Here is a 72,089-nt window from a genome sequence, read left to right on the forward strand (position 1 = left end):
CTCTGTTAGCTTCTCTACTGCTAGCCTTCCGCTATACACTCTGCTAGCTTCTCTACTGCTAGCCTCTCACTATACACTCTGCTAGCTTCTCTACTGCCTCTCACTATACACTCTGCTAGCTTCTCTACTGCTAGCCTCTCACTATACACTCTGCCACCTTCTCCACTGCTAGCCTCTCACTATACACTCTGCTAGCTTCTCTACTGCTAGCCTCTCACTATACACTCTGCTAGCTTCTCCACTGCTAGCCTCTCACTATACACTCTGCCAGCTTCTCCACTGCTAGCCTCTCACTATACACTCTGACAGCTTCTCTACTGCTAGCCTCTCACTATACACTCTGCTAGCTTCTCCACTGCTAGCCTCTCACTATACACTCTGCTAGCTTCTCCACTGCAAGCCTCTCACTATACACTCTGCTAGCTTCTCTACTGCTAGCCTCTCACTATACACTCTGCCAGCTTCTCTACTGCTAGCCTCTCACTATACACTCTGCCAGCTTCTCTACTGCTAGCCTCTCACTATCCACTCTGCTGGCTTCTCCACTGCTAGCCTCTCGCTATACACTCTGCTAGCTTCTCTACTGCCTCTCACTATACACTCTGCTAGCTTCTCTACTGCTAGCCTCTCATTATACACTCTGCCAGCTTCTCCACTGCTAGCCTCTCACTATACACTCTGCTAGCTTCTCTACAGCTAGCCTCTCACTATACACTCTGCTAGCTTCTCTACTGCTAGCCTCTCACTATCCACTCTGTTAGCTTCTCTACTGCTAGCCTTCCGCTATACACTCTGCTAGCTTATCTACTGCTAGCCTCTCACTATACACTCTGCTAGCTTCTCTACTGCCTCTCACTATACACTCTGCTAGCTTCTCTACTGCTAGCCTCTCATTATACACTGCCAGCTTCTCCACTGCTAGCCTCTCACTATACACTCTGCTAGCTTCTCTACAGCTAGCCTCTCGCTATACACTCTGCTAGCTTCTCTACTGCTAGCCTCTCATTATACACTCTGCCAGCTTCTCCACTGCCTCTCACTATACACTCTGCTAACTTCTCCACTGCTAGCCTCTCACTATACACTCTGCTAGCTTCTCTACTGCCTCTCCCTATACACTCTGCTAGCTTCTCCACTGACTCTCACTATACACTCTGCTAGCTTCTCCACTGCTAGCCTCTCACTATACACTCTGCCAGCTTCTCTACTGCTAGCCTCTCACTATCCACTCTGCTAGCTTCTCCACTGCTAGCCTCTCACTATACACTCTGCTAGCTTCTCCACTGCAAGCCTCTCACTATACACTCTGCTAACTTCTCCACTGCTAGCCTCTCACTATACACTCTGCTAGCTTCTCTACTGCCTCTCCCTATACACTCTGCTAGCTTCTCCACTGACTCTCACTATACACTCTGCTAGCTTCTCCACTGCTAGCCTCTCACTATACACTCTGCCAGCTTCTCCACTGCTAGCCTCTCACTATACACTCTGCTAGCTTCTCTACTGCTAGCCTCTCACTTTACACTCTGCTAGCTTCTCTACTGCCTCTAACTATACACTCTGCTAGCTTCTCTACTGCTAGCCTCTCACTATACACTCTGCCAGCTTCTCCACTGCTAGCCTCTCACTATACACTCTGCTAGCTTCTCTACTGCTAGCCTCTCACTATATGCTCTGCTATCTTCTCCACTTCTAGCCTCTCACTATACACTCTGCTAGCTTCTCTACTGCTAGCCTCTCACTATACACTCTGCTAGCTTCTCCACTGCTAGCCTCTCACTATACACTCTGCTAGCTTCTCCACTGCTAGCCTCTCACTATACACTCTGCTAGCTTCTCTACTGCTAGCCTCTCACTATACACTCTGCTAGCTTCTCTACTGCTAGCCTCTCACTATACACTCTGCCAGCTTCTCCACTGCTAGCCTCTCACTATACACTCTGCTAGCTTCTCTACTGCTAGCCTCTCACTATACACTCTGCTAGCTTCTCCACTGCTAGCCTCTCACTATACACTCTGCTAGCTTCTCCACTGCTAGCCTCTCACTATACACTCTGCCAGCTTCTCCACTGCTAGCCTCTCACTATACACTCTGACAGCTTCTCTACTGCTAGCCTCTCACTATACACTCTGCTAGCTTCTCCACTGCTAGCCTCTCACTATACACTCTGCTAGCTTCTCCACTGCAAGCCTCTCACTATACACTCTGCTAGCTTCTCTACTGCTAGCCTCTCACTATACACTCTGCCAGCTTCTCTACTGCTAGCCTCTCACTATACACTCTGCCAGCTTCTCTACTGCTAGCCTCTCACTATCCACTCTGCTGGCTTCTCCACTGCTAGCCTCTCGCTATACACTCTGCTAGCTTCTCTACTGCCTCTCACTATACACTCTGCTAGCTTCTCTACTGCTAGCCTCTCATTATACACTCTGCCAGCTTCTCCACTGCTAGCCTCTCACTATACACTCTGCTAGCTTCTCTACAGCTAGCCTCTCACTATACACTCTGCTAGCTTCTCTACTGCTAGCCTCTCACTATCCACTCTGTTAGCTTCTCTACTGCTAGCCTTCCGCTATACACTCTGCTAGCTTATCTACTGCTAGCCTCTCACTATACACTCTGCTAGCTTCTCTACTGCCTCTCACTATACACTCTGCTAGCTTCTCTACTGCTAGCCTCTCATTATACACTGCCAGCTTCTCCACTGCTAGCCTCTCGCTATACACTCTGCTAGCTTCTCTACTGCTAGCCTTTCATTATACACTCTGCCAGCTTCTCCACTGCCTCTCACTATACACTCTGCTAACTTCTCCACTGCTAGCCTCTCACTATACACTCTGCTAGCTTCTCTACTGCCTCTCCCTATACACTCTGCTAGCTTCTCCACTGACTCTCACTATACACTCTGCTAGCTTCTCCACTGCTAGCCTCTCACTATACACTCTGCCAGCTTCTCCACTGCTAGCCTCTCACTATACACTCTGCCAGCTTCTCCACTGCTAGCCTCTCACTATACACTCTGCTAGCTTCTCTACTGCTAGCCTCTCACTATACACTCTGCCAGCTTCTCCACTGCTAGCCTCTCACTATACACTCTGCTAGCTTCTCTACTGCTAGCCTCTCACTATACACTCTGCTAGCTTCTCTACTGCTAGCCTCTCACTATATGCTCTGCTAGCTTCTCCACTTCTAGCCTCTCACTATACACTCTGCTAGCTTCTCCACTGCTAGCCTCTCACTATACACTCTGCTAGCTTCTCCACTGCAAGCCTCTCACTATACACTCTGCTAGCTTCTCTACTGCTAGCCTCTCACTATACACTCTGCCAGCTTCTCTACTGCTAGCCTCTCACTATACACTCTGCCAGCTTCTCTACTGCTAGCCTCTCACTATCCACGCTGCTGGCTTCTCCACTGCTAGCCTCTCGCTATCCACTCTGCTAGCTTCTCTACTGCCTCTCACTATACACTCTGCTAGCTTCTCTACTGCTAGCCTCTCATTATACACTCTGCCAGCTTCTCCACTGCTAGCCTCTCACTATACACTCTGCTAGCTTCTCTACAGCTAGCCTCTCACTATACACTCTGCTAGCTTCTCTACTGCTAGCCTCTCACTCTCCACTCTGTTAGCTTCTATACTGCTAGCCTTCCGCTATACACTCTGCTAGCTTCTCTACTGCTAGCCTCTCACTATACACTCTGCTAGCTTCTCTACTGCCTCTCACTATACACTCTGCTAGCTTCTCTACTGCTAGCCTCTCACTATACACTCTGCCAGCTTCTCCACTGCTAGCCTCTCACTATACACTCTGCTAGCTTCTCTACTGCTAGCCTCTCACTATACACTCTGCTAGCTTCTCCACTGCTAGCCTCTCACTATACACTCTGCCAGCTTCTCCACTGCTAGCCTCTCACTATACACTCTGACAGCTTCTCTACTGCTAGCCTCTCACTATACACTCTGCTAGCTTCTCCACTGCTAGCCTCTCACTATACACTCTGCTAGCTTCTCCACTGCAAGCCTCTCACTATACACTCTGCCAGCTTCTCTACTGCTAGCCTCTCACTATACACTCTGCTAGCTTCTCCACTGCTAGCCTCTCACTATACACTCTGCTAGCTTCTCCACTGCTAGCCTCTCACTATACACTCTGCTAGCTTCTCTACTGCTAGCCTCTCACTATACACTCTGCCAGCTTCTCTACTGCTAGCCTCTCACTATACACTCTGCCAGCTTCTCTACTGCTAGCCTCTCACTATCCACTCTGCTGGCTTCTCCACTGCTAGCCTCTCGCTATACACTCTGCTAGCTTCTCTACTGCCTCTCACTATACACTCTGCTAGCTTCTCTACTGCTAGCCTCTCATTATACACTCTGCCAGCTTCTCCACTGCTAGCCTCTCACTATACACTCTGCTAGCTTCTCTACAGCTAGCCTCTCACTATACACTCTGCTAGCTTCTCCACTGCTAGCCTCTCACTATCCACTCTGTTAGCTTCTCTACTGCTAGCCTTCCGCTATACACTCTGCTAGCTTATCTACTGCTAGCCTCTCACTATACACTCTGCTAGCTTCTCTACTGCCTCTCACTATACACTCTGCTAGCTTCTCTACTGCTAGCCTCTCATTATACACTGCCAGCTTCTCCACTGCTAGCCTCTCACTATACACTCTGCTAGCTTCTCTACAGCTAGCCTCTCGCTATACACTCTGCTAGCTTCTCTACTGCTAGCCTCTCATTATACACTCTGCCAGCTTCTCCACTGCCTCTCACAATACACTCTGCTAACTTCTCCACTGCTAGCCTCTCACTATACACTCTGCTAGCTTCTCTACTGCCTCTCCCTATACACTCTGCTAGCTTCTCCACTGACTCTCACTATACACTCTGCTAGCTTCTCCACTGCTAGCCTCTCACTATACACTCTGCCAGCTTCTCTACTGCTAGCCTCTCACTATCCACTCTGCTAGCTTCTCCACTGCTAGCCTCTCACTAGACACTCTGCTAGCTTCTCCACTGCAAGCCTCTCACTATACACTCTGCTAGCTTCTCTACTGCTAGCCTCTCACTATACACTCTGCTAGCTTCTCTACTGCCTCTAACTATACACTCTGCTAGCTTCTCTACTGCTAGCCTCTCACTATACACTCTGCCAGCTTCTCCACTGCTAGCCTCTCACTATACACTCTGCTATCTTCTCTACTGCTAGCCTCTCACTATACACTCTGCTAGCTTCTCTACTGCTAGCCTCTCACTATACACTCTGCTAGCTTCTCCACTGCTAGCCTCTCACTTTACACTCTGCTAGCTTCTCCACTGCTAGCCTCTCACTATACACTCTGCTAGCTTCTCTACTGCTAGCCTCTCACTATACACTCTGCTAGCTTCTCCACTGCAAGCCTCTCACTATACACTCTGCTAGCTTCTCTACTGCTAGCCTCTCACTATACACTCTGCTAGCTTCTCCACTGCTAGCCTCTCACTATACACTCTGCTAGCTTCTCCACTGCAAGCCTCTCACTATACACTCTGCTAGCTTCTCTACTGCTAGCTTCTCACTATACACTCTGCCAGCTTCTCTACTGCTAGCCTCTCACTATACACTCTGCCAGCTTCTCTACTGCTAGCCTCTCACTATCCACGCTGCTGGCTTCTCCACTGCTAGCCTCTCGCTATCCACTCTGCTAGCTTCTCTACTGCCTCTCACTATACACTCTGCTAGCTTCTCTACTGCTAGCCTCTCATTATACACTCTGCCAGCTTCTCCACTGCTAGCCTCTCACTATACACTCTGCTAGCTTCTCTACAGCTAGCCTCTCACTATACACTCTGCTAGCTTCTCTACTGCTAGCCTCTCACTCTCCACTCTGTTAGCTTCTCTACTGCTAGCCTTCCGCTATACACTCTGCTAGCTTCTCTACTGCTAGCCTCTCACTATCCACTCTGCTAGCTTCTCCACTGCTAGCCTCTCACTATACACTCTGCTAGCTTCTCCACTGCAAGCCTCTCACTATACACTCTGCTAGCTTCTCTACTGCTAGCCTCTCACTATACACTCTGCTAGCTTCTCTACTGCCTCTAACTATACACTCTGCTAGCTTCTCTACTGCTAGCCTCTCACTATACACTCTGCCAGCTTCTCCACTGCTAGCCTCTCACTATACACTCTGCTAGCTTCTCCACTGCAAGCCTCTCACTATACACTCTGCTAGCTTCTCTACTGCTAGCCTCTCACTATACACTCTGCCAGCTTCTCTACTGCTAGCCTCTCACTATACACTCTGCCAGCTTCTCTACTGCTAGCCTCTCACTATCCACTCTGCTGGCTTCTCCACTGCTAGCCTCTCGCTATCCACTCTGCTAGCTTCTCTACTGCCTCTCACTATACACTCTGCTAGCTTCTCTACTGCTAGCCTCTCATTATACACTCTGCCAGCTTCTCCACTGCTAGCCTCTCACTATACACTCTGCTAGCTTCTCTACAGCTAGCCTCTCACTATACACTCTGCTAGCTTCTCTACTGCTAGCCTCTCACTATCCACTCTGTTAGCTTCTCTACTGCTAGCCTTCCGCTATACACTCTGCTAGCTTCTCTACTGCTAGCCTCTCACTATACACTCTGCTAGCTTCTCTACTGCCTCTCACTATACACTCTGACAGCTTCTCTACTGCTAGCCTCTCACTATGCACTCTGCTAGCTTCTCCACTGCTAGCCTCTCACTATACACTCTGCTAGCTTCTCCACTGCAAGCCTCTCACTATACACTCTGCTAGCTTCTCTACTGCTAGCCTCTCACTATACACTCTGCCAGCTTCTCTACTGCTAGCCTCTCACTATACACTCTGCCAGCTTCTCTACTGCTAGCCTCTCACTATCCACTCTGCTGGCTTCTCCACTGCTAGCCTCTCGCTATACACTCTGCTAGCTTCTCTACTGCCTCTCACTATACACTCTGCTAGCTTCTCTACTGCTAGCCTCTCATTATACACTCTGCCAGCTTCTCCACTGCTAGCCTCTCACTATACACTCTGCTAGCTTCTCTACAGCTAGCCTCTCACTATACACTCTGCTAGCTTCTCTACTGCTAGCCTCTCACTATCCACTCTGTTAGCTTCTCTACTGCTAGCCTTCCGCTATACACTCTGCTAGCTTCTCTACTGCCTCTCACTATACACTCTGCTAGCTTCTCTACTGCTAGCCTCTCATTATACACTGCCAGCTTCTCCACTGCTAGCCTCTCACTATACATTCTGCTAGCTTCTCTACAGCTAGCCTCTCGCTATACACTCTGCTAGCTTCTCTACTGCTAGCCTCTCATTATACACTCTGCCAGCTTCTCCACTGCCTCTCACTATACACTCTGCTAGCTTCTCCACTGCTAGCCTCTCACTATACACTCTGCTAGCTTCTCTACTGCCTCTCCCTATACACTCTGCCAGCTTCTCCACTGCCTCTCACTATACACTCTGCTAACTTCTCCACTGCTAGCCTCTCACTATACACTCTGCTAGCTTCTCTACTGCCTCTCCCTATACACTCTGCTAGCTTCTCCACTGACTCTCACTATACACTCTGCTAGCTTCTCCACTGCTAGCCTCTCACTATACACTCTGCTAGCTTCTCCACTGCAAGCCTCTCACTATACACTCTGCCAGCTTCTCCACTGCTAGCCTCTCACTATACACTCTGCTAGCTTCTCTACTGCTAGCCTCTCACTATACACTCTGCTAGCTTCTCTACTGCTAGCCTCTCACTATACACTCTGCTAGCTTCTCCACTGCTAGCCTCTCACTATACACTCTGCTAGCTTCTCCACTGCAAGCCTCTCACTATACACTCTGCTAGCTTCTCTACTGCTAGCCTCTCACTATACACTCTGCCAGCTTCTCTACTGCTAGCCTCTCACTATACACTCTGCCAGCTTCTCTACTGCTAGCCTCTCACTATCCACGCTGCTGGCTTCTCCACTGCTAGCCTCTCGCTATCCACTCTGCTAGCTTCTCTACTGCCTCTCACTATACACTCTGCTAGCTTCTCTACTGCTAGCCTCTCATTATACACTCTGCCAGCTTCTCCACTGCTAGCCTCTCACTATACACTCTGCTAGCTTCTCTACAGCTAGCCTCTCACTATACACTCTGCTAGCTTCTCTACTGCTAGCCTCTCACTCTCCACTCTGTTACCTTCTCTACTGCTAGCCTCTCATTATACACTGCCAGCTTCTCCACTGCTAGCCTCTCACTATACACTCTGCTAGCTTCTCTACAGCTAGCCTCTCGCTATACACTCTGCTAGCTTCTCTACTGCTAGCCTCTCATTATACACTCTGCCAGCTTCTCCACTGCCTCTCACTATACACTCTGCTAACTTCTCCACTGCTAGCCTCTCACTATACACTCTGCTAGCTTCTCTACTGCCTCTCCCTATACACTCTGCTAGCTTCTCCACTGACTCTCACTATACACTCTGCTAGCTTCTCCACTGCTAGCCTCTCACTATACACTCTGCCAGCTTCTCTACTGCTAGCCTCTCACTATCCACTCTGCTAGCTTCTCCACTGCTAGCCTCTCACTATACACTCTGCTAGCTTCTCCACTGCAAGCCTCTCACTATACACTCTGCTAGCTTCTCTACTGCTAGCCTCTCACTATACACTCTGCTAGCTTCTCTACTGCCTCTAACTATACACTCTGCTAGCTTCTCTACTGCTAGCCTCTCACTATACACTCTGCCAGCTTCTCCACTGCTAGCCTCTCACTATACACTCTGCTAGCTTCTCTACTGCTAGCCTCTCACTATACACTCTGCTAGCTTCTCCACTGCTAGCCTCTCACTATACACTCTGCTAGCTTCTCCACTGCAAGCCTCTCACTATACACTCTGCTAGCTTCTCTACTGCTAGCCTCTCACTATACACTCTGCCAGCTTCTCTACTGCTAGCCTCTCACTATACACTCTGCCAGCTTCTCTACTGCTAGCCTCTCACTATCCACGCTGCTGGCTTCTCCACTGCTAGCCTCTCGCTATCCACTCTGCTAGCTTCTCTACTGCCTCTCACTATACACTCTGCTAGCTTCTCTACTGCTAGCCTCTCATTATACACTCTGCCAGCTTCTCCACTGCTAGCCTCTCACTATACACTCTGCTAGCTTCTCTACAGCTAGCCTCTCACTATACACTCTGCTAGCTTCTCTACTGCTAGCCTCTCACTCTCCACTCTGTTAGCTTCTCTACTGCTAGCCTCTCATTATACACTGCCAGCTTCTCCACTGCTAGCCTCTCACTATACACTCTGCTAGCTTCTCTACAGCTAGCCTCTCGCTATACACTCTGCTAGCTTCTCTACTGCTAGCCTCTCATTATACACTCTGCCAGCTTCTCCACTGCCTCTCACTATACACTCTGCTAACTTCTCCACTGCTAGCCTCTCACTATACACTCTGCTAGCTTCTCTACTGCCTCTCCCTATACACTCTGCTAGCTTCTCCACTGACTCTCACTATACACTCTGCTAGCTTCTCCACTGCTAGCCTCTCACTATACACTCTGCCAGCTTCTCTACTGCTAGCCTCTCACTATCCACTCTGCTAGCTTCTCCACTGCTAGCCTCTCACTATACACTCTGCTAGCTTCTCCACTGCAAGCCTCTCACTATACACTCTGCTAGCTTCTCTACTGCTAGCCTCTCACTATACACTCTGCTAGCTTCTCTACTGCCTCTAACTATACACTCTGCTAGCTTCTCTACTGCTAGCCTCTCACTATACACTCTGCCAGCTTCTCCACTGCTAGCCTCTCACTATACACTCTGCTAGCTTCTCCACTGCAAGCCTCTCACTATACACTCTGCTAGCTTCTCTACTGCTAGCCTCTCACTATACACTCTGCCAGCTTCTCTACTGCTAGCCTCTCACTATACACTCTGCCAGCTTCTCTACTGCTAGCCTCTCACTATCCACGCTGCTGGCTTCTCCACTGCTAGCCTCTCGCTATCCACTCTGCTAGCTTCTCTACTGCCTCTCACTATACACTCTGCTAGCTTCTCTACTGCTAGCCTCTCATTATACACTCTGCCAGCTTCTCCACTGCTAGCCTCTCACTATACACTCTGCTAGCTTCTCTACAGCTAGCCTCTCACTATACACTCTGCTAGCTTCTCTACTGCTAGCCTCTCACTCTCCACTCTGTTAGCTTCTCTACTGCTAGCCTTCCGCTATACACTCTGCTAGCTTCTCTACTGCTAGCCTCTCACTATCCACTCTGCTAGCTTCTCCACTGCTAGCCTCTCACTATACACTCTGCTAGCTTCTCCACTGCAAGCCTCTCACTATACACTCTGCTAGCTTCTCTACTGCTAGCCTCTCACTATACACTCTGCTAGCTTCTCTACTGCCTCTAACTATACACTCTGCTAGCTTCTCTACTGCTAGCCTCTCACTATACACTCTGCCAGCTTCTCCACTGCTAGCCTCTCACTATACACTCTGCTAGCTTCTCCACTGCAAGCCTCTCACTATACACTCTGCTAGCTTCTCTACTGCTAGCCTCTCACTATACACTCTGCCAGCTTCTCTACTGCTAGCCTCTCACTATCCACTCTGCTGGCTTCTCCACTGCTAGCCTCTCGCTATCCACTCTGCTAGCTTCTCTACTGCCTCTCACTATACACTCTGCTAGCTTCTCTACTGCTAGCCTCTCATTATACACTCTGCCAGCTTCTCCACTGCTAGCCTCTCACTATACACTCTGCTAGCTTCTCTACAGCTAGCCTCTCACTATACACTCTGCTAGCTTCTCTACTGCTAGCCTCTCACTATCCACTCTGTTAGCTTCTCTACTGCTAGCCTTCCGCTATACACTCTGCTAGCTTCTCTACTGCTAGCCTCTCACTATACACTCTGCTAGCTTCTCTACTGCCTCTCACTATACACTCTGCTAGCTTCTCTACTGCTAGCCTCTCACTATACACTCTGCCAGCTTCTCCACTGCTTGCCTCTCACTATACACTCTGCTAGCTTCTCTACTGCTAGCCTCTCACTATACACTCTGCTATCTTCTCCACTGCTAGCCTCTCACTATACACTGCTAGCTTCTCCACTGCTAGCCTCTCACTATACACTCTGCTAGCTTCTCTACTGCCTCTCCCTATACACTCTGCTAGCTTCTCCACTGACTCTCACTATACACTCTGCTAGCTTCTCCACTGCTAGCCTCTCACTATACACTTTGCTAGCTTCTCCACTGCTAGCCTCTCACTATACACTCTGCTAGCTTCTCTACTGCTTCTCAGTATACACTCTTCTAGCTTCTCTACTGCTAGCCTCTCACTATACACTCTGCTAGCTTCTCCACTGCTAGCCTCTCACTATACACTCTGCCAGCTTCTCTACTGCTAGCCTCTCACTATCCACTCTGCTAGCTTCTCCACTGCTAGCCTCTCACTATACACTCTGCTAGCTTCTCCACTGCAAGCCTCTCACTATACACTCTGCTAACTTCTCCACTGCTAGCCTCTCACTATACACTCTGCTAGCTTCTCTACTGCCTCTCCCTATACACTCTGCTAGCTTCTCCACTGACTCTCACTATACACTCTGCTAGCTTCTCCACTGCTAGCCTCTCACTATACACTCTGCCAGCTTCTCCACTGCTAGCCTCTCACTATACACTCTGCTAGCTTCTCTACTGCTAGCCTCTCACTTTACACTCTGCTAGCTTCTCTACTGCCTCTAACTATACACTCTGCTAGCTTCTCTACTGCTAGCCTCTCACTATACACTCTGCCAGCTTCTCCACTGCTAGCCTCTCACTATACACTCTGCTAGCTTCTCTACTGCTAGCCTCTCACTATATGCTCTGCTATCTTCTCCACTTCTAGCCTCTCACTATACACTCTGCTAGCTTCTCCACTGCTAGCCTCTCACTATATGCTCTGCTATCTTCTCCACTTCTAGCCTCTCACTATACACTCTGCTAGCTTCTCTACTGCTAGCCTCTCACTATATGCTCTGCTAGCTTCTCCACTGCTAGCCTCTCACTATACACTCTGCTAGCTTCTCCACTGCTAGCCTCTCACTATACACTCTGCTAGCTTCTCTACTGCTAGCCTCTCACTATATGCTCTGCTAGCTTCTCTACTGCTAGCCTCTCACTATACACTCTGCTAGCTTCTCCACTGCTAGCCTCTCACTATACACTCTGCTAGCTTCTCCACTGCTAGCCTCTCACTATACACTCTGCTAGCTTCTCTACTGCTAGCCTCTCACTATACACTCTGCTAGCTTCTCTACTGCTAGCCTCTCACTATACACTCTGCCAGCTTCTCCACTGCTAGCCTCTCACTATACACTCTGCTAGCTTCTCTACTGCTAGCCTCTCACTATACACTCTGCTAGCTTCTCCACTGCTAGCCTCTCACTATACACTCTGCCAGCTTCTCCACTGCTAGCCTCTCACTATACACTCTGACAGCTTCTCTACTGCTAGCCTCTCACTATACACTCTGCTAGCTTCTCCACTGCTAGCCTCTCACTATACACTCTGCTAGCTTCTCCACTGCAAGCCTCTCACTATACACTCTGCTAGCTTCTCTACTGCTAGCCTCTCACTATACACTCTGCCAGCTTCTCTACTGCTAGCCTCTCACTATACACTCTGCCAGCTTCTCTACTGCTAGCCTCTCACTATCCACTCTGCTGGCTTCTCCACTGCTAGCCTCTCGCTATACACTCTGCTAGCTTCTCTACTGCCTCTCACTATACACTCTGCTAGCTTCTCTACTGCTAGCCTCTCATTATACACTCTGCCAGCTTCTCCACTGCTAGCCTCTCACTATACACTCTGCTAGCTTCTCTACAGCTAGCCTCTCACTATACACTCTGCTAGCTTCTCTACTGCTAGCCTCTCACTATCCACTCTGTTAGCTTCTCTACTGCTAGCCTTCCGCTATACACTCTGCTAGCTTATCTACTGCTAGCCTCTCACTATACACTCTGCTAGCTTCTCTACTGCCTCTCACTATACACTCTGCTAGCTTCTCTACTGCTAGCCTCTCATTATACACTGCCAGCTTCTCCACTGCTAGCCTCTCACTATACACTCTGCTAGCTTCTCTACAGCTAGCCTCTCGCTATACACTCTGCTAGCTTCTCTACTGCTAGCCTCTCATTATACACTCTGCCAGCTTCTCCACTGCCTCTCACTATACACTCTGCTAACTTCTCCACTGCTAGCCTCTCACTAAACACTCTGCTAGCTTCTCTACTGCCTCTCCCTATACACTCTGCTAGCTTCTCCACTGACTCTCACTATACACTCTGCTAGCTTCTCCACTGCTAGCCTCTCACTATACACTCTGCCAGCTTCTCCACTGCTAGCCTCTCACTATACACTCTGCCAGCTTCTCCACTGCTAGCCTCTCACTATACACTCTGCTAGCTTCTCTACTGCTAGCCTCTCACTATACACTCTGCCAGCTTCTCCACTGCTAGCCTCTCACTATACACTCTGCCAGCTTCTCCACTGCTAGCCTCTCACTATACACTCTGCTAGCTTATCTACTGCTAGCCTCTCACTATATGCTCTGCTAGCTTCTCCACTTCTAGCCTCTCACTATACACTCTGCTAGCTTCTCTACTGCTAGCCTCTCACTATACACTCTGCTAGCTTCTCCACTGCTAGCCTCTCACTATACACTCTGCTAGCTTCTCCACTGCAAGCCTCTCACTATACACTCTGCTAGCTTCTCTACTGCTAGCCTCTCACTATACACTCTGCCAGCTTCTCTACTGCTAGCCTCTCACTATACACTCTGCCAGCTTCTCTACTGCTAGCCTCTCACTATCCACGCTGCTGGCTTCTCCACTGCTAGCCTCTCGCTATCCACTCTGCTAGCTTCTCTACTGCCTCTCACTATACACTCTGCTAGCTTCTCTACTGCTAGCCTCTCATTATACACTCTGCCAGCTTCTCCACTGCTAGCCTCTCACTATACACTCTGCTAGCTTCTCTACAGCTAGCCTCTCACTATACACTCTGCTAGCTTCTCTACTGCTAGCCTCTCACTCTCCACTCTGTTAGCTTCTATACTGCTAGCCTTCCGCTATACACTCTGCTAGCTTCTCTACTGCTAGCCTCTCACTATACACTCTGCTAGCTTCTCTACTGCCTCTCACTATACACTCTGCTAGCTTCTCTACTGCTAGCCTCTCACTATACACTCTGCCAGCTTCTCCACTGCTAGCCTCTCACTATACACTCTGCTAGCTTCTCTACTGCTAGCCTCTCACTATACACTCTGCTAGCTTCTCCACTGCTAGCCTCTCACTATACACTCTGCCAGCTTCTCCACTGCTAGCCTCTCACTATACACTCTGACAGCTTCTCTACTGCTAGCCTCTCACTATACACTCTGCTAGCTTCTCCACTGCTAGCCTCTCACTATACACTCTGCTAGCTTCTCCACTGCAAGCCTCTCACTATACACTCTGCCAGCTTCTCTACTGCTAGCCTCTCACTATACACTCTGCTAGCTTCTCCACTGCTAGCCTCTCACTATACACTCTGCTAGCTTCTCCACTGCTAGCCTCTCACTATACACTCTGCTAGCTTCTCTACTGCTAGCCTCTCACTATACACTCTGCCAGCTTCTCTACTGCTAGCCTCTCACTATACACTCTGCCAGCTTCTCTACTGCTAGCCTCTCACTATCCACTCTGCTGGCTTCTCCACTGCTAGCCTCTCGCTATACACTCTGCTAGCTTCTCTACTGCCTCTCACTATACACTCTGCTAGCTTCTCTACTGCTAGCCTCTCATTATACACTCTGCCAGCTTCTCCACTGCTAGCCTCTCACTATACACTCTGCTAGCTTCTCTACAGCTAGCCTCTCACTATACACTCTGCTAGCTTCTCCACTGCTAGCCTCTCACTATCCACTCTGTTAGCTTCTCTACTGCTAGCCTTCCGCTATACACTCTGCTAGCTTATCTACTGCTAGCCTCTCACTATACACTCTGCTAGCTTCTCTACTGCCTCTCACTATACACTCTGCTAGCTTCTCTACTGCTAGCCTCTCATTATACACTGCCAGCTTCTCCACTGCTAGCCTCTAACTATACACTCTGCTAGCTTCTCTACTGCTAGCCTCTCACTATACACTCTGCCAGCTTCTCCACTGCTAGCCTCTCACTATACACTCTGCTAGCTTCTCTACTGCTAGCCTCTCACTATATGCTCTGCTATCTTCTCCACTTCTAGCCTCTCACTATACACTCTGCTAGCTTCTCCACTGCTAGCCTCTCACTATATGCTCTGCTATCTTCTCCACTTCTAGCCTCTCACTATACACTCTGCTAGCTTCTCTACTGCTAGCCTCTCACTATATGCTCTGCTAGCTTCTCCACTGCTAGCCTCTCACTATACACTCTGCTAGCTTCTCCACTGCTAGCCTCTCACTATACACTCTGCTAGCTTCTCTACTGCTAGCCTCTCACTATATGCTCTGCTAGCTTCTCTACTGCTAGCCTCTCACTATACACTCTGCTAGCTTCTCCACTGCTAGCCTCTCACTATACACTCTGCTAGCTTCTCCACTGCTAGCCTCTCACTATACACTCTGCTAGCTTCTCTACTGCTAGCCTCTCACTATACACTCTGCTAGCTTCTCTACTGCTAGCCTCTCACTATACACTCTGCCAGCTTCTCCACTGCTAGCCTCTCACTATACACTCTGCTAGCTTCTCTACTGCTAGCCTCTCACTATACACTCTGCTAGCTTCTCCACTGCTAGCCTCTCACTATACACTCTGCCAGCTTCTCCACTGCTAGCCTCTCACTATACACTCTGACAGCTTCTCTACTGCTAGCCTCTCACTATACACTCTGCTAGCTTCTCCACTGCTAGCCTCTCACTATACACTCTGCTAGCTTCTCCACTGCAAGCCTCTCACTATACACTCTGCTAGCTTCTCTACTGCTAGCCTCTCACTATACACTCTGCCAGCTTCTCTACTGCTAGCCTCTCACTATACACTCTGCCAGCTTCTCTACTGCTAGCCTCTCACTATCCACTCTGCTGGCTTCTCCACTGCTAGCCTCTCGCTATACACTCTGCTAGCTTCTCTACTGCCTCTCACTATACACTCTGCTAGCTTCTCTACTGCTAGCCTCTCATTATACACTCTGCCAGCTTCTCCACTGCTAGCCTCTCACTATACACTCTGCTAGCTTCTCTACAGCTAGCCTCTCACTATACACTCTGCTAGCTTCTCTACTGCTAGCCTCTCACTATCCACTCTGTTAGCTTCTCTACTGCTAGCCTTCCGCTATACACTCTGCTAGCTTATCTACTGCTAGCCTCTCACTATACACTCTGCTAGCTTCTCTACTGCCTCTCACTATACACTCTGCTAGCTTCTCTACTGCTAGCCTCTCATTATACACTGCCAGCTTCTCCACTGCTAGCCTCTCACTATACACTCTGCTAGCTTCTCTACAGCTAGCCTCTCGCTATACACTCTGCTAGCTTCTCTACTGCTAGCCTCTCATTATACACTCTGCCAGCTTCTCCACTGCCTCTCACTATACACTCTGCTAACTTCTCCACTGCTAGCCTCTCACTATACACTCTGCTAGCTTCTCTACTGCCTCTCCCTATACACTCTGCTAGCTTCTCCACTGACTCTCACTATACACTCTGCTAGCTTCTCCACTGCTAGCCTCTCACTATACACTCTGCCAGCTTCTCCACTGCTAGCCTCTCACTATACACTCTGCCAGCTTCTCCACTGCTAGCCTCTCACTATACACTCTGCTAGCTTCTCTACTGCTAGCCTCTCACTATACACTCTGCCAGCTTCTCCACTGCTAGCCTCTCACTATACACTCTGCCAGCTTCTCCACTGCTAGCCTCTCACTATACACTCTGCTAGCTTATCTACTGCTAGCCTCTCACTATATGCTCTGCTAGCTTCTCCACTTCTAGCCTCTCACTATACACTCTGCTAGCTTCTCTACTGCTAGCCTCTCACTATACACTCTGCTAGCTTCTCCACTGCTAGCCTCTCACTATACACTCTGCTAGCTTCTCCACTGCAAGCCTCTCACTATACACTCTGCTAGCTTCTCTACTGCTAGCCTCTCACTATACACTCTGCCAGCTTCTCTACTGCTAGCCTCTCACTATACACTCTGCCAGCTTCTCTACTGCTAGCCTCTCACTATCCACGCTGCTGGCTTCTCCACTGCTAGCCTCTCGCTATCCACTCTGCTAGCTTCTCTACTGCCTCTCACTATACACTCTGCTAGCTTCTCTACTGCTAGCCTCTCATTATACACTCTGCCAGCTTCTCCACTGCTAGCCTCTCACTATACACTCTGCTAGCTTCTCTACAGCTAGCCTCTCACTATACACTCTGCTAGCTTCTCTACTGCTAGCCTCTCACTCTCCACTCTGTTAGCTTCTATACTGCTAGCCTTCCGCTATACACTCTGCTAGCTTCTCTACTGCTAGCCTCTCACTATACACTCTGCTAGCTTCTCTACTGCCTCTCACTATACACTCTGCTAGCTTCTCTACTGCTAGCCTCTCACTATACACTCTGCCAGCTTCTCCACTGCTAGCCTCTCACTATACACTCTGCTAGCTTCTCTACTGCTAGCCTCTCACTATACACTCTGCTAGCTTCTCCACTGCTAGCCTCTCACTATACACTCTGCCAGCTTCTCCACTGCTAGCCTCTCACTATACACTCTGACAGCTTCTCTACTGCTAGCCTCTCACTATACACTCTGCTAGCTTCTCCACTGCTAGCCTCTCACTATACACTCTGCTAGCTTCTCCACTGCAAGCCTCTCACTATACACTCTGCCAGCTTCTCTACTGCTAGCCTCTCACTATACACTCTGCTAGCTTCTCCACTGCTAGCCTCTCACTATACACTCTGCTAGCTTCTCCACTGCTAGCCTCTCACTATACACTCTGCTAGCTTCTCTACTGCTAGCCTCTCACTATACACTCTGCCAGCTTCTCTACTGCTAGCCTCTCACTATACACTCTGCCAGCTTCTCTACTGCTAGCCTCTCACTATCCACTCTGCTGGCTTCTCCACTGCTAGCCTCTCGCTATACACTCTGCTAGCTTCTCTACTGCCTCTCACTATACACTCTGCTAGCTTCTCTACTGCTAGCCTCTCATTATACACTCTGCCAGCTTCTCCACTGCTAGCCTCTCACTATACACTCTGCTAGCTTCTCTACAGCTAGCCTCTCACTATACACTCTGCTAGCTTCTCCACTGCTAGCCTCTCACTATCCACTCTGTTAGCTTCTCTACTGCTAGCCTTCCGCTATACACTCTGCTAGCTTATCTACTGCTAGCCTCTCACTATACACTCTGCTAGCTTCTCTACTGCCTCTCACTATACACTCTGCTAGCTTCTCTACTGCTAGCCTCTCATTATACACTGCCAGCTTCTCCACTGCTAGCCTCTCACTATACACTCTGCTAGCTTCTCTACAGCTAGCCTCTCGCTATACACTCTGCTAGCTTCTCTACTGCTAGCCTCTCATTATACACTCTGCCAGCTTCTCCACTGCCTCTCACAATACACTCTGCTAACTTCTCCACTGCTAGCCTCTCACTATACACTCTGCTAGCTTCTCTACTGCCTCTCCCTATACACTCTGCTAGCTTCTCCACTGACTCTCACTATACACTCTGCTAGCTTCTCCACTGCTAGCCTCTCACTATACACTCTGCCAGCTTCTCTACTGCTAGCCTCTCACTATCCACTCTGCTAGCTTCTCCACTGCTAGCCTCTCACTAGACACTCTGCTAGCTTCTCCACTGCAAGCCTCTCACTATACACTCTGCTAGCTTCTCTACTGCTAGCCTCTCACTATACACTCTGCTAGCTTCTCTACTGCCTCTAACTATACACTCTGCTAGCTTCTCTACTGCTAGCCTCTCACTATACACTCTGCCAGCTTCTCCACTGCTAGCCTCTCACTATACACTCTGCTATCTTCTCTACTGCTAGCCTCTCACTATACACTCTGCTAGCTTCTCTACTGCTAGCCTCTCACTATACACTCTGCTAGCTTCTCCACTGCTAGCCTCTCACTTTACACTCTGCTAGCTTCTCCACTGCTAGCCTCTCACTATACACTCTGCTAGCTTCTCTACTGCTAGCCTCTCACTATACACTCTGCTAGCTTCTCCACTGCAAGCCTCTCACTATACACTCTGCTAGCTTCTCTACTGCTAGCCTCTCACTATACACTCTGCTAGCTTCTCCACTGCTAGCCTCTCACTATACACTCTGCTAGCTTCTCCACTGCAAGCCTCTCACTATACACTCTGCTAGCTTCTCTACTGCTAGCTTCTCACTATACACTCTGCCAGCTTCTCTACTGCTAGCCTCTCACTATACACTCTGCCAGCTTCTCTACTGCTAGCCTCTCACTATCCACGCTGCTGGCTTCTCCACTGCTAGCCTCTCGCTATCCACTCTGCTAGCTTCTCTACTGCCTCTCACTATACACTCTGCTAGCTTCTCTACTGCTAGCCTCTCATTATACACTCTGCCAGCTTCTCCACTGCTAGCCTCTCACTATACACTCTGCTAGCTTCTCTACAGCTAGCCTCTCACTATACACTCTGCTAGCTTCTCTACTGCTAGCCTCTCACTCTCCACTCTGTTAGCTTCTCTACTGCTAGCCTTCCGCTATACACTCTGCTAGCTTCTCTACTGCTAGCCTCTCACTATCCACTCTGCTAGCTTCTCCACTGCTAGCCTCTCACTATACACTCTGCTAGCTTCTCCACTGCAAGCCTCTCACTATACACTCTGCTAGCTTCTCTACTGCTAGCCTCTCACTATACACTCTGCTAGCTTCTCTACTGCCTCTAACTATACACTCTGCTAGCTTCTCTACTGCTAGCCTCTCACTATACACTCTGCCAGCTTCTCCACTGCTAGCCTCTCACTATACACTCTGCTAGCTTCTCCACTGCAAGCCTCTCACTATACACTCTGCTAGCTTCTCTACTGCTAGCCTCTCACTATACACTCTGCCAGCTTCTCTACTGCTAGCCTCTCACTATACACTCTGCCAGCTTCTCTACTGCTAGCCTCTCACTATCCACTCTGCTGGCTTCTCCACTGCTAGCCTCTCGCTATCCACTCTGCTAGCTTCTCTACTGCCTCTCACTATACACTCTGCTAGCTTCTCTACTGCTAGCCTCTCATTATACACTCTGCCAGCTTCTCCACTGCTAGCCTCTCACTATACACTCTGCTAGCTTCTCTACAGCTAGCCTCTCACTATACACTCTGCTAGCTTCTCTACTGCTAGCCTCTCACTATCCACTCTGTTAGCTTCTCTACTGCTAGCCTTCCGCTATACACTCTGCTAGCTTCTCTACTGCTAGCCTCTCACTATACACTCTGCTAGCTTCTCTACTGCCTCTCACTATACACTCTGACAGCTTCTCTACTGCTAGCCTCTCACTATGCACTCTGCTAGCTTCTCCACTGCTAGCCTCTCACTATACACTCTGCTAGCTTCTCCACTGCAAGCCTCTCACTATACACTCTGCTAGCTTCTCTACTGCTAGCCTCTCACTATACACTCTGCCAGCTTCTCTACTGCTAGCCTCTCACTATACACTCTGCCAGCTTCTCTACTGCTAGCCTCTCACTATCCACTCTGCTGGCTTCTCCACTGCTAGCCTCTCGCTATACACTCTGCTAGCTTCTCTACTGCCTCTCACTATACACTCTGCTAGCTTCTCTACTGCTAGCCTCTCATTATACACTCTGCCAGCTTCTCCACTGCTAGCCTCTCACTATACACTCTGCTAGCTTCTCTACAGCTAGCCTCTCACTATACACTCTGCTAGCTTCTCTACTGCTAGCCTCTCACTATCCACTCTGTTAGCTTCTCTACTGCTAGCCTTCCGCTATACACTCTGCTAGCTTCTCTACTGCCTCTCACTATACACTCTGCTAGCTTCTCTACTGCTAGCCTCTCATTATACACTGCCAGCTTCTCCACTGCTAGCCTCTCACTATACATTCTGCTAGCTTCTCTACAGCTAGCCTCTCGCTATACACTCTGCTAGCTTCTCTACTGCTAGCCTCTCATTATACACTCTGCCAGCTTCTCCACTGCCTCTCACTATACACTCTGCTAGCTTCTCCACTGCTAGCCTCTCACTATACACTCTGCTAGCTTCTCTACTGCCTCTCCCTATACACTCTGCCAGCTTCTCCACTGCCTCTCACTATACACTCTGCTAACTTCTCCACTGCTAGCCTCTCACTATACACTCTGCTAGCTTCTCTACTGCCTCTCCCTATACACTCTGCTAGCTTCTCCACTGACTCTCACTATACACTCTGCTAGCTTCTCCACTGCTAGCCTCTCACTATACACTCTGCTAGCTTCTCCACTGCAAGCCTCTCACTATACACTCTGCTAGCTTCTCTACTGCTAGCCTCTCACTATACACTCTGCTAGCTTCTCTACTGCCTCTAACTATACACTCTGCTAGCTTCTCTACTGCTAGCCTCTCACTATACACTCTGCCAGCTTCTCCACTGCTAGCCTCTCACTATACACTCTGCTAGCTTCTCTACTGCTAGCCTCTCACTATACACTCTGCTAGCTTCTCTACTGCTAGCCTCTCACTATACACTCTGCTAGCTTCTCCACTGCTAGCCTCTCACTATACACTCTGCTAGCTTCTCCACTGCAAGCCTCTCACTATACACTCTGCTAGCTTCTCTACTGCTAGCCTCTCACTATACACTCTGCCAGCTTCTCTACTGCTAGCCTCTCACTATACACTCTGCCAGCTTCTCTACTGCTAGCCTCTCACTATCCACGCTGCTGGCTTCTCCACTGCTAGCCTCTCGCTATCCACTCTGCTAGCTTCTCTACTGCCTCTCACTATACACTCTGCTAGCTTCTCTACTGCTAGCCTCTCATTATACACTCTGCCAGCTTCTCCACTGCTAGCCTCTCACTATACACTCTGCTAGCTTCTCTACAGCTAGCCTCTCACTATACACTCTGCTAGCTTCTCTACTGCTAGCCTCTCACTCTCCACTCTGTTAGCTTCTCTACTGCTAGCCTCTCATTATACACTGCCAGCTTCTCCACTGCTAGCCTCTCACTATACACTCTGCTAGCTTCTCTACAGCTAGCCTCTCGCTATACACTCTGCTAGCTTCTCTACTGCTAGCCTCTCATTATACACTCTGCCAGCTTCTCCACTGCCTCTCACTATACACTCTGCTAACTTCTCCACTGCTAGCCTCTCACTATACACTCTGCTAGCTTCTCTACTGCCTCTCCCTATACACTCTGCTAGCTTCTCCACTGACTCTCACTATACACTCTGCTAGCTTCTCCACTGCTAGCCTCTCACTATACACTCTGCCAGCTTCTCTACTGCTAGCCTCTCACTATCCACTCTGCTAGCTTCTCCACTGCTAGCCTCTCACTATACACTCTGCTAGCTTCTCCACTGCAAGCCTCTCACTATACACTCTGCTAGCTTCTCTACTGCTAGCCTCTCACTATACACTCTGCTAGCTTCTCTACTGCCTCTAACTATACACTCTGCTAGCTTCTCTACTGCTAGCCTCTCACTATACACTCTGCCAGCTTTTCCACTGCTAGCCTCTCACTATACACTCTGCTAGCTTCTCCACTGCAAGCCTCTCACTATACACTCTGCTAGCTTCTCTACTGCTAGCCTCTCACTATACACTCTGCCAGCTTCTCTACTGCTAGCCTCTCACTATACACTCTGCCAGCTTCTCTACTGCTAGCCTCTCACTATCCACGCTGCTGGCTTCTCCACTGCTAGCCTCTCGCTATCCACTCTGCTAGCTTCTCTACTGCCTCTCACTATACACTCTGCTAGCTTCTCTACTGCTAGCCTCTCATTATACACTCTGCCAGCTTCTCCACTGCTAGCCTCTCACTATACACTCTGCTAGCTTCTCTACAGCTAGCCTCTCACTATACACTCTGCTAGCTTCTCTACTGCTAGCCTCTCACTCTCCACTCTGTTAGCTTCTCTACTGCTAGCCTTCCGCTATACACTCTGCTAGCTTCTCTACTGCTAGCCTCTCACTATCCACTCTGCTAGCTTCTCCACTGCTAGCCTCTCACTATACACTCTGCTAGCTTCTCCACTGCAAGCCTCTCACTATACACTCTGCTAGCTTCTCTACTGCTAGCCTCTCACTATACACTCTGCTAGCTTCTCTACTGCCTCTAACTATACACTCTGCTAGCTTCTCTACTGCTAGCCTCTCACTATACACTCTGCCAGCTTCTCCACTGCTAGCCTCTCACTATACACTCTGCTAGCTTCTCCACTGCAAGCCTCTCACTATACACTCTGCTAGCTTCTCTACTGCTAGCCTCTCACTATACACTCTGCCAGCTTCTCTACTGCTAGCCTCTCACTATACACTCTGCCAGCTTCTCTACTGCTAGCCTCTCACTATCCACTCTGCTGGCTTCTCCACTGCTAGCCTCTCGCTATCCACTCTGCTAGCTTCTCTACTGCCTCTCACTATACACTCTGCTAGCTTCTCTACTGCTAGCCTCTCATTATACACTCTGCCAGCTTCTCCACTGCTAGCCTCTCACTATACACTCTGCTAGCTTCTCTACAGCTAGCCTCTCACTATACACTCTGCTAGCTTCTCTACTGCTAGCCTCTCACTATCCACTCTGTTAGCTTCTCTACTGCTAGCCTTCCGCTATACACTCTGCTAGCTTCTCTACTGCTAGCCTCTCACTATACACTCTGCTAGCTTCTCTACTGCCTCTCACTATACACTCTGCTAGCTTCTCTACTGCTAGCCTCTCACTATACACTCTGCCAGCTTCTCCACTGCTTGCCTCTCACTATACACTCTGCTAGCTTCTCTACTGCTAGCCTCTCACTATACACTCTGCTAGCTTCTCCACTGCTAGCCTCTCACTATACACTGCTAGCTTCTCCACTGCTAGCCTCTCACTATACACTCTGCTAGCTTCTCTACTGCCTCTCCCTATACACTCTGCTAGCTTCTCCACTGACTCTCACTATACACTCTGCTAGCTTCTCCACTGCTAGCCTCTCACTATACACTTTGCTAGCTTCTCCACTGCTAGCCTCTCACTATACACTCTGCTAGCTTCTCTACTGCTTCTCAGTATACACTCTTCTAGCTTCTCTACTGCTAGCCTCTCACTATACACTCTGCTAGCTTCTCCACTGCTAGCCTCTCACTATACACTCTGCTAGCTTCTCCACTGCTAGCCTCTCACTATACACTCTGCTAGCTTCTCCACTGCTACCCTCTCACTATACACTCTGCTAACTTCTCCACTGCTAGCCTCTCACTATACACTTTGCTAGCTTCTCTACTGCCTCTCACTATACACTCTGCTAGCTTCTCCACTTCTAAACTCTCACTATACACTCTGATAGCTTCTCTACTGCTAGCTTCTCACTATACACTCTGCTAGCTTCTCCACTGCTAGCCTCTCACTATACACTCTGCTAGCTTCTCTACTGCTAGCCTCTCACTGTACACTCTGCTAGCTTCTCTACTGCCTCTCACTATACACTCTTCTAGCTTCTCCACTGCTAGCTTCTCATTATACAGTCTGCTAGCTTCTCTACTGCTAGCCTCTCACTATACACTCTGTTAGCTTCTCTACTGCTAGCCTCTCACTATACACTCTGCTAGCTTCTCCACTGCTAGCCTCTCACTATCCACTCTGTTAGCTTCTCTACTGCTAGCCTTCCGCTATACACTCTGCTAGCTTATCTACTGCTAGCCTCTCACTATACACTCTGCTAGCTTCTCTACTGCCTCTCACTATACACTCTGCTAGCTTCTCTACTGCTAGCCTCTCATTATACACTGCCAGCTTCTCCACTGCTAGCCTCTCACTATACACTCTGCTAGCTTCTCTACAGCTAGCCTCTCGCTATACACTCTGCTAGCTTCTCTACTGCTAGCCTCTCATTATACACTCTGCCAGCTTCTCCACTGCCTCTCACAATACACTCTGCTAACTTCTCCACTGCTAGCCTCTCACTATACACTCTGCTAGCTTCTCTACTGCCTCTCCCTATACACTCTGCTAGCTTCTCCACTGACTCTCACTATACACTATGCTAGCTTCTCCACTGCTAGCCTCTCACTATACACTCTGCCAGCTTCTCTACTGCTAGCCTCTCACTATCCACTCTGCTAGCTTCTCCACTGCTAGCCTCTCACTAGACACTCTGCTAGCTTCTCCACTGCAAGCCTCTCACTATACACTCTGCTAGCTTCTCTACTGCTAGCCTCTCACTATACACTCTGCTAGCTTCTCTACTGCCTCTAACTATACACTCTGCTAGCTTCTCTACTGCTAGCCTCTCACTATACACTCTGCCAGCTTCTCCACTGCTAGCCTCTCACTATACACTCTGCTATCTTCTCTACTGCTAGCCTCTCACTATACACTCTGCTAGCTTCTCTACTGCTAGCCTCTCACTATACACTCTGCTAGCTTCTCCACTGCTAGCCTCTCACTTTACACTCTGCTAGCTTCTCCACTGCTAGCCTCTCACTATACACTCTGCTAGCTTCTCTACTGCTAGCCTCTCACTATACACTCTGCTAGCTTCTCCACTGCAAGCCTCTCACTATACACTCTGCTAGCTTCTCTACTGCTAGCCTCTCACTATACACTCTGCTAGCTTCTCCACTGCTAGCCTCTCACTATACACTCTGCTAGCTTCTCCACTGCAAGCCTCTCACTATACACTCTGCTAGCTTCTCTACTGCTAGCTTCTCACTATACACTCTGCCAGCTTCTCTACTGCTAGCCTCTCACTATACACTCTGCCAGCTTCTCTACTGCTAGCCTCTCACTATCCACGCTGCTGGCTTCTCCACTGCTAGCCTCTCGCTATCCACTCTGCTAGCTTCTCTACTGCCTCTCACTATACACTCTGCTAGCTTCTCTACTGCTAGCCTCTCATTATACACTCTGCCAGCTTCTCCACTGCTATCCTCTCACTATACACTCTGCTAGCTTCTCTACAGCTAGCCTCTCACTATACACTCTGCTAGCTTCTCTACTGCTAGCCTCTCACTCTCCACTCTGTTAGCTTCTCTACTGCTAGCCTTCCGCTATACACTCTGCTAGCTTCTCTACTGCTAGCCTCTCACTATCCACTCTGCTAGCTTCTCCACTGCTAGCCTCTCACTATACACTCTGCTAGCTTCTCCACTGCAAGCCTCTCACTATACACTCTGCTAGCTTCTCTACTGCTAGCCTCTCACTATACACTCTGCTAGCTTCTCTACTGCCTCTAACTATACACTCTGCTAGCTTCTCTACTGCTAGCCTCTCACTATACACTCTGCCAGCTTCTCCACTGCTAGCCTCTCACTATACACTCTGCTAGCTTCTCCACTGCAAGCCTCTCACTATACACTCTGCTAGCTTCTCTACTGCTAGCCTCTCACTATACACTCTGCCAGCTTCTCTACTGCTAGCCTCTCACTATACACTCTGCCAGCTTCTCTACTGCTAGCCTCTCACTATCCACTCTGCTGGCTTCTCCACTGCTAGCCTCTCGCTATCCACTCTGCTAGCTTCTCTACTGCCTCTCACTATACACTCTGCTAGCTTCTCTACTGCTAGCCTCTCATTATACACTCTGCCAGCTTCTCCACTGCTAGCCTCTCACTATACACTCTGCTAGCTTCTCTACAGCTAGCCTCTCACTATACACTCTGCTAGCTTCTCTACTGCTAGCCTCTCACTATCCACTCTGTTAGCTTCTCTACTGCTAGCCTTCCGCTATACACTCTGCTAGCTTCTCTACTGCTAGCCTCTCACTATACACTCTGCTAGCTTCTCTACTGCCTCTCACTATACACTCTGACAGCTTCTCTACTGCTAGCCTCTCACTATGCACTCTGCTAGCTTCTCCACTGCTAGCCTCTCACTATACACTCTGCTAGCTTCTCCACTGCAAGCCTCTCACTATACACTCTGCTAGCTTCTCTACTGCTAGCCTCTCACTATACACTCTGCCAGCTTCTCTACTGCTAGCCTCTCACTATACACTCTGCCAGCTTCTCTACTGCTAGCCTCTCACTATCCACTCTGCTGGCTTCTCCACTGCTAGCCTCTCGCTATACACTCTGCTAGCTTCTCTACTGCCTCTCACTATACACTCTGCTAGCTTCTCTACTGCTAGCCTCTCATTATACACTCTGCCAGCTTCTCCACTGCTAGCCTCTCACTATACACTCTGCTAGCTTCTCTACAGCTAGCCTCTCACTATACACTCTGCTAGCTTCTCTACTGCTAGCCTCTCACTATCCACTCTGTTAGCTTCTCTACTGCTAGCCTTCCGCTATACACTCTGCTAGCTTCTCTACTGCCTCTCACTATACACTCTGCTAGCTTCTCTACTGCTAGCCTCTCATTATACACTGCCAGCTTCTCCACTGCTAGCCTCTCACTATACATTCTGCTAGCTTCTCTACAGCTAGCCTCTCGCTATACACTCTGCTAGCTTCTCTACTGCTAGCCTCTCATTATACACTCTGCCAGCTTCTCCACTGCCTCTCACTATACACTCTGCTAGCTTCTCCACTGCTAGCCTCTCACTATACACTCTGCTAGCTTCTCTACTGCCTCTCCCTATACACTCTGCCAGCTTCTCCACTGCCTCTCACTATACACTCTGCTAACTTCTCCACTGCTAGCCTCTCACTATACACTCTGCTAGCTTCTCTACTGCCTCTCCCTATACACTCTGCTAGCTTCTCCACTGACTCTCACTATACACTCTGCTAGCTTCTCCACTGCTAGCCTCTCACTATACACTCTGCTAGCTTCTCCACTGCAAGCCTCTCACTATACACTCTGCTAGCTTCTCTACTGCTAGCCTCTCACTATACACTCTGCTAGCTTCTCTACTGCCTCTAACTATACACTCTGCTAGCTTCTCTACTGCTAGCCTCTCACTATACACTCTGCCAGCTTCTCCACTGCTAGCCTCTCACTATACACTCTGCTAGCTTCTCTACTGCTAGCCTCTCACTATACACTCTGCTAGCTTCTCTACTGCTAGCCTCTCACTATACACTCTGCTAGCTTCTCCACTGCTAGCCTCTCACTATACACTCTGCTAGCTTCTCCACTGCAAGCCTCTCACTATACACTCTGCTAGCTTCTCTACTGCTAGCCTCTCACTATACACTCTGCCAGCTTCTCTACTGCTAGCCTCTCACTATACACTCTGCCAGCTTCTCTACTGCTAGCCTCTCACTATCCACGCTGCTGGCTTCTCCACTGCTAGCCTCTCGCTATCCACTCTGCTAGCTTCTCTACTGCCTCTCACTATACACTCTGCTAGCTTCTCTACTGCTAGCCTCTCATTATACACTCTGCCAGCTTCTCCACTGCTAGCCTCTCACTATACACTCTGCTAGCTTCTCTACAGCTAGCCTCTCACTATACACTCTGCTAGCTTCTCTACTGCTAGCCTCTCACTCTCCACTCTGTTAGCTTCTCTACTGCTAGCCTCTCATTATACACTGCCAGCTTCTCCACTGCTAGCCTCTCACTATACACTCTGCTAGCTTCTCTACAGCTAGCCTCTCGCTATACACTCTGCTAGCTTCTCTACTGCTAGCCTCTCATTATACACTCTGCCAGCTTCTCCACTGCCTCTCACTATACACTCTGCTAACTTCTCCACTGCTAGCCTCTCACTATACACTCTGCTAGCTTCTCTACTGCCTCTCCCTATACACTCTGCTAGCTTCTCCACTGACTCTCACTATACACTCTGCTAGCTTCTCCACTGCTAGCCTCTCACTATACACTCTGCCAGCTTCTCTACTGCTAGCCTCTCACTATCCACTCTGCTAGCTTCTCCACTGCTAGCCTCTCACTATACACTCTGCTAGCTTCTCCACTGCAAGCCTCTCACTATACACTCTGCTAGCTTCTCTACTGCTAGCCTCTCACTATACACTCTGCTAGCTTCTCTACTGCCTCTAACTATACACTCTGCTAGCTTCTCTACTGCTAGCCTCTCACTATACACTCTGCCAGCTTCTCCACTGCTAGCCTCTCACTATACACTCTGCTAGCTTCTCCACTGCAAGCCTCTCACTATACACTCTGCTAGCTTCTCTACTGCTAGCCTCTCACTATACACTCTGCCAGCTTCTCTACTGCTAGCCTCTCACTATACACTCTGCCAGCTTCTCTACTGCTAGCCTCTCACTATCCACGCTGCTGGCTTCTCCACTGCTAGCCTCTCGCTATCCACTCTGCTAGCTTCTCTACTGCCTCTCACTATACACTCTGCTAGCTTCTCTACTGCTAGCCTCTCATTATACACTCTGCCAGCTTCTCCACTGCTAGCCTCTCACTATACACTCTGCTAGCTTCTCTACAGCTAGCCTCTCACTATACACTCTGCTAGCTTCTCTACTGCTAGCCTCTCACTCTCCACTCTGTTAGCTTCTCTACTGCTAGCCTTCCGCTATACACTCTGCTAGCTTCTCTACTGCTAGCCTCTCACTATCCACTCTGCTAGCTTCTCCACTGCTAGCCTCTCACTATACACTCTGCTAGCTTCTCCACTGCAAGCCTCTCACTATACACTCTGCTAGCTTCTCTACTGCTAGCCTCTCACTATACACTCTGCTAGCTTCTCTACTGCCTCTAACTATACACTCTGCTAGCTTCTCTACTGCTAGCCTCTCACTATACACTCTGCCAGCTTCTCCACTGCTAGCCTCTCACTATACACTCTGCTAGCTTCTCCACTGCAAGCCTCTCACTATACACTCTGCTAGCTTCTCTACTGCTAGCCTCTCACTATACACTCTGCCAGCTTCTCTACTGCTAGCCTCTCACTATACACTCTGCCAGCTTCTCTACTGCTAGCCTCTCACTATCCACTCTGCTGGCTTCTCCACTGCTAGCCTCTCGCTATCCACTCTGCTAGCTTCTCTACTGCCTCTCACTATACACTCTGCTAGCTTCTCTACTGCTAGCCTCTCATTATACACTCTGCCAGCTTCTCCACTGCTAGCCTCTCACTATACACTCTGCTAGCTTCTCTACAGCTAGCCTCTCACTATACACTCTGCTAGCTTCTCTACTGCTAGCCTCTCACTATCCACTCTGTTAGCTTCTCTACTGCTAGCCTTCCGCTATACACTCTGCTAGCTTCTCTACTGCTAGCCTCTCACTATACACTCTGCTAGCTTCTCTACTGCCTCTCACTATACACTCTGCTAGCTTCTCTACTGCTAGCCTCTCACTATACACTCTGCCAGCTTCTCCACTGCTTGCCTCTCACTATACACTCTGCTAGCTTCTCTACTGCTAGCCTCTCACTATACACTCTGCTAGCTTCTCCACTGCTAGCCTCTCACTATACACTGCTAGCTTCTCCACTGCTAGCCTCTCACTATACACTCTGCTAGCTTCTCTACTGCCTCTCCCTATACACTCTGCTAGCTTCTCCACTGACTCTCACTATACACTCTGCTAGCTTCTCCACTGCTAGCCTCTCACTATACACTTTGCTAGCTTCTCCACTGCTAGCCTCTCACTATACACTCTGCTAGCTTCTCTACTGCTTCTCAGTATACACTCTTCTAGCTTCTCTACTGCTAGCCTCTCACTATACACTCTGCTAGCTTCTCCACTGCTAGCCTCTCACTATACACTCTGCTAGCTTCTCCACTGCTAGCCTCTCACTATACACTCTGCTAGCTTCTCCACTGCTACCCTCTCACTATACACTCTGCTAACTTCTCCACTGCTAGCCTCTCACTATACACTTTGCTAGCTTCTCTACTGCCTCTCACTATACACTCTGCTAGCTTCTCCACTTCTAAACTCTCACTATACACTCTGATAGCTTCTCTACTGCTAGCTTCTCACTATACACTCTGCTAGCTTCTCCACTGCTAGCCTCTCACTATACACTCTGCTAGCTTCTCTACTGCTAGCCTCTCACTGTACACTCTGCTAGCTTCTCTACTGCCTCTCACTATACACTCTTCTAGCTTCTCCACTGCTAGCTTCTCATTATACAGTCTGCTAGCTTCTCTACTGCTAGCCTCTCACTATACACTCTGTTAGCTTCTCTACTGCTAGCCTCTCACTATACACTCTGCTAGCTTCTCCACTGCTAGCCTCTCACTATACACTCTGCCAGCTTCTCTACTGCTAGCCTCTCACTATACACTCTGCTAGCTTCTCCACTACTAGCCTCTCACTATGCACTCTGCTAGCTTCTCTACTGCTAGCCTCTCACTATACACTCTGTTAGCTTCTCTACTGCTAGCCTCTCACTATACACTCTGCTAGCTTCTCCACTGCTAGCCTCTAACTATACACTCTGCCAGCTTCTCTACTGCTAGCCTCTCACTATACACTCTGCTAGCTTCTCTACTGCTAGCCTCTCACTATACACTCTGCTAGCTTCTCTACTGCTAGCCTCTCACTATACACTCTGCTAGCTTCTCTACTGCTAGCCTCTCACTATACACTATGCTAGCTTCTCCACTGCTAGCCTCTCACTATACACTCTGCCAGCTTCTCTACTGCTAGCCTCTCACTATACACTCTGCTAGCTTCTCTACTGCTAGCCTCTCACTATACACTCTGCTAGCTTCTCTACTGTCTCTCACTATACACTCTGCTAGCTTCTCTACTGTCTCTCACTATACACTCTGCTAGCTTCTCCACTGCTAGCCTATCACTATACACTCTGCTAGCTTCTCTACTGCCTCTCACTATACACTCTGCTAGCTTCTCCACTGCTAGCTTCTCATTATACACTCTGCTAGCTTCTCTACTGCTAGCTTTCCACTATACACTCTGCTAGCTTCTCCACTGCTAGCTTCTCATTATACACTCTGCTAGCTTCTCTACTGCTAGCCTCTCACTATACACTCTGCTAGCTTCTCTACTGCTAGCCTCTCACTATACGCTCTGCTAGCTTCTCTACTGCTAGCCTCTCACTATACACTCTGCTAGCTTCTCCACTGCTAGCCTCTCACTATACACTCTGCTAGCTTCTCCACTGCAAGCCTCTCACTATACACTCTGCTAGCTTCTCTACTGCTAGCCTCTCACTATACACTCTGCTAGCTTCTCCACTGCTAGCCTCTCACTATACACTCTGCCAGCTTCTCTACTGCTAGCCTCTCACTATACACTCTGCCAGCTTCTCTACTGCTAGCCTCTCACTATCCACTCTGCTGGCTTCTCCACTGCTAGCCTCTCGTTATACACTCTGCTAGCTTCTCTACTGCCTCTCACTATACACTCTGCTAGCTTCTCTACTGCTAGCCTCTCATTATACACTCTGCCAGCTTCTCCACTGCTAGCCTCTCACTATACACTCTGCTAGCTTCTCTACAGCTAGCCTCTCACTATACACTCTGCTAGCTTCTCTACTGCTAGCCTCTCACTATCCACTCTGTTAGCTTCTCTACTGCTAGCCTTCCGCTATACACTCTGCTAGCTTCTCTACTGCTAGCCTCTCACTATACACTCTGCTAGCTTCTCTACTGCCTCTCACTATACACTCTGCTAGCTTCTCTACTGCTAGCCTCTCATTATACACTCTGCCAGCTTCTCCACTGCTAGCCTCTCACTATACACTCTGCTAGCTTCTCTACAGCTAGCCTCTCACTATACACTCTGCTAGCTTCTCTACTGCTAGCCTCTCATTATACACTCTGCCAGCTTCTCCACTGCCTCTCACTATACACTCTGCTAGCTTCTCCACTGCAAGCCTCTCACTATACACTCTGCTAGCTTCTCTACTGCTAGCCTCTCACTATACACTCTGCTAGCTTCTCCACTGCTAGCCTCTCACTATACACTCTGCCAGCTTCTCTACTGCTAGCCTCTCACTATACACTCTGCCAGCTTCTCTACTGCTAGCCTCTCACTATCCACTCTGCTGGCTTCTCCACTGCTAGCCTCTCGTTATACACTCTGCTAGCTTCTCTACTGCCTCTCACTATACACTCTGCTAGCTTCTCTACTGCTAGCCTCTCATTATACACTTTGCCAGCTTCTCCACTGCTAGCCTCTCACTATACACTCTGCTAGCTTCTCTACAGCTAGCCTCTCACTATACACTCTGCTAGCTTCTCTACTGCTAGCCTCTCACTATCCACTCTGTTAGCTTCTCTACTGCTAGCCTTCCGCTATACACTCTGCTAGCTTCTCTACTGCTAGCCTCTCACTATACACTCTGCTAGCTTCTCTACTGCCTCTCACTATACACTCTGCTAGCTTCTCTACTGCTAGCCTCTCATTATACACTCTGCCAGCTTCTCCACTGCTAGCCTCTCACTATACACTCTGCTAGCTTCTCTACAGCTAGCCTCTCACTATACACTCTGCTAGCTTCTCTACTGCTAGCCTCTCATTATACACTCTGCCACCTTCTCCACTGCCTCTCACTATACACTCTGCTAACTTCTCCACTCCTAGCCTCTCACTATACACTCTGCTAGCTTCTCTACTGCCTCTCCCTATACACTCTGCTAGCTTCTCCACTGACTCTCACTATACACTCTGCTAGCTTCTCCACTGCTAGCCTCTCACTATATACTCTACTAGCTTCTCTACTGTTAGCCTCTCACTGTACACTCTGCTAGCTTCTCTACTGCTAGCCTCTCACTATACACTCTGCTAGCTTCTCCACTGCTAGCCTCTCACTATACACTCTGCCAGCTTCTCTACTGCTAGCCTCTCACTATACACTCTGCCAGCTTCTCTACTGCTAGCCTCTCACTATCCACTCTGCTGGCTTCTCCACTGCTAGCCTCTCGCTATACACTCTGCTAGCTTCTCTACTGCCTCTCACTATACACTCTGCTAGCTTCTCTACTGCTAGCCTCTCATTATACACTCTGCCAGCTTCTCCACTGCTAGCCTCTCACTATACACTCTGCTAGCTTCTCTACAGCTAGCCTCTCACTATACACTCTGCTAGCTTCTCTACTGCTAGCCTCTCACTATCCACTCTGTTAGCTTCTCTACTGCTAGCCTTCCGCTATACACTCTGCTAGCTTCTCTACTGCTAGCCTCTCACTATACACTCTGCTAGCTTCTCTACTGCCTCTCACTATACACTCTGCTAGCTTCTCTACTGCTAGCCTCTCATTATACACTGCCAGCTTCTCCACTGCTAGCCTCTCACTATACACTCTGCTAGCTTCTCTACAGCTAGCCTCTCGCTATACACTCTGCTAGCTTCTCTACTGCTAGCCTCTCATTATACACTCTGCCAGCTTCTCCACTGCCTCTCACTATACACTCTGCTAACTTCTCCACTGCTAGCCTCTCACTATACACTCTGCTAGCTTCTCTATTGCCTCTCCCTATACACTCTGCTAGCTTCTCCACTGACTCTCACTATACACTCTGCTAGCTTCTCTACTGCTAGCCTCTCATTATACACTCTGCCAGCTTCTCCACTGCTAGCCTCTCACTATACACTCTGCTAGCTTCTCTACAGCTAGCCTCTCACTATACACTCTGCTAGCTTCTCTACTGCTAGCCTCTCACTATCCACTCTGTTAGCTTCTCTACTGCTAGCCTTCCGCTATACACTCTGCTAGCTTCTCTACTGCTAGCCTCTCACTATACACTCTGCTAGCTTCTCTACTGCCTCTCACTATACACTCTGCTAGCTTCTCTACTGCTAGCCTCTCATTATACACTCTGCCAGCTTCTCCACTGCTAGCCTCTCACTATACACTCTGCTAGCTTCTCTACAGCTAGCCTCTCGCTATACACTCTGCTAGCTTCTCTACTGCTAGCCTCTCATTATACACTCTGCCAGCTTCTCCACTGCCTCTCACTATACACTCTGCTAACTTCTCCACTGCTAGCCTCTCACTATACACTCTGCTAGCTTCTCTACTGCTTCTCAGTATACACTCTTCTAGCTTCTCTACTGCTAGCCTCTCACTATACACTCTGCTAGCTTCTCTACTGCTAGCCTCTCACTATACACTCTGCTAGCTTCTCCACTGCTAGCCTCTCACTATACACTCTGCTAGCTTCTCCACTGCTAGCCTCTCACTATACACTCTGCTAGCTTCTCCACTGCTAGCCTCTCACTATACACTCTGCTAGCTTCTCCACTGCTACCCCCTCACTATACACTCTGCTAGCTTCTCCACTGCTAGCCTCTCACTATACACTCTGCTAGCTTCTCCACTGCTACCCTCTCACTATACACTCTGCTAACTTCTCCACTGCAAGCCTCTCGCTATACACTGCTAGCTTCTCTACTGCCTCTCACTATACACTCTGCTAGCTTCTCTACTGCTAGCCTCTCATTATACACTCTGCCAGCTTCTCCACTGCTAGCCTCTCACTATACACTCTGCTAGCTTCTCTACAGCTAGCCTCTCACTATACACTCTGCTAGCTTCTCTACTGCTAGCCTCTCACTATCCACTCTGTTAGCTTCTCTACTGCTAGCCTTCCGCTATACACTCTGCTAGCTTCTCTACTGCTAGCCTCTCACTATACACTCTGCTAGCTTCTCTACTGCCTCTCACTATACACTCTGCTAGCTTCTCTACTGCTAGCCTCTCATTATACACTCTGCCAGCTTCTCCACTGCTAGCCTCTCACTATACACTCTGCTAGCTTCTCTACAGCTTGCCTCTCGCTATACACTCTGCTAGCTTCTCTACTGCTAGCCTCTCATTATACACTCTGCCAGCTTCTCCACTGCCTCTCACTATACACTCTGCTAACTTCTCCACTGCTAGCCTCTCACTATACACTCTGCTAGCTTCTCTACTGCCTCTCCCTATACACTCTGCTAGCTTCTCCACTGACTCTCACTATACACTCTGCTAGCTTCTCCACTGCTAGCCTCTCACTATACACTTTGCTAACTTCTCCACTGCAAGCCTCTCACTATGCACTTTGCTAGCTTCTCTACTGCCTCTCACTATACACTCTGCTAGCTTCTCCACTTCTAAACTCTCACTATACACTCTGATAGCTTCTCTACTGCTAGCTTCTCACTATACACTCTGCTAGCTTCTCCACTGCTAGCCTCTCACTATACACTCTGCTAGCTTCTCTACTCCTAGCCTCTCACTGTACACTCTGCTAGCTTCTCTACTGCCTCTCACTATACACTCTGCTAGCTTCTCCACTGCTAGCTTCTCATTATACAGTCTGTTAGCTTCTCTACTGCTAGCCTCTCACTATACACTCTGCTGGCTTCTCCACTACTAGCCTCTCACTATACACTCTGCTAGCTTCTCCACTGCTAGCCTCTCACTATACACTCTGTCAGCTTCTCTACTGCTAGCCTCTCACTATACACTCTGCTAGCTTCTCTACTGCTAGCCTCTCACTATACACTCTGCTAGCTTCTCTACTGCTAGCCTCTCACTATACACTCTGCTAGCTTCTCTACTGTCTCTCACTATACACTCTGCTAGCTTCTCCACTGCTAGCCTATCACTATACACTCTGCTAACTTCTCTACTGCCTCTCACTATACACTCTGCTAGCTTCTCCACGGCTAGCTTCTCATTATACACTCTGCTAGCTTCTCTACTGCTAGCTTTTCACTATACACTCTGCTAGCTTCTCCACTGCTAGCTTCTCATTATACACTCTGCTAGCTTCTCTACTGCTAGCCTCTCACTATACACTCTGCTAGCTTCTCTACTGCTAGCCTCTCACTATACACTCTGCTAGCTTCTCCACTGCTAGCCTCTCACTATACACTCTGCTAGCTTCTCTACTGCTAGCCTCTCACTATACGCTCTGCTAGCTTCTCCACTGCTAGCCTCTCACTATACACTCTGCCAGCTTCTCTACTGCTAGCCTCTCACTATACACTCTGCTAGCTTCTCCACTGCTAGCCTCTCACTATACACTCTGCTAGCTTCTCTACTGCAAGCCTCTAACTATACACTCTGCTAGCTTCTCTACTGCTAGCCTCTCACTATACACTCTGCTAGCTTCTCCACTGCTAGCCTCTCACTATACACTCTGCCAGCTTCTCTACTGCTAGCCTCTCACTATACACTCTGCCAGCTTCTCTACTGCTAGCCTCTCACTATCCACTCTGCTGGCTTCTCCACTGCTAGCCTCTCGCTATACACTCTGCTAGCTTCTCTACTGCCTCTCACTATACACTCTGCTAGCTTCTCTACTGCTAGCCTCTCACTATCCACTCTGCTGGCTTCTCCACTGCTAGCCTCTCGCTATACACTCTGCTAGCTTCTCTACTGCCTCTCACTATACACTCTGCTAGCTTCTCTACTGCTAGCCTCTCATTATACACTCTGCCAGCTTCTCCACTGCTAGCCTCTCACTATACACTCTGCTAGCTTCTCTACAGCTAGCCTCTCACTATACACTCTGCTAGCTTCTCTACTGCTAGCCTCTCACTATCCACTCTGTTAGCTTCTCTACTGCTAGCCTTCCGCTATACACTCTGCTAGCTTCTCTACTGCTAGCCTCTCACTATACACTCTGCTAGCTTCTCTACTGCCTCTCACTATACACTCTGCTAGCTTCTCTACTGCTAGCCTTTCATTATACACTCTGCCAGCTTCTCCACTGCTAGCCTCTCACTATACACTCTGCTCGCTTCTCTACAGCTAGCCTCTCGCTATACACTCTGCTAGCTTCTCTACTGCTAGCCTCTCGCTATATACTCAATCATTACCATCGCCATCATAACAATCATTACCATCACCATGATAACAATCATTACCATCGCCATCATAACAATCATTACCATCACCATGATAACAATCATTACCATCACCATCATAACAATCATTACCATCGCCATCGTAACAATCATTACCATTGTAATAAAGGACTCTCTCTCAGATGTCGATCTCCGTTGTCCTTTATTGGGTTCGTAGAATATCCGTACCACGGCGTCTCGCTCAGGCCCGCGTCCCGCTCGACGACCTCTCCACAGCCCTCGGCTGCTCCGTTGTGCAGTCTCCCTGCTGCTCCAATATGAAGTCTCACTGCTGCCCCGTCAGGCAATCCGTGCAGCCACACCGCTGCCCCGCTATCTAGCATCACTGCTGCCCCTTTCACAGCTAGCCTCTCACTGCCCCGTTAGCTCTCTTCGTCTGACACCGATGGCCGTCGGTGTCGACGTCTCCCACCGCGTGGCAACCGCGCCACACTCTCCGTCTTGCCCAGCGTGGCCTCCTCGTATTTCACTCCGTCTCAACTCCCTCTTCCCCTTCCGGTTCTCTCCCTAAATCCTCTCCCCCCACGTGACCCTAACTCCACCCACTCCCCACGTGACCCAGACTCCACCCCCCCTCAATCCTTGCTCGCATTACACTACCCCCCCCCCTAATGAAAACCCAGCCGTCCCCGGCTGCAACAATTACAAAAAAAAATAATGCGAGCAATATTGGAACCATCTGGCATCACTGGACAACGGAGAGTATAAAACGTTAACAAGAACAAGAACAATAACAATCAACGAAAGGAAAGGGATTTGGAAGGCGTGCGGGTCGCCGGCCCGTCCCGAACGGGCGGCGGTACCCCCACGGACCGAGAACGCGACAGGGTCTTAAGATCGACGGGAGTAGAACCGCCCGCTGCTGTTGGAGGCCCGTCAACGCCAAGGTCCCGTCCCCCAGGGAGACCCAAGTCCGGGGTCTCCGGCAACCGTGTCTGTGGTGGGGTTGGAAGGGCAGCGCAGCCAAGTGGCCCCATCGCCGTGGTAGGCCCACCCAGAGCAGGGATTCGCCACATCCGCCTGCGTCACGGCTGGTTTGTCTGTAGAAGGCACGACAGGCGCGCTTGCAGAGTCAACAGGCAAGGGCAGAGGTGCGTCGGGCGCAACAGACACCAGCAAGGCAACATCAGGGGATGACGCATCCGTCCGCGGGAGCACGTAGGGCTTCAGCCTAGACGTATGAACATACCAGCACCGCGATCCGAACCGAACCCGTGCGGATTGTGGGTTATGGACTTCAATAAGCTTAACCGGCCCCTGCCATGGTTTGTGAAGCTTAGGGGAGGTCCCCGGCCGCACCTGTGGGCAGTGCAGCCATGCCATGTCCCCCACTCGCCAGGGGCATGTACCGGTCGAGCGTCGGGCGCAACGCTCATTTCGCGCTTGAGCCTTGGTAGTAGCCAACCGGGCCCCCTCCCGTGCCTCGGCGACGCGTCGAACCATGTCCTGAATATATTCGGGGAGAGGTTTAACAGGACCCTTCGCCCCCGTACTCAGCTGTACTTCCACCGGCGGCACATTCTCACGGCCGTACATGAGAAAAAATGGAGAATACCCAGTGGACGCACGAAGCGTCATCCGATACGCGGAGAGTACCCCAGGTATATGCAAGTCCCAATCAGCTTGTTTCTCGTCAACCGTGTGACATAGCATGGCCGACAACGTCCGATTAAGGCGTTCCACCATGCCATCCGTCTGCGGGTGGTAAGGAGACGTACGAACCTTCTTGGTTCCCAGAGCAGCGCACACTTCTGCAACAATTTGGAAGAAAAATTTCGCCCCTGATCCGTGAGTAGCCGCTCCGGCGCCCCCTTGTCCATCACATATCCAAATAGGAAGGTGTCCGTGATAGACGCCGCCGACTGGTCGGGTAAAGGCCAAGCCATCGGCCAGCGTGAAAGATATTCCACCCCGACCAGCAAATATTTATTACCCCTAGCGGACGGCGGGAAAGGTCCCAAAATATCCAGCGCCACCAACTCGTTGATTCGAGACACTTGTATAGACTGCACCGGCGGCACGTAAGGGTTTTTAGGCGGCGTCCGCCGGGCACACTCGGGACAAGCCCTGAATGTGTCCGACGACATTCGTCGTCATACCGTGCCAGAAGTAGTCACGCTGTAATGTTAACAAAGTCTTCTGCACCCCGAGATGTAACAAAGTGTCGCCGTGCAGATTCCGAATCAATTCGTACCGTAGCAACGACGGTACCACCAGACGCCAGTGGTCATCCAATCCCTTTCTCCACATGAGCAACCCATCCCGGAGAGCGGCCCCCGGCGTCCCACCAGACAGCAATTTCCCCGCTCCCTTCGCAGCCTGACTCCGTAAAGCCCCCAACGAGTCGTCAAGCAATTGTTCGCGAATCCATACCGAGCGCGGCAGGTTCAGAACCCAATCGGCCCGTCCTGGGCACACCGGAGCCCCAGGCATCTCGACAGCTGACACGACAGGCTGAGGAGGTAGCTGAACCGGCGTACACCTATTGGTACCCGACGCACAAGCACAAGTGGACCCCTGCGGTAATCTGGAGAGTGCGTCCGCATTCGCGTGACGCGACCCCTTCCGATATTGTATGTCGAATGAAAATTCCTGCAGGGTCTCCAACCATCGTGCCAGTTGGCCAGATGGTTGGTCAACCCTCAGGGTGTATTGCAGAGCCGCATGGTCCGTGCGCACAATAAATGAGCGGCCGTAAAGATACGGCCGATATTGGCGGAGATAATGGACAATAGCCAATAATTCGCGGCGAGTGATGCAGTAGCGGGTTTCTGCCGGGGACAGTACACGGCTACCGTAGGCTACCACGCGCTCCACGCCGCCTCTGGACTGTGACAGAACGGCCCCAATCCCAGTGTCACGAGCGTCCGTATCCAGAATAAACGGTCTATCGAAATCCGGATAGTCCAATGTCGGCGCCGTCGCCAACCGATCGCGTAGGCCCTGAAACGCCGCTTCCTCCGGCGGATCCCAACTGAACCTCCGACCTTTACTCGTAAGGAGGTGCAAGGGCTTAGCGATCATAGCAAAGTTCGGGATGAACCTGTGATAATATTAGGCGAACCCCAAGAAGCGACGGACGTCCCCAACCGAGGCCGGGGTCGTCCAGTTACGGACGCACGCCGTCTTCTCCGGGTCCGTGGCCACACCGTCCGCACTGACTGTGTCCCAAATAACGCACGGATCGTTGCAGTAGGTGACACTTTTTCGGTTTGAATTTTAAATTTGCGGAGCGCATCCTAGCAAAAACCGTCTCCAATCTCTGCAAATGTTCGTCAAATGTGCGGCTAAAGACGATGACATCGTCTAAATAAATCAAACATGTCTCCCACTGCAGACCCGTTAACACCAGCTCCATTAACCGCTGAAAAGTGGCTGGAGCCGCATTCAAGCCCATCGGAAGGCAATTAAACTGAAACAGTCCCTGCGGCGTGCGAAAAGCCGTCTTTTCCCTCAAAGACTCGTCAAGGGGAAGCTGCCAGAATCCCGAAGAGAGATCCAATGTTGAAAAAAACTTCGCCCCAGACAAGGCATCGAGGGAATCATCCATACGCGGAAGTGGGTACGCGTCTACGACGGACACCTCATTCAATTTACGAAAATCGACGCAAAATCGCAGTTTCCCATCCTTCTTTTTCACAAGGACCACCGGCGCGCCCCATGGACTGTTAGTTAGGGATATAATATCAGCGGCTAGCATGTCCTCCACTGCCCCGCGAACCTGATCCAGCTCCGTCGGGCTCAACCGATGCGAGTTCAACCGAATCGGAGCGGCATCCCCCGTCTCAATGTGGTGGGAAAGCAGGGAGGTGCGTCCCAAGTCAAAATCATCCGAGCTGAACACGTCGGAATAACTTAGCAACAGCGCGCGAAGCGCGGACCGTTGCTCCCTGGTCAGGGACGAATTCTCCCCGCATAACTCGGCAACCCAACGGTCATCCTGCCCCGTTGGCCCCGAAACCCCCCCTACCATGTCCCGGCAGACCTGGTTGTCATGGGTCGTGAACGCGGTCGTGGCGTGAGCCACAACCGTTCCGGCCGGGACACTCACATTCTCTGCACTCCCATTTAGCACTTGTAAGAACGGGGGCTGGCCCGGCCGGACAATTGTTTGTTCCCCAACCAGCGCCGAGCCGCCCGTTATAGCCGTGGACAGCGATAACAGAACCCCCGCCGCTCCCTCAACGCCAGGTACTGGCTTCCGATATCTCAACGGGATAAGCATCTGCGAACCAGGTGGAATGTCAACAGATACCTCGGACAGCGCTTGCACCTGGCAAACAGGGGCAGACCGGCCCCATGGCGATGGTAGGAACGAAATTTTACGCCCCCCCGGTAATTCAATGCAGTTTTGATCAATCCTTATTTGAATGGGAATTTTTGCCAGGAAATCAGTCCCCAACAAACAGGGCACCGCGAGGGACCTAGAGATCAACACGGTCCCTGAAGCCGACACCCCCCCGATGGTTATGTTGGCGTCCACCTGGCCCACAATGCCCATACTTCCCCCATTCGCCGCTATGCATGAATCATAAACCGCTCGCACTTTCCCTGGCGGAATGCCCAAAAGATGGAAAAACACCCCAACCCTGTGCCGACACCCTGCAGCCCCGCGCTCGCTCTCATGCACCCTGCCCCCACACGTTTGTCGCTCCACTAAAAATCACAGACACCACACCGAAGTTCACCCACATGCACAGAAATCACACTACACCGATCTTCTGAACTGAAGTTTATTAATGGCGCCTCTAAAGAAAAGCCCTGTGCAGCCTGGAGTAAATATTATACGAGCAGCGCCTAACCTTTCCTTATTCAATCCCTGAGTGTACCCCCACTCCACTTCTCACCTCGCAGACGCACTCAAGGTGTCGCACGGTCGTTGTGGGAGTCAGAGGGACGATGATCCGAGAGGTCTCTGCCTGGGGTCGCGTCGTAGCGCTCCCTCCTTTTATGCCCTCAAAATCTGACGATCCAGGGTCACGTGGTGTTCCCCTGTGGGGCCAATCGGGCACCTACCTTTTGATTTTAAACCGATGCCCTGCCCCTACCTGGAGCATTACTTTCCGTTACTCCTCGATCAATTGTCTACACACCCGTGTAACAACGTCTTTTCTCCTCTTCATTGTTATACCGTTGTTGGTTGCTGGGCGCTGGCCCAAATCAAATGGCCCAGAACGTTGCATGCTGCCCGCGGCAACAAACAGCGTTCTCCAAGTCGCGGTAGACGATGAGAGTTGACACGTCCCTTGCATTGAGCAAGGTTGAGTTGCCGAGGCAAATGGAAGAGAAGTACAAAGTGGAGCAGTGCGAGGGAAGAATAACAAATACTTGGGATTGGAATATTTATTTAGACTGGAGGAGGAATCCAATGAGCTATGAAGCTCTTTTTTTTAGAGATGTCCAGTCAAAGAAAAGTGAGGTGACCTCCAGTGTGGTGAGTGCGTGGGTCAAAGTGAGTGAATGCGTGGGTGAGTGCATGAGTTAGTGGGTGAGTGCGTGAGTGAGTGGGAATGAGTGAGTGGGTATGTGCATGAGTGGGTGGGTGAGTGGGAGAGTGAGTGGGCGAGTGAGTCGATGAGCGGAGTGGGTGAGATTTCGTGAGCTGCAGTGTGGTAGATGAACTCAGCGTGGTGGAAGAGACAAAATAATCGGTGTGTGGTCGAGGCTGAGTCCTCAATAAATGAAGTCAACCGGCCACCGCCGGCGAGCTAATGGAGCGAGCGGAGTGAATCTGTGAGCACTGGGACCTGACCGTCACGCGAGACGTTGCTCCGGTTTCTCTCCCCCACAATCCTGTTCAGCACAGAAAATCCACATCAGCTCGGCGACCTACGCAGAGCTGTCCAGGGACGAGGCGTACATCATGGAGCCACGTGGGGAGATCCAAGTCAAGGTCTGTGGGCGCACGTGGTGCAGGAGGAGCTCGAGGATTCCGATGCTTCGGAGGCGCCTTTCGAATGCACGTGTGCGACGAGCGGCTACGCGGCCCAGCGGTAGCGCGTTCGCCGGCTCGTAGCAGAAGTCCGCGGTTTAGAATGTGGCAAGCCGCACTGGTTAATATAAAATAATTTTCGGAGCAGTTGTAGTAATACTGCGGCTCTATTCACCATAAAACGCAACGTGCCACCTGCGTTACAGTGGAACGTTAAAGGTGTGGTTTATCTGGTTTACGGTTTAACTGCACACCAAAGATTTGGACATGAATGAATAATGCGTGGATTTTTCCTGAAACTCATATTAATAACAGTTATACATTGTTATTCTTGGAAATGATTATTACAAGGCACGTGCTTAAAACGAACAAATATGTTGCTCCAGGTTGATCCGAAATCCACGCGATCGCCTCTACAGTACAGTAGTTGCCATATCTTTACAATTGTGGGTGGCAGAGTTTGATTGACTTTGATTGGCGTGGCTCTGCTGTCATCCACTTAGTGGGCCAAGTCTTCTGTGCGGGAGCAGGAACGTGTTATTATCACTGGGCACGCACATCGATCGGTCTATCATTAGTATTCGTTCTTAATCAAGAGTATTTTTTTAAGTATACCTATATTAGTGGTATCTGGCATAGAGATCCTCGGAAATGTTTTTCCACGATTTTGAATAATCCGCGGCAAACCTCCCCATCACAGACGCAGATAATTGAGTGCACTCTAGTTTTTATTTTACCAGGTAAGGCTCAATGAGCTATACAGCTCTTTTTCAAAAGCAACCTGGCTATCACACCTGATAGCTCAACGAAGTGCCTTATCAAGTGTCAATTTTTAGCAGCCAAATACTCTAAATGCGTGATGTTGATTCTAAATGGGGAGGGAAAAACTGGAGGACCCAGAGAAACATCCACGTGACCACAAGGAGAGAATATATATGCAGCAGGCGTCAGGGTCGAGATCAAAACCACGACCTCATGCATACTAGGTGAGGGAGTTAACATCTCCTATCCACCATGGCGCCAAACAAGTAGTAGGCCACCGTGTGCAAGCGTCACGGTCCATCCACATTTTTTCAATTTTAGAAAAAGGATCCCGGGATAACACACACAGCAAGCACGGCTCCCCTCTACTGTCACACTGCACCCGTCTGTGAAACACAGCTGATTGGCGAGAGCTGCTGTGCACTAGAAGAACGGCGCAGATGCCAAAATTCACCAACGTTGTTCGTACCCTCCTTGTTGGATGAGCCGGGGGCGCACCGTGCGTGTGGCTGGTGATCGCAGTGTGTGAGACGTGCGGTGTGTGGCGCGTGCGGTGCGGTGTGGCATGGCGTGCGCAGGGCAAGGGCGTCATGAAAACCTACTGGCTGCTCGGCCACCGTGACTACAGCGTGCACAATGACAGCCTCGTGTGCCATTGGCAGCCGCGCACACGCCGGGCCGACTGCGACGCCTCCTCCATCACGGTACCACTGCCTTGCACTTACCTGTGGGTAATGTTAGTGTATGGGCAATGTAAGACAATGAAAAATGTAAGATTATGGCAATGTTAGTCTATAGGCAATCTTCTTCTTCTCTCGTATGGCTGCTGATGTAGATGCAGAGCAACACGACTACACTTGGAGTAGCAGTAGGGGAGTCGAGTAGCATCATCATCATCGCTGCAATATCTCCTTCTTCGTATTTGTGGATCTCGGGGCATTGCGTTGTTATACGTTGTACGGTCTCTGCTCTGGATGACCAGTCGCACCACTACTACTGGAGAGTTCTTAACGTTTCATTTGTGCATCAGGTATCCGCATCTGCCAGGGTTTGTGCAGCAGATGCTCAGCAGCTTCACGGAAGATCAAACCCACGGAGAAACTTCTGCGTTGGGTCTTTCACGGCCAGGCGGTGTTTGTCTGCGAGTTCTTTCGAACTCCATTCAGCTTCCCAGGCTTCATCGGGGGTTGAACTTGCGTTGTTTGAACGTCGACTTTGCTCAGCGGAGCGCCGAGCAAATGCGGCGACAGCGACAACAACTGGCCCGTGCCAGGCTAGGTGCGCTTCAGCATAATAACCAGGATTGGTAATTATCATCCGGCACTCGCGCCGTTTTTGTAGCGAAGGGAGGCGCTGCTTTGCTACACCACTGGGCAGAGTCTGCCGGTCACCATACCCTGGCCAGCCACCAGTGGCTACCCCAAATGCCCATTTTGTCTCAGCAGGCACTTCACCCCCCCCCCCCACCAGCCATGTCTGTCACTCCACACGAAAAAGTAAAAGTATGTTTTACACATCTCATCAGCCACGTGGCCTTCTGGGAGTGCACAATTTCGGAAGCGGCGGCGCCTCAACTGAAATCCCAGGCCAGTTTTGACATTCGCTGTCGCCGCTTCGGTGGCTAGGATTGCTCGAAGCGGTGCCGGTGAACTGCTTAGACATTGACAGGCCTAGGACGCGGGTCTTGGCCAACGATTTAAACCGTCGGCTCTGCCGTCCGCCCCGTCCAGACGATTGCTGAGAAGACGTCACCACTGCCGAGCGGGATCCCCGGACCTCATGCTGACGCGGCCAATCGGGAGCAGCGGCCTCGGACGTCACGTGATCTCGCCGACGAATCAGAAAACGGACGCCAGTCGCCACCCAAAGACGGCGTGACTTTGAACGCAGCACAGCTGCCCGGCCGGGTCAACCACTCTTACTCGCCCGAGGAGTGAGCGTGAGAGAGAGTCGACCACTCGTACTCGATGGGAATTCCCGCAGGTGAGAGTGCGTGGAAGAAGATGAGCGATCGCAGATGGATGTGAAAATATGGGACTTAGTATCAGAGTTATTGTAAATATATCCATATCAGTGTAAAACAAGGGAATGGATTGACCCATAAAGCACCCCTCGTAAGAGTGGGAATGGTTTTTACTGGAAAATAAAGACCCCTCGCGAAGATCATGAAAATGGTACGGCCCATATTCTGTAACTGGTATCAAGGAGAGAGGACTTTTCGAGGGAGACTGAGTGGCCGTGTGTGGGAGAGACGAGATCCATTCTTCAAGGAAGAATCCATTTTGATATGAGCCCACAGATCGGCCCGTGCTATGCTGCGCAGGAGTCAACGATGGGCTGCAGAGGCAGTGGATGAGGTGGTGACACGGCTGAGAGCGTCGTCAGGCGTTGCTATTGGGCCGTGCGAGAGGATCGGCATGGTTGACAGGTCTTCTGGACGCCCGAGATGTCTAAAGATAGCGAGACGGCGCTCCGAAAAGTGAAACTCCAAGGAAGTTGTGCCGCTGCGCTTCTGTGCAGTTTTGCAGCAAGAGCAGTGGAGGGTGCAAAACCCGAGTGTTGATTGCGGTGTCTCGAGTAAATGTACATAGGCGTGTTGAACATCTCTCGTGCACCGAACGTAGCCAACCGTGCTAATCGGATGTGCCAATAGCCCATCTGTTAAACTATCATCTCACGGTGTTCTTGATTCCTGTCGTTAATGCTGGGTTTTTTATGCCCTTCTCACCCACCACGCCCCGAGCCGGTGGCGAGATTTTAACTCCCTCGCCTCGTATTCCGGAGGTCGTGGGTTCGATCCCAACCCTGCTGTGTATTTGGAGTTTGCATGCTGTGTATTTGGAGTTTGCATATCTCTCTCCCCGTGGTCGCGTGCATTTTTCTACAGGTCTTCCGGTTTTTCCTCCACATTTAGAATCAACGTCATGCGTTTAGAGTATTTGGCTGCTGCTATAAATATCCACATGATGATGATAAGTAAACTATTCACTGTTTTATTTTACCAGGTAAGGCCCACTGAGCTGCTATGTAGGGGAAAATTACAAAAATCCACGCGACCACGGGGAGAGACACGCAAACTCCAAATGTACAGCAGGCGTCAGGGTCAGGATCGAACCCACGACCTCCTGCATACCAGGCGAGAAAGTTAACACCTCGTCACCATTGCGCCAGTCACCCCCTCAGTACCCCCACCCCCCGCCCGTGGCCGACTGAGGTAACCTTGTTCTGTACGTGGTGGGAACACGATAATTGCGCACAGATTTCATAACAATGGTGTCCTGGATTCAACCTCATTGGAGACCCACCAATCCCGGCACGCCTCTGCAATCCCACTCCACGTAGGTGTACAATGTTCACATTTATTGCGGGTTTCAGCACAGTCTAGCCGCGTTTTTACAGCCACCAGGATTTAAAGCGAGTTTTAAAAAGTTGCCAGTACGCACGCAGTAAGTGTGCTGCGTAACACTCCATTGCTTGTAATACACGCATTACATATAGGCTACATTATTTATCCCTGCGCATTTCGTATGCATTACAGACAGCCTAACGTAATGGTAATGCATTCAAAATGTATGTTAAACGCGGCACGCTGCCGACAAACCCGGCGTTTGCCCGTGAATTTTGCGGTGTTTTTCACCGGCATCCCCCACCGGCGCGCACCGGCCAGCTCCATCAGCCCCGGTGGTGGGCCGCCAGTGGCCCCGGCCCCGGGGGAGGGGGGGCGGCTTCACCAGGCCACGGGTTTGTGCTCGTGGTCGTAGAATCCTCCGTTCTCCTCCGGCGTGAGGGTGGCGAGGACGCGCAGCATCCCCGCGACGCTCTCCTGCGGCGTCAGCGGGGCCTGCGCAACAAACGCGGCGCTCCTCGTCGCCGGCTCCTCCCCGCCCGACCTGGCCGGGAGCTGTCTGCCTGCTCGTTCATCCATCAGACTGTCTTTCAGCCTGTCCATCCGTCTGTCTGCCTGCCCAACTGTCTGCTTGTCTGTCTGCCTGCAAGCCTGTTCATTCATCCATCTGCCTGCCTGCATGACTGTCTGCTCGTCTGCCTGGCTGTGAATCCATCCATCCGTTCGTCTGTCTGATTGTCCATCTGCCACGTTGTGAATCGAATGACACGCAGTGAATGTGAGTCGGCCCGCTGTGGAATTATTTGTTGGAGCGGCTTTGGCCGTGGCCGAGACCGACGATGGACAGCTCCGTATAGAACCCACGTGGGTGCACGAGTCAGGAGCAGGGCAGGATGTCCGCCTCTGCTCGTCTATGTGGTTTTGGGAAAAATCCGAGGCCGACGCGGGGGCATGGGCCGTGCGGGAGTGGGGCTGGAGGTGTCCAAATACATACACCCAATGATTATTATTATCGTCACGGTGGCAAAATGTTCATTACCTCGCCTGGTATGCAGGAGGTCGTCGGTTCGATCCCGACCCCCGACGCCTGCTGTATGCTATATACTGTATTTGGAGTTTACGTGTCTCTCTTTCCCTCCCCGTGGTCGTGTGGATTTTTCTCCAGGTCCTCCGTTTATATTCCTCCACATTTAGAAGCAACATCACGCGTTTACAGTATTGGCTGCTATAAATTTCCACATGATGATAAGCCGCTTCGTCGAGCTATCATTTGCGATAGTCGGGAGTCGCTTCTGAAAAAGAGCCACATGGCACCTCAGTTGGGCCTTACCTGGTAAAATAAAAAAAAATCGTTCAGTTTGATTTTTTATAATTTATCATTATCCTTGTTTCCCAGGAATACCTCACCGAGCCTCGACACTCTTTTTCAAGAAGCTCCTGCCGAATTTTCGCAGTATGGGGTGGCGGCGATGCTGCTGCTGCGTTGTAATCCCAATTGACTAATTTGCAGGTCACTTTTTTACATCATTGGGATGTTTGACCAACAGCAGTTACATTGTGCGGAAGCAACCATCGAGTTCTTGCAAAATAAAGTTTTATTTAATCAGGTCAGGCCCACTGAAAATCGATCTGGCCATAAATGATAGCTCAACGAAGTGGCGGCTTATCATTACGTGGAAATGTTTAGCAGCCAAATTCTCGAAACGCATTTCGAGTCTAAATGTGGAGGGAAAAAAACCGGAGGACGCGGAGAAAATCCACATGACCACGGAGAGAGAGAAACACGCAAACTCCAAATATACAACAAACGTCAGCATCGGGATCGAACCCACGACCTCCTGTATACCAGGCCAGGTAGTTAACATCTTCTAGCCAGCGTGATGAGAGAGAGACTAAAACTCAAAATAAACAGCAGGTGTCAGGGTCGGGATCGAACCCACGACCTCCTGCATACCACGCGAGGTAGTTAACATCTCCTAGCCACCGTTGTGAGCTCACGACGGTGCCGGCGCGGAGCTTTGAGGTTTGCGGCCATCCGGAGCGAGCTCCTGCGAGGGTCCCTACCTCTGGGCCGCCCATGTCCGTCTTGACCCAGCCCGGGTCCACGCTGACCACAAACACCCCCGAGGTCTGCAGGTCACGCAGCAGGCAGCGCGTCACCATGTTGAGGGCGGCCTGGGGGGGGGGCAGGAAAGGGCGGGGGGTAGGGGGTGGTGGGGGAGGGGGCGGGGAGTGAGGAGGGGGGCACAACTGCAGCACGGCTCTGGGCCACCACCTCTCTCTCCCAAGGGTCAGCTGAGTTTGAGTTTGCGTTGAACCACCACCGCTGCTGCTGCACTCTCCCAGACGTCTGTGTGGCCGACGGGTAAACGGCGCTTGGCCAGGAGGGGTAGCGCCTGACCCATCTGCGTTGTTCGTCGTCGTTGTGGTCTCCGCCGCGACGCTGGCGAGCGGTTTTCATGTCGGGGTTATCGAGGGCAGGGAGCGGGCGGGCGAGCGAGCGGTCGTCTTGCCCATTCGGGATTCCGAGTCCGTTTCACTTTTTAAATCACCGTCTTACAACTCATCGATTTATACTTGCAGGCTTTCCCTGTAACTTAAGAATTAAAAAAACAATTCTGTTGTCTGATTGGATTACTCTACAATTATTATTATTCGCTTTTATCATAGTTCTTCAATTCATTGGAATTTCTAGAGTCATTGATATTGTTATTGTAAACTTTCTATTACGCTCAGATTGTATCTGAGCTGCTGTACATTTCCACGTGATCGTGAGCCACTTCGTTGAGCTACCAATTGTGACCAGGTCGCTTCCGAAAAGGAGCTATGCAGCAGCTGAGTGGGGCCTCACCTGGTACAAGACAAAACTTGTTTAGTAAATGGTTTAATAGGGTGACTGCAGGGCTGACAAGCAAACAAGGATTTGTGTCAAAGCTTGGGCAATGAAGGGCATGAGGTGTGGGGCTCGATTGTCAGAACTGGACGAACCGGGTGTCAGGAATCTCAGAAATGTAGTCCCTCGTGAGCAGATCGGATCAGTGGGGATGGCAATACCTCCTGTCTGGGTTTGACCCAGATTTGAGCGGACAGTTGGGGAATCGGCACCTGTGCTCGTTGGTGTGGTACCGGGCGTTGTTGCGTTTGTATACACGTTCAACCGCGTAACAGCAGACAGCTCGGATAATTAATCTGGGTGAGGGATTGGCTCTCCCGAGGCGGATCACACTCCAGGCTGGCACTGCATCACGCGCGTCCACGCGCGTGAACACTCTGCACGCACACATGCCCCTAACAAACACCCAGTGTATGGTACACACCTGCGCTCGCGCACGGAGCAGAGTGTTCACAGCACACGACCGCATTGTGCGCACACAAAGACAAAGATCCCCAGTTAAACTTCAATAGACTGTTGAGGAAAGCGCTGTTAGTGAGAAGCACACGAAGCAGTGGGTGGCCGCCACCACACCCCGCTGCCTTTGTCTCCATTCGTGGCGATATTTACACACCGCACCAGGCACTCGTTTGAGTCGAGCTAGGTAAGGTCCGGGGACCGGTTCAAATATTCGTGAGAGGGGATCGAACTCGGCTGGATGGGTTCGTACCGTGGCGCACTAAGCGCTTACGCCACCGCTCCCCGCGCTCATGGGCGTTGTGCGGCGCACCTTGGCAGCCGGGTAGGAGTAGCCCCACTCGCCCGTGGGCGCCAACGCAGCGAAGTGCAGCGAGCCCATCATGGACGAGATGTTGACGACGATGGCGCGACCCCAGCCCAGCAGCTCGGCCTTGTTCCGCTCAGCGGCGATGCGCAGCTGTGGGAGCAGGGCCTGGTCGGGTGGGGGGGGTGGAGGTGAGTGAACGTGCGACGCTGGGAAGCCGCCCGTGAGGAGCTCGGCCCTGTCCCCCTCCGGTGCGTGAAGCCGGTGCACGGCACCCGGGCAGCAGCGTGGCCGGCTGTCGACAAACTACATTTCTTGGCAAATTGAAGGACCTCAATCGTAGAGTCGATCCTCATTCTTCTACTCAAAAACTGACCTAGCCGATGGATTTGCTTCCGACTGCCCTTCGTCGGCGCCATTCGCACGCGGCTCGCGAACGCTGCTCGAGAATTCGCAACGCCGCGCACAGCCGTTCCATGCGGAGACGCTGGGAACCGCAGAGAAAAGCGAGGAAAAAGGCAGCCGGAACCGGCGATAAACATTTGAAATAAAAATATCAGCTTGTAACGCGCGCAGCGTTCGCCCGTTAACGTGGAGCGAAATCGACTTGAAGAGAGGTGAAGAGGAACCACAGGCGGAGCGGGAAGGCACCAACGCCGCAAGCTGGCGCCAACAATTGCCCAAGTTCTGCAGTCCTCCATATCGCATGGTCGGTGTTCTCGCGGTAGGTGCGGACGCTGCACCTGCGTGATCATGAGCGGCGCCACCACATCCACGTTGTAGTTGCGCGTCATGTCCTCGGCCTTGACGCTTCCCAGCGGGGCCATCAGCTCCACGCCCGCATTGTTGATGAGCACGTTCAACCCCTCCCCTGCCAAGGCCTTCTCCACGGCGAGCGCCAGAGCGGCCACACTCTCCTGCGAAGTCACCTCTCCAGGGGCAGAGGGGGTCACGGAGGCGAGGGCACGAGGGGATGAGAGGGGACGCCTGTGCATCTGCACGACCGCCCACCTCCGTGTGTGTACCGTAATTGTTCACAGTGGCCACTCCGGCTCACATATACACTGTGACACACACACACTGTGACACACACACTGACACGCACACACTGTGACACACACACTGTGACACACACACTGTGACACACACACTGTGACACACACACTGTGACACACACACTGTGACACTGTGACACACTGTGACACACACACTGACACTGTGACACAACAACAACAACAACCGCCATTCGCCACTAAGTGGCGTTGATGTCACCACGACGCTTGTGCCAGGCCATGTGCACCTTGAGGCCACGTGAAGTGTCGAACGCCCGCTGGCAGGGGGTCACGGGGCAGACCCAGGTGCCACGGGTCGACTGACCGAGATGACCGAGATGACTGGCTGATGCACCACCTGTGCCCCCTACTGTACCAACTTGCTGTGCTTTAGCCACCCGGCACTTCGCTCGTTGTTGTGAGCGTCGCTCCTCCGCCCTCCGTTGTTGTTGGAGGGCGACTGCCTCCAACTGCCCAGTAGCGTCCTTCACGAGCCTCCTCCACAGAGGCCGATCTTGACACCGCTGATACCAGTCATCGGCAAGTCCACTCAGCTCCACGTCCTCCTGTACCACATCACTCCATCTCTTCTCTAGCCCGTGCCGCGCCCGTTTAGCCCCCTCGATCCGGCCGAACAAAAGCTGTTTAGGAATGCGGTGGCTGGGCATGCGGGCTCCATGACCCAGCCAACGCAGCCTTGCCTGCCGGAGGAGCTCACCGATGGGACTTTGCCCAGATCTTTCAAGGATTTGTGAGCTCCTCACACAATCCAGCCTGGTTAAACCCAGGATGGATCGTAGGCAGGCCAGCCTAAATGTTTCCAAACGGCGAAAATGCTCCATTAGAGGGGTCCACGTTTCACAAGCGTAGAAAAGGGAGGGAATGACTGTGGCCGAGAAGACCTGAAGCTTCGTGCGGAGCGACAGTCCAGGTAGCTTCCACACAGCGTCAATCAACCGATGAAAAGATATTGCCGCTTGACTGATTCGGAGTGAGACCTCTGCTGTTAAACTGGAGCCGGTCATAAGCACACTGCCCAGGTATGGGAAACTCTCCACTCTCTCCACTACTGCCCCATCACCAATTGGGAGTTGTGGGAGTGGAGTGTCCGATGGTACAAAATACCCAGGCAGGTGCTTAGTTTTGGTGGGGCTGATGGTAAGGCCCCACCTCTTAGTGGCACGCTCCGGTCTCAGCAGCAGCGTCTCCAACTCCTCTTCTGAATGAGCAGCTATTACCAAATCATCGGTATACATAACGTGGTTGACCAATAGGGAGCCATCCCTTGATCGCACCCGGGCGTCGATCAGCCTCCCATTATATCTGTACCAAATGGAAATTCCCCCAGTACAGCTATTGAAGGCTTCACGAACTACGCAGTCAAAATAGATGTTAAATAATGTGGGAGCCAGAGGACATCCCTGTCGCACCCCAAGGTGTACAGGGAAAGGCTCTGACTCCCAGCCACGTAGTTTTACCCGGGCCCGCTCACCATCATGAAGGTCCTTAATGATCGTGAGCAGAGGGTCAGGGATTCCGAAAGCACGAAGAACAACCCAGAGCCCAGGCCTACTGATGGTATCATAGGCATTGACCAGGTCAATAAAGCAGAGATGTAGGTCTTGTTGGAATTCCCTATATCTCTGCTGTAGCAGACGGACAGAAAATATGGCATTTGTACAGGACCACCTTTTACTGAAACCGCATTGGGGCTCCGCAAACCTCTCCTCAGCGTGCCTAGCAAGACGATGTTGAACAATCCTTACCAGAACCTTTCCCGGCACACTGAGGAGTGAGATGCCCCTGTAGTTGTTTCAGTCTGTGCGGTCCCCCTTCTTAAAGAGGGGGACCACCAGGGCATCCTTCCAATTCTGCGGAACCCGTCCAGTGGCCCAGACTGTTGTTATGATGTCATATAGGGCAGTCTGTGCACAAACGCCACCCTCCCTCAGCATTTCGCTTGGGAGATCATCTCTGCCCGGAGCCTTTTCCTGGTCTCAGACTCTGGATCGCCTGCAGTACTTCCTCAACAGATGGCACCTCAGCCAGCCAATCACAGGGGGTGACCTCTTCCAATATTTGAGGCACCGCAGCCTCAGCAGGGTTATCCCCACTTTGTGCCATGATGTTTTCCTGGCTGAGGGATTTCCCCTCCCCCAGGACCTCACAGAAATGCTCAGCAAATCTGCAAACCTGTTCCTGGGGGTCGGAGATTGGATCACCGTTTTTCCCCTAATGATGGTAATAGGTGTGGTGCTGCAGGTTACCTTTTTGATGGAGTTAAATAGTGATTTGTGATCGCGGGCCACTGAGGCAGACTCTATCTCCTCAGCAACCCACGACCACCACCCATCCTTGCAGCGCCTTACGGCTCTCCGAACCTCCGAGCGAAGGCTGCGGTAAACCTCATTCTCTGACGTGGGATGCTGTAGCCGATGAGAGTGGGCCTGTCGCTTTTTTTCAACTAACCTGAACACCTCCTCTGTCAGCCAGGGTTTCTGGGGAGGTCTGGACCGTGTACCCAAAGCAGCCATTGCCGCTGCATGAGTCACAGTCCTAAACCTCGCCCATTTACCCTCGACATCAGGAGGAGTGGGGGACAATGCCAACCCCAGCTGCAAGCGATGATGACATTCTCGCTTGCAACTTTCATCAGCTGAGACCAGGCCACTTTAGGTTGGAATGGGGTCCTGGGTGTACACCCACCACCGGAGTGGAAGAATGGCAGGCGCATCTTACAGATGACTAGTCGATGGTCAGAGGGCAGATCAGCTCCACGGTAGGTCCTGGTGTCAAGGACATGGGCTCGCATCCGCTGGTCCGTCACTATGTAGTCCAGCAGATGTTTTTGCTTGGACCCGGCATGCATCCATGATGTGTGTGGATGCGCCGATGCCGGAAGAGCGTGTTGGTAATTACAAGCCCATGGGCTGCACAAAAATCTAGCAGCCTCCTACCGTTGTTATTGAGCTGATCTGGCCCATGCCTTCCAGTCACTCCAGACCAGGTGCCAGCATCATGACCAACTCGGGAATTGAAGTCACCCAACAAGATGACTCTGTCCCGAGTGGCCACTTTAGCCAGCACCTGTGACAGGAGGTCATAGAAGGCATCTGACTCATCGGCTTTGCCTGCATCCCTCCACGGATGTTCGTCTTCGGTGGGGGCATAAGTAACCACGACCACCACTCCTCGCCTCCGGTTGATGGGAAGGCGAGCCCAAAGTATCCTGGGGCTTACAGCTTCCCACACCTCACCGCCACGCTCCCACGCCCTCTTCATTATTTTGTTCAAAAGAAGAGCCACACCCTGTTGTTTGGCAGTCCCCTGCCCCGAGTAGAGGAGAGTCCACCCCTCATGGTGGCAGGAGCCAGAACCGGTCCACCGGACCTCCTGAATGCCAGAGATCCAGGTGGTACCGGTCCAGCTCCCGACAAAGGAGTAGCAGCCTTTCCTCCACAGTGAGCGTTCGAACATTCCATGTGGCCATCTGTAGTGGCTTTTCGTTGTTTCTGGAGGAGCCCCGAGGGTGAAGATTCAATCTCCTGGCTCCGCCAATTGGGGTTTGGCCAGGAGACGTCATAGACGTTTGTCCCCCCGAGGCCTCCGGCACAAGCTTATTTGTTACAGATTTATGTTTAATTCGTAGTTTCGTGGTAATAAATTGAGGGTGGAGGGGTTACCAGCCCCTTGCACCCGTCCAGAGCCCCCGTTTAGCCACTGTGGTGGTCACAGACGCCATGAGGGGAGAGGCCAATGAGGCATTGGCCCTCCCCCCACAGCACTGTCCACGACACTGTTGCCCGTCCGGCACCGCGAGGAGGTAGGAGGTTGTCTTCCTGGACTACACACACTGTGACACACAGTGTGTGACACACACACTGTGACACTGTGACACACACACTGTGACACACAGTGACACACTGTGACACACTGTGACACACACACTGACACACACACACTGTGACATTGTGACACATACTAACACAGTGACACACTGTGACATACTGTGACACACTGTGACACACACTGTGAAACAGTGACACACTGTGACACACTGTGAAACAGTGACACTGTGACACACACACTGTGACACAGTGACACTGTGACACACACACTGACACAGTGACACACTGTGACACAGTGACACACTGTGACACACACACTGTGACACACACTGTGACACACACACACACTGTGTCACACATACACACACTGTGTCACACACACACACACTGTGACACACACTGTGACACACACACACACTGTGACACACACACACTGTGACACACACACTGTGACACACGCACACACTGTGACACACACACTGTGACACACACTGTGACACACACACACACTGTGACACAGTGACACACTGTGACACACACACTGTGACACACACACTGTGACACACACTGTGACACACACACACTGTGACACACTGTGACACACACACTGTGACACACACACACACACACTGTGACACACTGTGACACACACACTGACACACACACTGTGACACACACTGTGACACACTGTGACACTGTGACACACACACTGTGACACAATGACACACTGTGACACACACACTGTGACACACTGAACGAGACAGAAGCACGGCTGATGCAGCGGGACAAAAGGGTTCACTCGCAGCGCTCGGGGAATCGCCACGCGGGCGTCTCGCGGACAGAGCCACCCGGGCCGGGAGAGGGTCAGAGGGGGGCCCACGGAGATTCCCAGAGGTAATGGGGAGTAGAAAGACGCGGGCCGCGCCTTGCACTGAATCTCGCCGAGGCTCTTTGAACCTCGCTGGGGTTTCTTTGGGCCACATTCCCGTGCCGTGTCCGGGCAGCCTCGCGACTGCGAGCGCGGCGCGACTGATATCGCAGCCTCACGACATCCAAGGGCACGAGAGAGAGACGGGGAGGGGGACGTTTCTCGCGCTCGCTCGCATGGACATCTGTGAAAGAAGACGCTGGCAGGAGCCATCTTCAGCACGAGTCTTGAGCCTCAACTGCGAGGCTTTTCCCGGTTGTCACCACGTACAACGGTGGTGACAATGCGTCTCAGGCTCAGGGGTGACTGTGGCAGGCGAGAAGGCTCCAGACGCCCCCCCCCCCGACCAATCCCACTCCCTCCGCCCCTACTGGACGTCTGCAAAAAAAGCTTCATCGCTCATCAGATTCCTCCTGCAGTCTAAATAAAAATTCTGATAAAAAAAAGACCGGTGGACAAACACGCTGGACGTGACCGCCCAGGGCTCCCGGGGAAAGCTTCTCTCGAGTCTCAGGGCTCGACTTCAATAGGGTCCTGGCCCAAGGGTTACGCAATAACGGCCAATGCCGCTGCTGGTAATTTTTTTTTAGCATTGGGATGTTTGGCCAATGGAAGTTGCAATGTGCGTTATCTTTATCTGTGGAGGGAGGGGGAAACAAACCGGGGAACGCAGAGGAAACCCACGCAGAACGGGGGTGGGGAACAGACGCGAACTCCACACGGAAAGTCGCCCACGTTGAACATCCAACTTAGGAGTTGAGAGACAAGAACGTTACCCCTGCACGGTGGAAGATACGCAGAGGAGTGAGAGGGGGACACCGGGGAGACACGCTGAGGAGTGAGAGGGACACCAAGAAGTCACGCGGACACTGCAGCGTGAGAGACGACACCGAGGAGTTGCGGCGTCTCGCCTCACCGAGCTGCAGCATCGTGAGCTGGGGGTGAGCGCTCGCCAGCTCCCGCAGCGCCTGGGACCCGGAGAGAGAGCAGGGCCCGTCCAGTGGCAGCGAGTACACCACCAACACGCAACCAGGCAATCACGAAACCACACAACCAGGCAACCACGAAACCACAACCACACAACCAGGCAACCACACAACCAGGCAACCACGCAACCAGGTAACCACGAAACCACACAACTAGGCAACCACGCAACCACACAACAGCACAACCACGCAACCAGGCAACCACGCAACCACGAAACAACACAACCACACAACCAGGCAACTACGAAACCACACAACCAGGCAACTACGAAACCACACAACCACACAACCAGGTAACCACGCAACCACACAACCAGGTAACCACGAAACCACACAACCAGCCAACCACGCAACCACACAACCAGGTAACCACGAAACCACACAACTAGGCAACCACGAAACCACGCAACCAGGCAACCACGCAACCAGGCAACCACGCAACCAGGCAAGCACGCAATCAGGCAAGCACGAAACCACACAACCACACAACCATGTAACCATGCAAACAGGCAACCACACACCCGTGCATCCACGCGACCACACTACACTTCAGTTGAACAAAGACGGTCACATCGCGCGCTTTCAAATAGGCTTGTGGCCGTCTGGAAAGCTCTTCCTTCCGATATTAGGAAGCCACTGGGGCTATGCACCTTTAAATCATCAACTAGATAAAAAAAAAACTCTTTGGAACACTTTTTTGTGTTTAGTTTGTTGTCCTTCCCCCGCACTTCTGATTAGCACGATTGGCTACGTACGGTGCGAAGGAAGTTCAACACACGTACACACAACCGTATCACCAGACAACCACTCACCCAGGCAACCACACAACCACGTGGCCACCACTTCCTCCACCACTACCTTCTCTGTCATCACCACCTCCACAACCACCGCATCAACCTCAACCGCCTCCACCACCGCTACGAGCACCTATGAAGGCCGGCACGGCACACAAAGGCGTGGGGTGGTCAGCACCACGCCCGGGAGCCTTTGTCTCCCCAGTGGCGATGGTTACACACCACACCAGGTACTCATTTGAGGCTGAGTCGACCTAGGAGAGGTCCAGGACCGGTTCGTATAATCGTCACTGGTGCTTGCCATGAGCGGGAATCGAACCAGGGTCACCAGGTTCGTAGCGCTAACCGCTACACCACCGCTCCTCACAAAGATCCCCCTACAGCCTTCACAGACTGTTGGGGCAAGTTCTGTGAGCCAGAACGGGTATCGTAGCGCAGCGCGCTAAGCACCACCCGCTCCCCCTACGATCACCACCACCGTCACCACCGTCACCTGCGCGCCGGCCCCGTCGGGGTCCCTGCAGGTGGCGAGCACGCGGGGGCCGGGGTCAGCAGCGCCCTGCGGCAGCGGCAGCAGCAGCAGCTGGCGCACGAGCTCCAGCCCCAGACCCCGGTTCGCTCCCGTCACCAGCACGGAGCGCGGCGTCGCCATGGGGTCGCGAGACGAGAGAGAGGTTCGGGGTTGAGAGGAGTGAGAAAGGTGAGAGAGGGGACGTGATAGTGTGTGAGAAGTGTAAGTGAGGTGGGAGAGGCAGTGAGCGAAGAGAACAGAGAGAGGAGGTGGGGGAGGCGACGATAAAAGAGCGAGGGGAGTTTGCCGGGAGGAGGTGGAGGCGCTCCTCTCGCAAAGACGCCGCCACCGCCTCTTGAAGTGCAACGCCTCCCTCCCTCCAGCCTCCCCATTGTTGCAGCAAATAGCAGCAGCAATCGCTGCTGCTGACGGATTGCCAGCACACATTCAACCGGCACATTTAACTTTCACATTTAACAGACACATCCAAACGTCACACTCAACTGTTGCACTCAACTGCCGCAATCAACCGTAACATTCAACCGATACATCTGTAGTGAGTCCAACTGAGTCACAGACGTTAACTTGGGAGCAACACTTTATTAACACAACAACACGAACATAACACAATCTACACTCGGGTCTCGAATGCCCATCTAACCACGCTACCGCAGAACTAAACACGGTTCGCTATCCCGGTCTGGACCATAAGCTGGGTCCCGGACCGCGTGGCTAGAGGCTTCTTCTCCCCGACGTGGATCTTCGAACTTAAAGAACGCCGGGAGCTCCTCACGGAGCTCTCGTTATATGCCCCCGGGCTGGGGCTGGCTCCGCCCTTAGCCCCGCCCACCTTCCAGGCTCCTCGAGCCCCTTCTCGAATGTTCCTGAGAGCTCTTCGGGACCACGTGACCGCCCCTCGGCCCCCGTCCACCGGTGGCCCCCCTCCATTATCGTCCGGTCACGTGACAACAGGTCAGCCAGAGCGGCATGCCCCAGAGTAACCCTGGCTGGCTGACGTTCGCAAGTCCCGGCACCACACAGTGACAATTACAGTCACTACACATCCAACTGTCACATTCAACTGTCGCGTGCTCAATGGGGATGGCCGGCACGGCGGGTGCTGTTGTGTTCACACAGCCACACGGAGCCAGGCGAGAGTCGCAATCGGGCTGCTCCACGGGGTTGAGGGCCTCCAAATCGTTCCGCTCAAGAGGCACGGATCCCAGACCTTGCCTCCCACCCGAGCGAGCTCCTTGCAGCGTTGCGCTCGTGTTCAACGACAATGTGGCTGACAGGATGAGTAAAGAACGTCGTCATGTCTTGTGGTTCCTTAGGCTGGACGCCCAGACGAGAGCGACGAAGAAGACCCCACGTGCCCCGATCGTCGGGGGGCCCTTGGGCTGGATCGCGTCGATGCAACAGCGCCCCTGTGGCCCTCCGCCGTGCAACTGCGACACAACTCGATTGCAACGCAGTTGCAGGGTTAACCCCGGGATGCTGCGCACGGTTTTAAGGTTTCCATAGGTCGGTGTGTGTGTACAATACGCAAGGTATTTGTTTTGTAAGAATAGGTTTTACCCTTTCTGGCAATAAAACAGTTGTGTTAAGATGTTCAAACACCAAACAGAAACCTTTTACAAAGAATCATGTCTGCATTGACCACACATACTTGTGATGAGTATTAAAACCAAAACATGCTCTGGTAGTATATGCATTGTCTTTTAAACTGATTGGTCCACACCAGAGACAGCTTTCTTTAGAGCAGAGTCTCAAACAGTGTTAGACAAGAGAACGCCAAAAGGCGAACAGCACAAAGACAATGCACTACCAGGGCATTCATAGCTCGGGTTTGAGCAGCTATAACATCTTAACACAACTGTTGTATTGCCAGAAAAGGGTAAAACCTATTCTTATACTTTTATACTGGTGTAGTAACGCTTATGACTCGTTCACACCGGAGTTGGAGGCACACTTGTTTATTTAACACCACACGTTGTGACATACACACTGAGGGGGTATCGGCCCCCTCACCCGTCTATCTGAGGACACACCTCTAGGCTAACCCTAGCCTGCCTCTGAGTCCTCCTCTAATGGGCTAGGGGAGGCTATCTTGGCCCGACACTGGTCAGTCGGGCCCGGTACCCAGAGTCCAGACCAGCACTGGCTCTGGCTCTGGTACCACGCCACTGGCTCGAGCCTGCGCGGTCCTGATAAGGACGGCGTGCCAGGGGGAGACCAGGGCTCTATCTAGGACGTCTTCCGTCTCCTCTTCTTAGCTAACACAACACTCCCGAGCCCCTCGATACATTCCCCTTTTATACCCAACCCCTCCCTGAGGGGTGGGGCCCCGGGGGATCATAATGACCGAATCGACCCCCCAGGGTGTCTGGCGCGGACGTCGCAGAGGGCACCTGCTCGTGCACACATGTAGCCCCGCCTACTGTGTTTGTTTACCATAGGCTGCCATGCATAACGGGCTCTCTCTCTAACACCCCTACATCACTCCCCCCCGCATAGCATGCAGCCGTCCCGGCTGCCAACATACAAAAATTTGACAATAAAGGTGCCTTCACCCCCTGACCGCGCGTGTGCCTCACTATTTTTGAACAATAACAGGAACCAGAACAAGAACGCAACAGCAAGATGAGAAAACAACCCGTCGCACCCCCCCCGAATAAATACGAATTCCGTAAAAAAAACAGCCTATATACAATCAGCAGGGAACCCACCACGCACACACAACACACGGTGAAGCCAACATATGTACATCCGAGGAGTGGGGAACACACCACCCACACAACATCCAATGAACACAACAGCTATGTACACATTTTCCGGCCTCACAACAGTTTGCGCATTTTAGCGCGCGTCCTTGCAGCGGGCCCCTCACACGGGGTAACCGCGTGTGGCGGACCATCAGGTGGCAATTGTCCGTCTTGGGGTGAGCATTCATCCGACTCCGCGTGACCCTCGGTATCCGCAGGAGGGGTGATTGGGCGTGAGCCCGTCACTCCTGATGCACCTGAAGGTGGCACAGCCGGCAAGGCATTAGGTGAGAGCAACGGAGACGGACCCAGCGAGTCGGCCGACCCCCCACATGCTTGGCCACGCGCGTGTGAAGTGTGATTGTGTACCGCAGAGAAGGGTTTTAACCTAGAGGGGTGCACGAACCATCGCCGCTTCCCCCACTTGATGCGCACGCACTGCGGTCGTAACACCTCCACCACTTCCACAGGGCCCCGCCACGGCCGCACCAGTTTAGAGGAGGTTGCCAGTGGCACCTGGGGGCAGTGCAGCCATGCCTTGTCCCCCGGCTTCCACTGCAGCATGTGCGCTCGACTCAATCTGAGGCGCTCATTCGCCTTCTGACGGAGGTCAGAGTTTTGCATTGCAGCATCCCGTGCCTCGGTCAATTTGTCCAGATTAAATTTAACGTGGTCAGCCAGATTAGTTTTTCCCTGCGGCACGGGGATCTGCAACTGGGCACGAACAGGCGGGTCTGGTTCTCGGCCGTACATGAGGTAAAAGGGAGAAAACCCCGTAGCTGCATGGGGTGCCATCCGGTACGCCGCCAAGACACCCTGAATTTGTAGGTCCCAATCCGTTTGCGAGTCCGAAACTTGTTGTGATAACATGGACGTGATGGTGCGATGCAACCGTTCGACCATCCCGTCAGTTTGTGGGTGATATGGGGAGGTCCGAATTTTCTTTGTGCCCAGGAGATCACAGACTTGTCTGAGTAGTTTACCGGAAAAATTTCTGCCCTGGTCGGTCAGCAGCCTCTCCGGAGCACCTTTGTCCAGGACATAACCCTGAACAAAGGCCTCCACGATGGCTGCTGCCGACTGGTTGGCCAGAGGCCAGGCCATAGGCCAGCGTGTAAAATACTCGACACCAGTCAACAAATATCTATTCCCCCTGGGGGTGGCGGGGAATGGTCCCAAAATGTCCAGAGCGACCAGCTCGTTTATCCTGGACACTTTGATCGATTGCAAGGGCGGGTTAGACTCCCGTGCCGGCGGTTTGCGTTGTGCACATCGAGGGCATGATCCCAACAAATCCCCAACATCCCTCGTCATGCCAGGCCAATAAAAATCAAGTTGCAGCAAGGCGAGAGTCTTTTGGGTCCCCAGGTGTAGGAGGCGCTCATGAGCGGCCCATACCACCCTGCCCCGCAACCCAGTAGGGACCACCAGCCGATGTCGACGCGACTTCCCGTCCCAATGCATCAGCAGGCCTTGGCACATTTCCCATGCGTCGGAACCACCTCTTTTTCCCCCCGCCGCACCGCCAACGCGACGTCGCCACCCGAGGAGGGACACATCCTCCATCTGGAGGCGCCCCCAGTCAATGACGGGCAACCCCAACAGGGAATCTTTGCCCTGTTGTTCGATCGAATTAGTAACTACTGTATCGTCGTCGTTGGCGGCCGCCAAGACAGGAACCGATGTGTCCCCTGGAGGTCTGCAACGTCCAGACCCCAGGAGGCATGCACACTCGGAGGTGGTTGGCAAGCGCGACAGAGCGTCCGCGTTGGTGTGGCGAACGCCCTTACGGTATGTGGTTTGGAAATCGTAATCCTGGAGGACCTCCAACCATCGGGACAATTGTCCCGATGGCTGTTGAACCCTCAGGGCGTACTGCAGTGCCGCATGATCTGTGCGGACGGTGAAATGCCGACCGTACAGATATGGGCGATACTGTTGGATGAAATGGACAATTGCCAACAGTTCCCTACGGGTGACACAATATCGTTGCTCCGCTGGAGACAACACCCGACTGCCGTACGCAACCACACGTTCCACGCCGTCAACCACCTGGGAGAGCACGCCCCCAATACCCGTGTTGCTCGCATCGGTGTCGAGCAAGAATGGTTTTGAAAAATCAGGGTAAATCAGGGGAGGAGCGTTTACCAAAGCGTCCCGAAGGGAGCAAAAAGCAGCTTCCTCCTCCTGACCCCAGCAGAACCGAACCCCTTTTGATGTTAAAGCGTGTAGGGGTTTTGCTATAGTCGCAAAATTAGCGACGAAGCGTCTATAATACGACGCAAACCCAATAAAACTCCTAACCTCTCCCACTGAGGTGGGAGTCGGCCAGGAGCTTACACACTGCGTTTTGGCGGGATCGGTAGAAATACCTGAGCGTCCCACGATGTGCCCCAAATAACGCACCGACTCGCGTAACAAATGGCATTTTTGGGGCTTAAATTTCAAATTAGCAGCCCGCATCTTTAGGAAAACCGCCCGCAACCTCTGGAGATGTTCATCAAAAGTTTTGCCAAAGACAATAACGTCATCCAAATAAATCAGGCACGACTCCCATTGCAATCCAGCCAAAACCAATTCCATCAACCGCTGGAAAGTTGCCGGCGCTGAGTGTAAGCCCATCGGCAACCGGTTGAATTGAAACAGGCCGTGCGGAGTACGGAAAGCAGTTTTAGGCTTTGAATCATCGTCCAGAGGAAGCTGCCAGAATCCCGAAAGTAAGTCCAATGTGGAGAAGAATCGCGCTCCCGCCAAGGCGTCAAGCGATTCGTCCATCCGTGGGAGCGGGTATGCGTCGGCAACCGTAATTTTGTTAAGGCGCCGAAAGTCAACGCAAAACCGCAACGAACCGTCCTGCTTCTTAACCAGGACGATCGGCGCTCCCCAAGGGCTGTTGGAGGGAGAAATGATGTCGGCGGCTAGCATGTCATCAACAGCCGATTTGACATGGTCCTTTTCGGCGGGACTCAACCGAAAAGGATTCTGGCGTATTGGCGCGCTGTCACCCGTATCAATATGGTGACGCAGCAGATTAGTGCAGCCCAAATCGTATTTATCCCGACTGAAAACGTCGGAAAATTCCCTTAGTAGTGTCTTAAGACGTTGACGCTCTAAATTTGACAGGTCCGTCGATCCCGCACAAAGCGCCTCGAGCCACCCTTCATCGCTGTCCGAATGTGGTCGCGGTGCAGGGACAGCGCCGACATGACTCGCGACGGGTTCCTCACAGGGCACCGGCGTTGCGTGAGCAAGCACGGTCCCCTGTGGGACCACCACCGTCTGCGAGCCCACATTGAGGACCGCGATGAAGGGTTCTCCTTCCCCTCTCACTATGGTCTGGGCCGGGAGTAAATCAGGTCCACTGACCCCGGCCCTAGACGGTCCCAACAGAACCCCTTGAGCCCCAATGCCCTTAGCGAAGGGCCGCCGAAGTTTCAAGGGAATCAACATTTGCGCCCCCGGAGGAACGCGCACCGTTCTATCTACGAACGCCGGCACCGTCGCGAACGCCGTCCGGCTCGTAGCGGGGGATGGCAGAAACGCCATGCGTCGGCCCGATGGGAGCTCAATGCATCCCTGGTCAATTAATATCCTAATCGGCATTTTGGCCAGGAAGTCCGTCCCCAGCAGGCACGGAACCGCCAGCGAGGAGGAAACAAAAATCGGCCCAGACAATTTAATATCCCCGACACAAATTTGGGCACGAATTTGTCCGATGATGCCAAGTGAACCCCCGTTAGCAGCAAAGAATGGCACGTTAACAGGCATCAAAGGACGGCTTTGGGCAGGGAGAATGTTATAAATCAACTCCGAAATAATGGTCGCCGATGCTCCTGTATCGACCAGGATGCGCACCTCGACCCCATCGATGTGGCCCACAACGGCCGACGACCCTGACGACGCGGCTACAACCCGATGGGCCAACACGGACCACTGGCTGGGTTCAATCTGAGTACCCAGAGCGGTGCGTGTTGGTGCCATGGTACGCGATATTGGCCCCCCCTTCGCTGCGGTGTTTGAGTGTGTGACGGGCGTGTGCGTGGGCCAAGCATGAGGGGTGCCGCGACTCGCCGGATTATGATGGTGGAGCTTGTGACGAGGGCCAGCGTCCCGTTGAGGTGTCGTCCTGCGCTGCCCAGGAGAGCGGCACCCCGAGGCGACGTGGCCCCGGATGCCGCAGTTGTAACAGCGTGGAAGCGCTGGTGACGACGATGGATGTTGTAGACGGCTTGAACCGGCCCGGTCCTCCCGTACTCCCGCTCCATGCTGCCGTTGATGGTCGATGGCGCAAACCTCTTCCGCCGGGAGGGTGGCTGCAGCGACGGCACGCCCGCTCGCCGCCTTGCTGGCCTTCCGTCGTTGAGAGGACAGGTTTGCGTGGAGAAGACGGGCCGCTTGGAGGGAGCACATCTCTGCATCGTCCTGTGCGACAATGACGATGTCTAAGTCGTCCGCCAGCAAAAGTATCTTCTCTGTCACCATGGCGTCGACACCCTCGTCATCCATTCGTGGAAAGGCCTCCTTCGCCAGTGCCAGGAGGCTTGTGCGGTACGCCAGGGGCGACTCCTTCGTCCCTCGCTGGCGATCGTAAAAGAGTTGGCGACAGTCCGATGGTGGACCATATACCGCCGACAGCACCTGCATCGCCTTCTGCAGCGTGGAGCGCCTCTCCTTCGAAGCCGATGTTAGAGTGGCGAGGGCGTCGCTGTCGAGAAGTGCTGGCAGCGCGCGGAGAGCCTCGGCGTCTGTCCACTGTGCCATCTCCTGGTGAGCGAGGAAGCGCCGCTGGAAGCCGCCCCAGTCGCCATCCTCGCCCACAAATTCCTTGAGTGGAGGTAGCCGCTGATGTAAGGCAGCGGCTGCAGAGGAAGAACGCACTCCCTCGTCCGCCTCACTCAAGTCAGCGTCGGCACGAACCAGCGATGGCATCGCCGGTCGCACCCGTGGTGACGTTCCGCCCGTTGGTGGTGACGCGGCAGGTACTGTACTCCCGCCGTTGGACGCGATGCTTAGAGCGGCCACGCCCTCAACAGCAGCTGCGGCGATGGCGGGAGTTTCAAAATGTTGCTCCGTGGAAATGGCGGGAAGGCGCTGTGATCGTCGGCTGCCGTTGCCCCGTGGCGGTCCCGCAGCCCCCAGCTGCGTGATGGTGTCGAGCATGGCGGCTGCGGCGTACAGCAGCTCGGTCAGCTTCGCGTGCGCCTCCCTCAGCCCCTCCATCGACGGCTCCCCTTCCTCCAGCTGCTGTGGCGTGGATGCGCCCAGCCCCGGCTGGTCGATGGCATCTTCAGCCGTCTCGGGCCCTCCGACTGCAGTGGTGTCTTCTGCCTCTGGTACCCCGACTCGAGTCGTCCGGCGTGTATCCATGTTCGTACTTTGTTTCACTTCTGACGCCAGATGTAGTAACGCTTATGACTCGTTCACACCGGAGTTGGAGGCACACTTGTTTATTTAACACCACACGTTGTGACATACACACTGAGGGGGTATCGGCCCCCTCACCCGTCTATCTGAGGACACACCTCTAGGCTAACCCTAGCCTGCCTCTGAGTCCTCCTCTAATGGGCTAGGGGAGGCTATCTTGGCCCGACACTGGTCAGTCGGGCCCGGTACCCAGAGTCCAGACCAGCACTGGCTCTGGCTCTGGTACCACGCCACTGGCTCGAGCCTGCGCGGTCCTGATAAGGACGGCGTGCCAGGGGGAGACCAGGGCTCTATCTAGGACGTCTTCCGTCTCCTCTTCTTAGCTAACACAACACTCCCGAGCCCCTCGATACATTCCCCTTTTATACCCAACCCCTCCCTGAGGGGTGGGGCCCCGGGGGATCATAATGACCGAATCGACCCCCCAGGGTGTCTGGCGCGGACGTCGCAGAGGGCACCTGCTCGTGCACACATGTAGCCCCGCCTACTGTGTTTGTTTACCATAGGCTGCCATGCATAACGGGCTCTCTCTCTAACACCCCTACACTGGCAAGAAAGGTCCCAATGTATTTGATTATTGCGCAAGATACCAAGTTGCGCAATATTGTGAGTTGAGGTCACCGCGCGTTGAGAGCTCCGTCCCTCCACTCCGTGCTCCTCCTGCACAACCACGCCCAGCGCCCTTTGCCACTCCACTGCTGGATGAGGGGGGAGGGGCCTCCCCACGCCGTGCGAATCGTGGGGGGCTTAGTTGACCACGGCTGGTGAGCAGGAGGCATGTAATCTGGGAACACATACACGCTGGAGCATGTAACAGTACAACAATGTAGTTTGTTAGACTCCCCTTTGCTGACAACGCATTTGAAAGCATGCCAGCTGCGTCAATTCTCGAACTGTGCATTCCGGTCAGAGGAAAATCAACCTGGGCCTTCCTACTCAAAGCAAAGGAGACATTGTACACACATAATGTTCTTCTTAGGTTTTTTTCGGTAAAGTCACGTAGAAAGTAAAATAAAATAAAAACAAAAATCACGACGTTTCGGAGGCAACACAAGTCTCCGTCATCAGGTGGGACCGTCACAGCCAGATTAGCTGTATCAAGTGAGGCAATGATTCAAGATGTAATCCCTTAAAAGCGAGTTGAGGGGGGAGGGAGAGGGAGGGGGGAGCTCATCAGACTATGGTAGCCAATGAAAGGAACGTATCGGGAGGGAGGGGGGGCGAGGCCAAAAGGGTGGGCGATGGACGTGGAAGCGCTTGTGCGCAAGCGGCCAGCCACTGCACCCGCCAACACAATGGGCAGAGAGGAGGAGGGGAGGTCTAATACACATGATAGACAAAAGAACGAAAATGATGATGGGTACAAACTTAGGGGGAGCTCATCAGACTATGGTAGCCAATGAATGGAACGTATCGGGAGGGAGGGGGGGGCGGGGGGGGGCGAGGCCAAAAGGGTGGGCGACGGACGTGGAAGCGCTTGTGCGCAAGCGACCAATTACTGCACACGCCAACACAATGGAGAGAGAGGGGGAGGGGGGGTCTGATACACATGATAGACAAAAGAACGAAAATGCCCATGTTTATACCAATGCTGGCTGAACAATGAAGAGAGTACTGTTAAAATAACTGGGGATGTTAACACTCGGTAAAGTACAGTAAAATAGTGCCTGTCAGATAAGATGGTCCAAAAAATTTTGTGATTAAGTCTTTTTTGCGTGGTTGATAACATCTTTCCAATGATTACTAAGTTTGTACCCATCATCACGGTTGAAATTATGTCTGTGTTTGTATATTTGTATGGCTTCGTGTACAAACCTTTGATGGTAGCCGGGAGGTTTGCAGAGAACCTTGGTCTCGGAAAAGACAATTTCATGAGAGCCCACCGAGTTGTAGCAATGATCGGCCACGGCAGAAGAATCAGTTCTGCCGTGTTTCAGATCTGACTTGTGCTCGCGGACACGATCAGAAACATGACGTTTCGTTTCTCCAATGTAGCAATCACCACAAATGCAACTCAATTTGTAGACTCCAGGATACTGTAAGTCAGGAACGACATCCTTCACAGATGGAATCAGATCACGGATTTTATGTACTGTACTGAATCGGACTTGGATCTTATGTTTGTTTAGAATTTTGGAGATCTTTTTGGTCACGCCAGCTATGTATGGTAACGTGATGGTTTTGGTCGGAGTTTCATGTGGCTGTTTCTGTGTGGTGGGAGAGACAGCTTGGCGGATAGTACGGTCAGAGTATCCGTTCATCCTGAGGGCCCGATGTACATGTCTTAATTCACCGGTCAGGTGGTGTTTGTCAGAAATGCCATGTGCTCTGTGGTATAGCGTTTTGATGAGAGAGTTCTTTTGAGATGGGTGGTGGTGGGAATCCGGTTTCAAGTAGGAGTCTGTGTGGGTGGCTTTTCTGTAAACAGAATGTCCCAAGGAACCGTCAGGACTCCTCTCAAACAGAATATCCAAGAATGGTAGTTTACCGTCTTTCTCCACTTCCATGGTGAATCTGATGGATGGGTGTCTAGAATTGATGTGATCCAAGAAGTGGTTCAATGCTGGGAGGCCATGTGGCCAGATGACGAAAGTGTCATCCACATATCTCTTCCACAGGGAAGGACGCAGGGTGGATGTCTGGATGGCGTCTGATTCAAACTTTTCCATGAATATGTTGGCTATAACTGGTGACAAAGGGGAGCCCATAGGGGTACCCTCATTCTGTTTGTAGAAGGTGCCATTCCAGGTAAAATAGGTGTTGGTGAGGCAATGCCTAACCAGCGCAGGTGCATCAGAATTCAATCCATGTTGGACTAAGTCCTCAATTATTGTTAGGGTGTCCGGTACTGGGACTTTGGTAAACAAAGATACTACATCAAAGCTGACGAGGATGTCATCAGGAGATAGTACCATGTCCTTAACCATAGAGACTAATTGGGTTGAGTTGAGTACTGCTGAAGAGGTCTTGCCTGTGAAAGGGAGCAGAGTATCTGATAGAAAACGGGCTAGTTTGTAATGTGTCACAGGTAGCTCTGTGATATCCACGCACCCCCATTGGCCGGTATTTAGTGAGGATTTTTGATCGTTTGGAATCAATGACCGATCGCCTACTCGGGGTGGGCGGTGGTTAACCGCCGTCCGGTGGGAGCACGTGACCGCTCCCATCTGTTGTATATGTGACCCTTTTTCAAAAATTTATATTAAGAATAATTCTGCTAAAAATATATATTTTTTAATCAATCGCGGGGTCACTTGGAGCGCAAACAAAGGTTGTAGCACCCACCCTCACCACAGCTGCCTTTCACACTCGCGACAGGAAGCCGTAGATGAACCATAAAAGATAATGAAAGGACACCCCCCCCCCCCATACAAAGGAGAGACGAAGGTGACACCCCTCCCTCCCATCAACGGACAGGGTCAGTCATAAAAAACACATACGCCCGCCCCCGTACAAAGGAGAGCAAAAAGAAGTGGCTCAAGAGAACTTTTATTGCAGGTTGGGCATCTGTGTTCCACGGATGAAAGATGGCTTGGGGAAGGAGATTTAACAGATGTCTCAATAAAACACACTCACACGCGGACACACATACCACTCCCCCTCCCCACAGCAAGCGACATCAAAGCAAAGTTGGGCTTTTGTGAAGAGAGAGAGAGGGGAGGGATTATACAATTCTAAGTACGAACACGACTCACAAATCGTCAGTCTTGCTTCAGCCTTGCTCAAGCTTGCGGTGCCGTCGCGAGGGAGCAGGCACCGATATACCATGGGTGTCATGTCTCGCAGAGAGAAGTAACGATGTGTGCTTGAGAGTTGGGTTCGGCATGAGTCGACAAGAGTATCGCTGAAAGTTTTATGCTACATTTACCCTGATGTGTTGATACGCTCGCAAAGTCAAGGATTGTGACAAGTGGTATTGTACTAAGCTTTCACAGTTGTTTAAGAGGTGTGCGTATACAATTCACAAACTTTGTGAGTGAGTGCCAGCAACAGCGCCGGATCATCATCACCACCAACGGAGGAGCATCATCATCACCACCGACGTAGAAGAAGACTCCGCAAACTCAACAAGTATGTAGAGGCTCGCTGGGTAGCGACATGCTAAACCAAGCAAGAATTCTGCGCCAACAGAAGTATCGCGACACCGAGCTGCTGCAGTGCGAGTGAGACTGGCGAAGATTCCAGTTATCACTCGTGAAATAGCGAAAGCGCCCAGCGTCTGC

At 51.7% G+C, this 72,089-nt stretch overlaps 1 protein-coding gene across 1 annotated transcript; it reads right to left on the bottom strand.

Moving 5' to 3' along the window:
* Positions 1-48,070: 48,070 nt before the first annotated feature.
* LOC144946297 (C-signal-like) lies at positions 48,071-59,909 on the bottom strand. The gene is made up of 6 exons (XM_078875183.1): positions 59,660-59,909; positions 58,303-58,354; positions 52,302-52,489; positions 51,565-51,726; positions 49,967-50,077; positions 48,071-48,397 (listed from the first exon to the last, which is right to left on the bottom strand). The coding sequence occupies exons 1-6, from the start codon at positions 59,816-59,818 to the stop codon at positions 48,284-48,286; spliced, it is 786 nt and encodes a 261-aa protein (XP_078731309.1). The 5' UTR covers positions 59,819-59,909; the 3' UTR covers positions 48,071-48,283.
* Between the last annotated feature and the right edge of the window lie 12,180 nt (positions 59,910-72,089).

This window comes from Lampetra fluviatilis, chromosome 40, assembly GCF_964198595.1.
Source record: "Lampetra fluviatilis chromosome 40, kcLamFluv1.1, whole genome shotgun sequence".
NCBI classification, from domain to species: Eukaryota; Metazoa; Chordata; class Hyperoartia; order Petromyzontiformes; family Petromyzontidae; genus Lampetra; species Lampetra fluviatilis.

Bases quoted from the DNA above. Each gene is read 5' to 3' on its own strand.
- LOC144946297 (XM_078875183.1), bottom strand. From the start codon at position 59,818: ATGGCGACGCCGCGCTCCGTGCTGGTGACGGGAGCGAACCGGGGTCTG. The intron at 50,078-51,564 runs GTGCGCCGCACA...CCCCCCCCCCAG, and splicing joins ACTCCTACCCGGCTGCCAAG to GCCGCCCTCAACATGGTGAC. The intron at 48,398-49,966 runs GTAGGGACCCTC...TTTGTTGCGCAG, and splicing joins CGGACATGGGCGGCCCAGAG to GCCCCGCTGACGCCGCAGGA.